General features: G+C 43.0%; 5 protein-coding genes across 10 annotated transcripts in view; 1 reads left to right on the forward strand and 4 right to left on the reverse strand.

Annotated features, from left to right (window-relative positions):
- LOC110163820 (cholesterol side-chain cleavage enzyme, mitochondrial) overlaps positions 1-2,360 on the reverse strand; it is a 14,865-nt gene extending 12,505 nt beyond the window's left edge. The window contains exons 1-2 of the mRNA XM_020928831.2: positions 2,083-2,360; positions 1,224-1,379 (exon numbers count right to left, since the gene is read on the reverse strand). Of these exons, the coding sequence (XP_020784490.2) occupies positions 1,224-1,379; positions 2,083-2,360 (434 nt within the window). The remainder of the gene's footprint in view (positions 1-1,223; positions 1,380-2,082) is intronic.
- A 9,502-nt stretch (positions 2,361-11,862) lies between these two features.
- Positions 11,863-16,543, reverse strand: stoml1 (stomatin (EPB72)-like 1). Its single transcript, XM_020928821.2, has 7 exons — positions 16,431-16,543; positions 14,964-15,070; positions 14,746-14,895; positions 13,804-14,007; positions 12,481-12,688; positions 12,201-12,392; positions 11,863-12,128 (listed from the first exon to the last, which is right to left on the reverse strand). The coding sequence occupies exons 3-7, from the start codon at positions 14,872-14,874 to the stop codon at positions 11,935-11,937; spliced, it is 927 nt and encodes a 308-aa protein (XP_020784480.1). The 5' UTR covers positions 14,875-14,895; positions 14,964-15,070; positions 16,431-16,543; the 3' UTR covers positions 11,863-11,934.
- A 3,575-nt stretch (positions 16,544-20,118) lies between these two features.
- On the reverse strand, positions 20,119-36,663 carry hexa (hexosaminidase A (alpha polypeptide)). 6 transcript variants are annotated; one of them, XM_055155227.1, is made up of 14 exons: positions 35,959-36,663; positions 34,261-34,365; positions 32,895-33,007; positions 30,734-30,844; positions 30,555-30,656; positions 30,355-30,487; positions 27,345-27,525; positions 26,129-26,215; positions 25,973-26,045; positions 24,638-24,818; positions 22,969-23,059; positions 21,160-21,267; positions 20,995-21,091; positions 20,119-20,930 (listed from the first exon to the last, which is right to left on the reverse strand). In XM_055155227.1, exons 1-13 carry the CDS (start codon positions 36,230-36,232, stop codon positions 21,028-21,030), a joined length of 1,623 nt encoding a protein of 540 aa, XP_055011202.1. In that variant the 5' UTR covers positions 36,233-36,663; the 3' UTR covers positions 20,119-20,930; positions 20,995-21,027. The 6 variants fall into 6 exon arrangements, 3 of the variants coding, with proteins under 3 accessions (XP_055011202.1, XP_020784475.1, XP_055011203.1); XR_008632382.1 differs by having other exon boundaries at positions 20,120-20,930; positions 20,963-21,091; XR_008632383.1 differs by having other exon boundaries at positions 20,120-20,860; positions 20,931-21,091.
- Positions 36,664-36,895: 232 nt separating this feature from the next.
- On the forward strand, positions 36,896-53,736 carry arih1 (ariadne ubiquitin-conjugating enzyme E2 binding protein homolog 1 (Drosophila)). The gene is made up of 13 exons (XM_020928819.2): positions 36,896-37,331; positions 43,591-43,658; positions 43,770-43,917; positions 44,000-44,092; positions 44,561-44,616; positions 46,605-46,671; positions 47,137-47,243; positions 47,320-47,362; positions 47,483-47,554; positions 47,644-47,832; positions 48,930-49,190; positions 49,719-49,831; positions 52,261-53,736. Exons 1-13 carry the CDS (start codon positions 37,044-37,046, stop codon positions 52,343-52,345), a joined length of 1,590 nt encoding a protein of 529 aa, XP_020784478.1. The 5' UTR covers positions 36,896-37,043; the 3' UTR covers positions 52,346-53,736.
- Positions 53,737-57,217: 3,481 nt separating this feature from the next.
- Positions 57,218-60,000, reverse strand: part of cunh15orf39 (chromosome unknown C15orf39 homolog) — a 20,638-nt gene continuing 17,855 nt past the window's right edge. The window contains exon 3 of the mRNA XM_055155224.1: positions 57,218-57,670. Within this exon, the coding sequence (XP_055011199.1) occupies positions 57,483-57,670 (188 nt within the window). The 3' untranslated portion in view covers positions 57,218-57,482. The remainder of the gene's footprint in view (positions 57,671-60,000) is intronic.

The following is a 60,000-nucleotide window of genomic DNA, read 5'->3' on the forward strand; positions in this document are numbered from 1 at the left end:
CTGGTTTAGACCTGGTTTTTAGTCCTGGTTTAGTCCTGGTTTAGACCTGGTTTAGACCTGGTTTTAGTCCTGGTTTAGACCTGGTTTTAGACCTGGTTTAGTCCTGGTTTTAGTCCTGGTTTAGACCTGGTTTAGTCCTGTTTTTGGTTTAGTCCTGGTTTAGTCCTGGTTTAGTCCTGGTTTTCCTGGTTTAGTCCTGGTTTAGCCTGGTTTTAGACCTGGTTTAGACCTGGTTTAGACCTGGTTTAGTTTAGTCCTGGTTTTAGTCCTGGTTTAGACCTGGTTTAGTCCTGGTTTAGTCCTGGTTTAGTCCTGGTTTAGTCCTGGTTTAGTCCTGGTTTAGTCCTGGTTTAGTCCTGGTTTTACTGGTTTAGTCCTGGTTTAGTCCTGGTTTAGTCCTGGTTTAGTTTACCTGGTTTTAGTCCTGGTTTAGACCTGGTTTTAGTCCTGGTTTAGACCTGGTTTAGACCTGGTTTAGACCTGGTTTAGTCCTGGTTTAGTCCTGGTTTAGTCCTGGTTTAGTCCTGGTTTAGACCTGGTTTAGACCTGGTTTTAGTCCTGGTTTAGACCTGGTTTTAGTCCTGGTTTAGACCTGGTTTAGTCCTGGTTTAGACCTGGTTTTAGTCCTGGTTTAGACCTGGTTTAGACCTGGTTTAGACCTGGTTTAGACCTGGTTTAGTCCTGGTTTAGTCCTGGTTTAGACCTGGTTTAGTCCTGGTTTTAGTCCTGGTTTTAGACCTGGTTTAGTCCTGGTTTAGACCTGGTTTAGTCCTGGTTTAGACCTGGTTTAGTCCTGGTTTAGACCTGGTTTAGTCCTGGTTTAGACCTGGTTTTAGTCCTGGTTTAGACCTGGTTTAGTGTCCCACAATGAGTGGAATTACTGGAAAAAAAAGGGGGGATTTAGCCCGAAATGTGAAAACAGGAAAATCCCTCTGTGTAATCCATTTATTTCAACAAAGTAACTGTAATCCAATTACCACTCATTAAAACAGTAACTGTAACTGAATACAGTTACTCATCATTTGTACTCTGATTACTTAACTTCAGTAAATGTAATCTAATCTGTTACTCCCCAACACTGCGTATCAGCAACTTCTTAATGACATCAGCCCTAGAGGAGAGTGAATCAAACATGGACGACACTCAGACTGAACCCAGAAGTCGGACTAAGAGAAAAACCGGACAGCAGCTGCGTGTGAAGAGGACGTGACTGTACCACACACTTGAGCAGAACTCCGTATTTGCGGTTCCGGAAGTCTCTGTACGCCGTCCACGGCTCCACCTGCAGCCTCCTGGGGAAGTGTCCCTCGGCTTTGAACAGGACGGCGGCGTCTTCGGGGCTGATGATGTTCACGCTCTCGTAGTAACCGATCTTTTCTCTGACACATCAGAACAAAGGTTACCCCACGAACTGCACCACTCATTCACACACGACTCATTCACACACGACTCATTCACACACGACTCATTCACACACGACTAGAGATGTAACAATATCCAAATCTCAGGGTACGATATTTATTGCGATATTTTGAGGTTGATATAATTGTAGATGAGACACTTAAACAGCCTGACAAGATTTTGGTGTGAATTATTTCCGTCATAATCCCAAGAATTCAAGTCAAAAACATATTTCTTCATGTTGTCAGCGCTGAAATGAATCATGGGAAATGTAGTTCCCCATGTTTATTAGCTGTTGTTACTGTAAAACCTGCATTTAAGCAAAGAAACTTGTGATTAAATATATTGTGACAGCCCACAATATTACTGAGACTTTTGACGATGCGATATCACGATATTTCGGTTATTGTTACATCCCTGCACACGTCTCATTCACACACGGTTCATTCACACGCATCTCATTCACACTGTCCACTGTACGTCTCATTCACACTGTGGCCTTGGCACAGAAAGCCTGTAGTTTATAAAATAAACTGTAAATAGACAAAACAGAGCGTCAGCAGTTACACAAAGTCTGAGATAAACTGTGGATCCTCGTGTCTGTGAAGCACATCTACCTGTGGATCCTCGTACCTGTGGATCCTCGTACCTGTGGAGCTTCGTACCTGTGGAGCTTCGTACCTGTAAATGGGTCCAAACGTGTTGAAGTTTTGCACCATGATGCGATGGAGATTTCTGAATCCGTCTTGTTTCCAGAAGTTGTAGAGATTGGCGAGTCCGTTCTTCCAGTGCCCGGGGATCTCAGAGAAGGGCCTGACGATGCTGCCGCTCTCCGTGTACGGCTGTCGGACGGCGGGGACGCTGCTGCTGCTGCTGCGCCGGACGCCCGCGGGTGCCCCCTCCTCCGCCCGGGACGGACGCCTGGGCAGCGGGCAGCGGCAGACTCTCCAGCGGGACATGGTGATCTGACAATGAGCTGAACCGTTCTGAGTCAGGGACACGTGGAGAGGCTCAAGGCGACTCCCCCTGCACCAGACTCAAGGCAAAGACACTGAACGCACTAAAGTTACACAACACACAGACACATGACGCACAAAACCACATGGAACAGAAGACAAGTGTGATAAATGTAACCCAGGTATTTTCTCTGTCCCTCTCTACCTAATAATTTGGCCGCTGTCGTTCGCAACTAACGCGAGACTAATTGCGCCAAGATCTTTAAATATGGTGTTGCGCACGCGCGCGCACGCTCCCGTTCATTCGTGTGTTGTGTCGGTCCCGGGTGTGACTGAGCGGCTGCAGGTAGGAGATTATTGCTTTTAAAAACTCACTGTTTCGCTCAAAGTTTATTAAAGTAACTTATATGCCATCAACTTCTCCAGCTAATGCTAATGCTGCTAATGCTAGCGCTCTGATTCAATACGGACCTGAGCTGGTGCCGGCGCTAGTCTCACTTGTTCGCATCCATTTATATGACTACTTTTCAATGAAATTTATTGACTGACTACAGATATTGACAACAAATAATGATTGATATATGACAAGTTAAATTATTAATTTAAATAATTTAAAGTGACATATTACTTATTATTAATGGGAAATATTTTACAATGGAGTCCTCTAGATATTGATTTATACTGATACATGTACATGGATGGAATACTTATTCAGATTTATCATGACAAATTGTTATAATGTTGAAAAATGATTTAGTGTCTTAGTTGTACTAAAAAAAATTGTATTACTCACTGCTGGTCCTGTTTTACACAGGCCAGGTTCCGAACCTGAACTCTCCAGAACGGAACTCTCCGCAATTGGATTTTCAGACACTGGATGTCGAGCTAAGGCCTAGAGCCCGAATCAAACTAAGTGCAAGTATCTGCCTGTGCGGTAGGAGGCGTAGCAGCCGCTCAACCCACACACACTCACACACCCACTGCCCCCTGCTGTGGGCATTGGGCTCCTCATAAACTTTGCTGGAAATCACCCATTCACCATAACCATCTCCGGAACTATTTTTTTCCTTTCACATGATCTCCGTGTGGAATACATAACATTTTGCTGCTGCTTATTATCAATCGGACTATGGACTATAACTCATTGAAGTCTCCATAGGCTCTGAACTGAATCACATAACTGTGCACTCCTGTAAATATTGTATATATTGTCTGTTATACACTGTAAATAATAATATCACAGATAAGCACTACAACCTTGTGTACGTGTCTTATTAAACACCTCACTTCCCTCCGAGCCGAACCCAATCTTCTGATGTAGCCAGTTACCATTACTACTATTACTGTACCTCCTCCTGTGGCATCGTATAAGTGTGTAGGATGAAAAATGCGATTTAACGTGTTGGTAAGATGTGCGTGTTTGAGCATGTGGTTTACTTTTGACGAATTATTGAAATTATACATTTGCGGGGCACCAGATTCTGACCGAATCAAACTTAACCATATGCGACAACAACAACTTATCAATTTAATCAATCTGAAGGGAACGTACCCGAAAAAGTGACCTGATGATAACTTTAAGAAAAATCACTGAAACCAGCAAATTCCTTTGTGTGGTTTATTAACAAACAATAACTAGACACCAGCTTCCAAGTTCTGGTTACGTAACATTAAAGCACCGATTTTAACAACCTGAGGTAGTTATAAAACGGGGTTCAGTTTAGCTCAGTTATGGCGTTTCGCTAAGTCGCTACGGCGCTTGCCTTGGGAATAATTGGACGCAATCGTAAGAGGGATGCCAACCCTTATTCATTCACTGTCTGAACCAGCCTTACTTGGCGATGCTGTTCTCGGTCCGTGTGGAATGCGGCGATGGCGGGGTTCGGCGGTGGTCGTGCGCACGGGCAGGCAGCGGCGTGATGACGGTACTCGGGCAGGGCGGTCCACGCCTCCTTCACCGGCTCTGGTCCTCAGCCCTCGGCAGGTGCGACTCCAGGTCTGTTACAGCTCCCCCTGGGTCTCTCCGACCGGCCGTCTTCCCTGGTCCTCTTCGGCGGGTCCTCGCGGCGGCGAGGCAAGGCGAACGAGCGAAGAAAGGCGAAGCGCGAAGCGAAAGCAAAGTTTTCGCGCGTGAGGCTTCGTTTTGGTCCGTGCGCTTGGTGGGCGTTGTTATATGCAAATTTAAGGCACGCCCGCGTCTGAGCTGAACTGGTCCCCGTACAAATATCATTTGCAAATATTAAATTGATAACTTCCCACATTCAGGTACTAACTGTTTACGATAACATTAGCCGACGATTCATACAAAGAAATCAAAGGTATATCTGTCTGAAAACACGCCGTGAAGTTACCGTAAATACTTCCGCGGGAACATGACATGAAATACACACCCGAGACTATGAACACATGAATTAAGCAATGTGGCATATTTGTCTTGTATCAACATGAGCCTTATATAGAACACAGTTAAAAACATTTTTAACTAGTTATTGAGATGCGTTTAATCCAGTCCTTCTCTAGTGTCCAAAAGTGGCAACCACAGTCCATGGCGGTTTTAACCGGTCCAAACCTTGGCGCCTGATGGTCTGGTATGTAGATGATGTGGGTCTGTTTCTTCAAAGCACAATGAAGAAAGTCATTATTTAACAGTCCTTATCACTTTAGCAGAGCCATGTTAATTTCCCATTCTGATTCATGTCCCACCTGGCGTGGGGGAAGGGAGGTGTGGAAGCACCGAAGATCGGTTCTCTTGGGGTTGTAAATACCAAGAGGCAGTCAGGCGGAACCAACTTCTTTAGGTTCCTGGTTTGTGGATTCTGTCAGAATGGGGGAAGCAGGCCCTGAACAGGCATCTTTCCCTACAAGTGCTACATGAGATGTGGCGAGCTACTAGCCAGGAGGGATTTGGAAGTGTTTAATTTACATTGTACTTTACAGTGTTCATTTTGTTTATAATATTACAATATAGAAATGGATGTGTTTCAGAATTTGGGGATTAAAATACCAAACTGTGTTATAGTTGAAGGCATATCAGATACTGAAACAGTAGGCGTTGAAGAAGTCGCTGATTTTTTTAAACGTTACGGAAAAATAGACCGAATTGAAATAATATCTGATCCTGATACGGAGTTTGATGGGTCACTTATTATTGAATTTTCTAGTGGTGCGCCTATTGCCGAATTGCGTCCTATCCTTCCGTATACAATGAACTCTACCGATAAAAAAGAAACCTACTTTATATCTGAACTGTCTACTGTTTATGCAGAACATAAAGCAAAGAATAAAACCATAACCTATTTAGCAGAACTACAAAATGTTGCTAAACTATCTGGTCTGGACTTCACAGAAGTATTGAAGTCCACGATGGCTCAGATTGGACGGTCCGTCGCCAAGCTCCACCCTGCTGCTCCACCTGCAGAAGCTGAGGCCACAGCACCGCCCCCAGAGCCACTGGTGAGACCACAGACCATACCACCATCAAGTGCCTTCAGCTCAACACCAGACCCTGCAGTTCCCGGAGCAGAATGTAAGCCACGCACCACACCACCACAGCATAAAGGGGGAGAGCACATCACCAACCTAGATGTTAACCCCACTGGAATTCAGCGCTATGTGGTGGAGCACATAGTGAAGAGCGAGGAGAGCGCTTCCCATCGACGGCTCAGAGTGTTTTCGGGCGCCTGCCTAGACCTGCACAGGAGGCAGATTATGAGACCTGGCGATCAGGAGTGGATCTACTACTGAGGGACCCGTCAGTCTCTGACCTCCAACGTTCCCGGAGGATTGTGGACAGCCTCCTGCCACCAGCAGCAGACGTGGTAAAACACCTGAGCGCAGACACGTTGCCAACTGTATATATGGACATTTTACACTCAGCATATGGCACTGTCCAAGATGGAGATGAACTTTTTGCCAAATTCATGGACACTTTTCAGAACAGTGGGGAAAAACCATCATCCTACCTTCAGCGACTCCAAGTGGCACTGACTGCAGCTGTGAAGAGGGGTGGAGTTTTGAGCACTGACGCCAACAGGCATCTCATTAATCAGTTCTGCCGTGGGTGCTGGGACAATTCCCTCATTGCTGAACTACAACTAAAGCAGAGGAAGATAAAACCACCAACCTTTCCTGAGCTACTGCTGCTTCTGCGGACTGAGGAGGACCGGGAGGCAGCCAAGACAGCTAGGATGAAGCAACATCTTGGGTCCAAGCAGAAAGCCACCACCTACGTGCAGTTTGCCCAAGCTGACAACAATGATGGAGAGGGAGGAGCAGTCGCAGCCTTAACTAGCATCACCCAGCAGCTAGCAGAGCAACTGGCAGACGTGCAGCGACAACTAGCCATGCTAACGGCTAACAACAACCAGCCTCCAACCACCTCTCGCCCCAAGACCCACTACAGCAAGCAGCCAGCACCCAGATCAACCACAGCCAAGTCGCCACAACAGTCCACACCTACCCTACGCAAACCTGGGTACTGCTTCATGTGTGGTGAAGACGGTCACATCCGCCCACAGTGCCAAAATGAACCCAACTCTGCTCTTGTTGCCCGCAAAAAGAGACTGTATACACAAAGACAACAAGCCACATCAAGTCAAAATCAGTTAAACTAGACGAGGTTCCTGTTACGGGACGAACAGGAACCGGGCTGGGCCAAAAATGTCCCAAGACCAAAGACAAGAAGACTGTAAGGTGTGCAGAAGTGACGCTAATTGAAACAAAGGCCACAACATCCACAAGATTACCAAAGGGACTCATTGGATCCAAGTGTGCTGCTGTGGTTGAGATCGCGGGACACCTCTGCAATTGCCTCCTCGACACTGGTTCACAGGTGACAACTCTCCCAGTGTCCTTCTACAATAAAAACTTGAGTGACCAGCCTGTGAAGCCACTGCATGACTTACTCCAAATAGAGGGTGCAGCTGGCCAGAGCGTACCATATCTTGGCTATGTGGAACTGACCATCACTTTCCCCGAGGACTTCCTGGGAGCAGAGTTCGAGGTGTCAACGCTCGCCCTGGTTGTCCCGGATGCCCATCCTGAGTGCCCATCTCCAGTGCTCATTGGAATGAACACCCTCGAGCCCCTGTATGACCAATACCACTGCAGTGACTATTCCAACTTTCATCCCAGTGCCCAGGGGTATCGAGCAGTCCTTAAGCTCCTACAGCTAAGGCACCAGCAGAGCCAAGTGGGCAGTGCAGGATCAGTGCACCTCATAGGCCAAACTCCAGTCCTCATTCCAGCTGGCCGGACCATTGTTCTTGAAGGTTCTGCCAGACTCAATGCCCCTCCTGCGGACCAGTGGGCCATCATTGAGCACCCAGCCTCAACGCTACCTGGAGGCCTTTGTGTCCAAAGCTGTCTGATCACTCTACCGAAACACTCACCGCATAAAGTCCCTGTCATCATGAAAAACGAGTCAGAGCAAGATGTGTTCATTCCACCATTAACCATCATTGCAGACATCGGAACATCGCCCATCATTCTGTCCCAACAAGTCTCCATCCCAGATCCAAACAAGACCGCACTCCAGTTTAACTTTGAAAACTCACCCATTCCACCTGAGTGGAAAGAGCGCATAACGGCCAAACTGAACACCATGCCGGAAGTCTTTTCCCACCATGAGCTGGATTTCGGTTGCACGAACAGAGTCAAACACACCATCAAGCTCCATGACCAAACTCCTTTCAAACACCGAGCCAGACCAATCCATCCCCGAGATCTGGAGGCCGTCCGGAAACACCTGCGGGATCTGTTTGAGGCCGGAGTAATAAGGGAGTCAGAGTCACCATTTTCCTCCCCAATAGTGGTGGTGAGAAAGCGGAATGGCGAAGTGAGGCTATGCATCGACTACCGGAAATTAAATCTACAGACTGTTAAAGATGCATATGCTCTTCCAAACCTCGAAGAGTCCTTCTCTGCGCTCACAGGTTCAAAGTGGTTCTCTGTTCTAGACCTAAAATCAGGTTATTACCAGATTGAAATGGCTGAAGAGGACAAAGCTAAAACCGCTAAAACCTATTCCACTCCCAGAATCCAAGAGGCGTGACGCCTCTTGGATTCTGGGAGTGGAATAGGATGCCGCAGGGAGTCACGAATGCCCCAAGCACATTTCAGCGGTTGATGGAGCGATGCATGGCAGATCTAAACCTTAAAGAAGTGCTCGTTTTCCTGGATGACATCATTGTCTTTTCTCCTAGTCTGGAAGAACATGAGACCCGGTTGCTGCGTGTACTGACCCGCCTAAAAGAATATGGACTAAAGCTTTCACCAGACAAATGCAAGTTCTTCCAGTCCTCTGTCCGTTATCTGGGACATGTAGTGTCCGAAGAAGGAGTTGCCACCGACCCAGAAAAGACAGAAGCTCTCAAATCCTGGCCAGTCCCCCGCAACTTGAAGGAGTTGCGATCTTTTCTCGGTTTCGCCAGATACTACAGGAGGTTTATTAAGAACTATGCCACAATTGTCAAACCATTGAATGAGCTGACCCGTGGGTACGCACCCGTTCGCTGCTCCACCAAGGTGAAGAACCCTGGAGGGAAGTATTTGGACCCCAAACAGTCCTTTGGAGAAAAATGGACCAGTCAGCAGCAGACCGCATTTGAATCCATAATTTCAAAACTGACATCCGCCCCTGTTCTTGGTTTTGCTGACCCAAAACTCCCATATATTCTGCACACCGATGCAAGCACCACCGGATTGGGCGCCGTCCTATACCAGGAACAAGAGGGCAAGCTGCGTGTCATCGCCTATGCCAGTCGAGGCTTGTCGCTGAGTGAGACTAGGTACCCGGCTCATAAACTTGAGTTTTTAGCCCTGAAGTGGAGCGTTGTCGAAAAATTCCATGACTACCTGTATGGATCCACTTTCACAGTCATCACTGACAATAACCCTCTCACCTATGTACTCACCTCAGCAAAACTGGACGCCACAAGTCATCGCTGGTTGGCAGCACTCTCTACATACTCATTCAAACTGCAATACCGGGCTGGGAAAGAAAATCAAGACGCCGATGCTCTGTCAAGACGCTCTCAAGTAGATTCTTCTGATGACCACTCCTGCGAGGAGTGGGACCTTGTGCATCGCCTGACCCAGCCGTTGTGTGAATCGAGAGAGGTAGAGGAGATCTCGCCGGAAATTGTGGACGCTATCTGCCAGAGCTGTCTAGTGAGAACACTCCAAGCTGATCCTAGTCAGGCTACTGTGACCCTGATCGAGTCTTTGTCTGCTACTGTCAATACCATTCCAGACACTTTCACTAAAGAAGAGTTCCACGGCCTGCCAGTTATTCCATCTCTGTCTCACACTGATCTCAAGGAATATCAGAGAGCCGACCCGGCCATCCGTGAGGTCATCCACCAAATTGAGACCGGTGAGAAGGTTCCTTCCACAGCCCGAGATGAATTGCCAGAACTTCCCCTGCTGCTACGACAATGGGATAAGCTGGAGCTGGAGGATGGAATCCTTTACCGAAGGAGACAGGAGGAGGACAAGCTTGTTCTGCAGCTGGTCCTGCCGCCAGACCTGCGTCCCACTGTATTAAAGAGCCTGCACCACGACATGGGGCACATGGGCATTGAAAGGACGCTTGATCTGGTCCGCCAACGCTTCTTTTGGCCCAAAATGGCAGCAGATGTGGAGCAGACTATCAAAACTTGTGACAGATGTGTGAGGCGCAAGACACAAGTGGAGAAGGCCGCTCCACTAGTAAACATCAGAACCAGTCACCCGCTAGAGCTCATATGCATGGACTTTCTAACACTCGAACCAGACAATAGAAACACCAAAGACATTTTAGTTCTCACAGATCACTTCACAAAATTTGCAGTTGCCATTCCCACCGCCAACCAGAAGGCCCAAACGGTAGCTAAATGCCTCTGGAACGACTTCATGGTGCACTACGGAATTCCAGAGCGCATTCACTCAGACCAAGGCCCAGATTTTGAGTCAAAGCTAATTAAAGAGCTGTGCGAGGTCACTGGCATCAGGAAGAGCAGAACTACTCCCTATCATCCACGGGGAAATCCAGTTGAGACCTTGCTCAGTTATGCTTGGGACTCTGGAAATGAAGCAGAAGTCGGAGTGGCGACAACATGTCAAGCCCTTGGTCCATGCATACAACTGCACCAAGAACGAGGTCACAGGGTTCACACCATATGAACTTTTATTCGGCCGCTGTCCACGTCTCCCTGTTGACCTTGCTTTTGGTTTACCAGTCCGAGAAACACCATTCATTCGTGTGTTGTGTCGGTCCCGGGTGTGACTGAGCGGCTGCAGGTAGGAGATTATTGCTTTTAAAAACTCACTGTTTCGCTCAAAGTATATTAAAGTAACTTATATGCCATCAACTTCCCCAGATGCCTCTTACCTTCTCGACGAAGTGCTGTCGTGATCGTTTGAGCGTAAACTAAGTGGAACTGGTGAGTTGCGTTGTTTGTTGCCGTGCGGAGCTAATGCTAAGCTAATGCTAATGCTAGCGCTCTGATTCAGTACGGACCTGAGCTGGAGCCGGCGCTAGTCTCACTTGTTCGCATCCATTTATATGACTACTTTTCAATGAAATTTATTGACTGACGGTACTGATATTGACAACAAATAATGATTGATATATGACCCTGTTAAATTATTAATTTAAATAATTTAAAGTGACATATTACTTATTATTAATGGGAAATATTTTACAATGGAGTCCTCTAGATATTGATTTATACTGATACATGTACATGGATGGAATACTTATTCAGATTTATCATGACAAATTGTTATAATGTTGAAAAATGATTTAGTGTCTTAGTTGTACTAAAAAAAATTGTATTACTCACTGCTGGTCCTGTTTTACACAGGCCAGGTTCCGAACCTGAACTCTCTGAAACTGAACTCTCTGAAAACTGAACAGAACTCTCCAGAACGGAACTCTCCGCAATTGGATTTTCAGACACTGGATGGCGAGCTAAGGCCTAGAGCCCGAATCAAACTAAGTGCAAGCATCTGCCTGTGCGGTAGGAGGCGTAGCAGCCGCTCAACCCACACACACTCACACACCCACTGCCCCCTGCTGTGGGCATTGGGCTCCTCATAAACTTTGCTGGAAATCACCCATTCACCATAACCATCTCCGGAACTATTTTTTTCCTTTCACATGATCTCCGTGTGGAATACATAACATTTTGCTGCTGCTTATTATCAATCGGACTATGGACTATAACTCATTGAACTCTCCATAGCCTCTGAACTGAATCACATAACTGTGCACTCCTGTAAATATTGTATATATTGTCTGTTATACACTGTAAATAATAATATCACAGATAAGCACTACAACCTTGTGTACGTGTCTTATTAAACACCTCACTTCCCTCCGAGCCGAACCCAATCTTCTGATCTAGCCAGTTACCATTACTACTATTACTGTACCTCCTCCTGTGGCATCGTATAAGTGCTACATAAAGATTTATTGACATATAAATAAATATTCAGTCTTTTCAAAACATAATCTGCAAAATCACATTACAAGTCTTTAATAAAAATCACACATTCACAAATCAAAAACAGAATAAATACATTATTATATGAATTATTTCCTAAGCAGCTGAATGACTTCCTCTAATTTCATGGCAGTTCTGAGGTCTCCCTGTATCTGTAGTCTGCCGCTGCTGTAGGCGGCGTACGGACGGAGAGATCCTTCAAACAGAGAGAGAAGGTCAGACTCGGTGAGGCTCAGAGTGACGTCAGGGTCTGGACACGACCCTGCGCCCACAGTGCCGCAGCCTGGAACACAAACACAACTCCACAGTGACAAATGCTTTTATCTAATGCAAAACACTGAGGCACAGATCTGACCTTGTCTTAAATCCACATAGTAACAGTTCTGACGCTGGTCTGAGGAGCTGATGTAAAACTGGAAACACGCCTGAACCCGGTTCACCAGGTTCTCCGAGAGCAGCAGCCGGACGGCACTGAGCAGCTCGTCCACACGGGGACCGGAGAGGTCAGGGGTCAACTCATCAGGCACTGTCACTGCCACAGAGTCCTCTGAAAAACAAAGACCCGGGTTTAACTCACACAGGAGCTCGTCTTCATAAAGACATGAACGTGAATGTGATCGTGAACGTGTTCGTACGTGTTTTTGGCTGAGAAACACTCTGACTGAAAAAGTGCATGGCCAGCTGCTGGATGGGGACGGGGAGACCTTCCATTCCGGGGACGGACGGAGGGACGACGAGGGGCCCCTGCGGAGCCTCGTCTGAAGACTGGACCGGAGAACCGATCACCAGCTCCACCCGGTCCACCTCCAGCCCCCACGGCCTCGTCATCTCGTTAATGTCCATCTGAACACGGTTAAAAGAACGAGTTTAATTTAAAAGCCCGATTATAGAACCCTGTGAGCTTCAACACATGTTCTGATGTTCTAATGTTCTCATGTTCTCATGTTCCTCGTCAAAAACAGAGCTGGAGTCGTGTTTGTTTCATTCACATGTTTGTGTAACTCTGCATTCTGAGTCTGTTTCATCTCCAAACCTCCAAACACTCTGCTCCACCTTGTGATGTCATGAAGTGGTAGTTTCCAAGTTCTCGGCTCCTTTTCCCTTCAGTTCAGTCGAGATCAGCAACTCTAGAACTGAAATGATCCAGGTGATTCTAGTGAAGGTGTGTGGAGTTTAAAAACATAGTGGAGCACTTCCTGTATCACCACATGATGACATCACAAGGTGGAACAGAGTGTTTTCAGTTTGAGAGAAGAACTCGTGTTAAATGTGCAGGTTTGTGTGTTAAACATGTGAATGAAACAAAACACAACTCCACATGAGATTCTGAAGAAACAATAATGCAGTGTGTATCGTGTAATAGTGTAATAGTGTAATAGTGTAATAGTGTAATATGACCCCAGTGAAATAATCTTATATGGTTCTAATGTATCAAGTAATAGTGTAATAATGTATAGTGAAATTGTGTAATTATGGTTCTAGTGTAATAGTGTAAAAGTGTGTAATAGTGTAAAAGTGTGTAATAGTGTAATAGTGTGTAGTGTAATATACTCATAGTGTAATAAGGTACAAATGTGTAATAGTGTAATAAAAGTGTAATATGCCCCTGGTGTAATAGTGTAATAATAGTGTAATAGTGTAATAATGTAGTAGTAGTAGTAGTACAGTAGCAGTAGTAGCTAGTAGTAGTAATAGTAGGAGTACAGTAGTAGTAGCAGTAGTACAACAGTAGAAGTAGTAGTAGTAGTAGTAGCAGTAGTAGCAGTAGTAGTATAGTAGTAGTACAGTAGTAGTAGTACATAGTGTAATAGTGTAATGATAGTGTAATAGTGTAATAATAATGTGATAGTGTAATAATAATGTAATAGTGTAATGATAGTGTAATAGTGTAATCTGGCCCATTGAAGGTGGACACACACACACACACACACACACACACACAGACTCTTTGCGCTCACCCCCAGATACTCCCCGAGCTTGAGCCGTTCACTCTGGATTTCTCGGAGCGTTTTCTTGGACAGACTGTGGGTCAGAGCTTTATGGGCCGTCATCCGGGTCGACGCGTTCAGATCCTGAACCGACACCACGGACAGAACCGGGTTCCAGATCCGGAACTGAATATCTGCTCCCACCAGCAGCATGCCGCCGTCCAGTGTCCTCACCTGGAATCACACACCAGCGTCAACATTGGACTTTGAGCCTCAACACGACGCTAACTGTAGGCACTGCTCTGTCTGAAGCTCCGTTACACTTTAATCTGAGCTTTATTTCCTACGACCTCTTGTATAAAGCTTAGATTTTATGTTATTACTTATTTTTCTATTAATATTTTGACTTGTACATTTACATTTACATAATTATGTTTTCTTTGACTCCTGTTTCTTGCTCTTTTTTGCTACTTATTTTTAGAATGTATTATTACCATTTACATTTTTTACACTTTATTATTATATTATATTGTAATGTGTGACTCCTGTGTCCAAATTATTTCCCTGTGGATCAATAAAATTTGTCTAAGGCTAAATCTGAATCTGTTTTAACTGACTATCTATTTCATCTCTGACTCTGACTCTATTTTAATTAAACTGACTCAGCTGAACTGAAACAGGTGAACAGTTTTTCAGTTTCTTTGAGTCACTTTCACCTTTTAATGTAAAACCAAACTCCTAAACGGGACCATGAACGCACTGACCACAGGAAAATCAAAACGTGCTCTTTAAATCACTTTTGTATTTTTCTTTGAGTTTTCAGATGGTCTTAAAAGCTTCTCGGCTGTGTTCGCTGATGTGTATCTTATGGAAACTTTCTGGACATTCAGCAGAGCCGAGCATTTCAGAACGACACAAACGGAACCAACACAAACAGATTCAAACTGGCGGCAGAGCGAAGGCAGGTGGCACCTGACAGGGAGGGGTGTTGAAGGCTCTGGTGCGGAGGTCGACTCGCTGCCACTGGTCGATCAGAGGAAGAACGAGGATGACGCCGGGTCCTTTGGGACGACAAATACGACCCAGACGAAAAACCACCATCTTTTCATAGTTGGGCACAGTCTGGGACAAAAACACTTTTTATTTCACATTTATTCACATTTAACAAACTGATACGTGTCAGATTTTACCTTCAGGACAAACCACCCGGATATCGGAAAAGTTATAAAGGTGACGACGTAAACCAAGAATATGACGACGAGGTGACAGAGCCACGAGAGGCAGCCCTGAGACGCATCTGCCCCGGGGGAAAAGACATCACAAAAAGAAGAAGAAAATTACACCATTAAAGGAACTTCTCTGGTAAAGGATTGAGATGCTCCTGATTTACCTGGAATGTTCCACAGTTTGACATTAAACAGATTTATCTCCATAGAGAGAAGAAAGTGACACAAGGTCAGATCTGCTCACTGTATGAACACGTTTTTATGTTTTTAATGTTTTTCTTTAGTGATTCAAACTCCCGTAATGATGCAAGTTTAATGCCACAGTGGAACATTTCAGGTAAAGCACATGAACCTTCACTGCAAATGTTTCACAGTGCAGCTTTAAATGTTGAATCTACTGTAATAAAACTGTAGCTGTGACTGTACAGTGTTGTATCAGATGCCCTTCCGTCACATTTAACACAGACAGAGGAAAATTAACACTGTTAAAATCAACTGTTTGTTGTTCAGTTGTGAGTTCTTGGCTCTGGTCACTCACAAAAATAATCAGGTTCAACATGTGAATTTACATAATGGAGATTTGATGGTAAAGAACAAAATGTGATCAGTAAAAGTGTCTCTGTGCCACCTGAGAGTTTGACATCACCACAGTCTAGAACCTGGGGGGGAATTAATTTTTCCCTGGGGCCACATGAGAAACAGAAAATATTGTGGAGGCCAAAATACTGAACTCAATTCTGCAGAATATGAATTGTATTTCTTTATAAACACTTTATTAAAAATATCTGATTGTTGCGACGAGCTGCTCAGAGTGAAGAGTTTATGTACTGATTAAACAATGAAATATTGAGTCTGTCCAACAAAAAAAGTCATTTAAAAAACACGTCTAAAACAAAAGCAATGCAGATAGAGTCCATGTATGAGGTAAAATTATAAAATATGTTTATTTTGAAATTCCAAATGAGCTTAAACGGGCCGATCAGAGACAAGCAAAGGACTGAATGTGGCTCTGGAGCTGGACAAGGCCCAGGTCTAGAACCAGAAAACCACCATTGACTTCAAACTAAACATAAGAATAAAACTCTACACATAAATAATAAAACACGTCACACAGGGTGACCAGATTTTCAAAATAAAACACTGGTGCGTCCCTGGTTTGTGGAGGTTGGTGATAATAAAATAGAAAAACTGTTGTGCACTCGACTCTAATGTGAGTCACTTTAGTCACATTTTCTTTGTGTTTTGTCGTTTTTAATCAGATTTTCTGTATTTTAACCAGACAAATGTCAGTTTATGTTTCTCTTTACTGTTGCAGGATCAGATTGGTCCAAAATAGAGACACTGGGACATTCCTGTATAAAACTGGGACAAATCAGTGGTTTTGTATAAATCTGTTCATCACGTAATAATAATAATAATAATAATATTTACCGGTGAAATCGTCCTCAGAGACTTTGGGGACGTGGTCTGTGGACAGTCCTCTGTGCGGGTCGGACACGAACAGCCCCGGGGCCCCTCTCTGCTGCAGCGGCTGGTACCCCCGGACCCCCGGACCCCCAGGACCCCCCGGACCCCCCGGGCCCCCAGGAGCCTCCGGACCGGAACATCCCCGTGATTAGCCTGTTAGCCTGGAGCTAAAGTTTCCCAGCTCACTGTTTAGTTTGACCGTTTCCTCTTCCACACATTTATTTTAACATCTTTATTTTTGCGAAATGATGCGGTTAAATAAAGTACAAACTATAAAACGCAGCGAGAACAGAACGAGAAACTTTATTACAGATCCTTTAGCTTTAGCTTTAGCCGAACCATTTCCGACGCTTCCGTGTTTTGGTTCCGCGTCTTCTTCTTCTTCTTCTTCTGGACCTTCCTCTGGGACGTGCTCATCACCCCCTCTGCTGGTGGCTGTAATATTTCCCCCACAAACACCTGGGGTCGTTTTTTATTTATTTATTTATTTATTTATTTTATATTTTTAGACATATTTATATAGTTATTTTTTTAGACAAGACAAAACAACCAATGTATATACAGTATAAGGTGCAGATTGGATTGTTGTTGCATCAATGCAAAGTCCAGTTCACAGTTATGGCAGGAGTGAGATATGGAAAACATACATATACATTCATACACATAAACACACATAAACACACATAAACACACATAAACTCACATAAACACACATAAACACACATAAACTCACATAAACTCACATAAACACACATAAACACACATAAACTCACATAAACACACATAAACACACATAAACACACACATAAACATCACATAAACACATAAACACACATAAACACACATAAACTCACATAAACACACACATAAACACACATAAACACACATAAAACACATAAACACACATAAACTCACATAAACACACATAAACACACATAAACACACATAAACTCACATAAACACACATAAACACACATAAACACACATAAACATACTGCAACATGGGGGTGGTTTGCAAATGAACACACATTGGAGCAGAAGGAATGAAACCAAAACTAAACAACAGAATAACAAAACAAAACAGAATATCATAAATTAAACAAAGCTATACTATATTTTTTTATAGATATTGTAACTTTTAATTGCTTTTTTGTTTTGGACCTGGAGTCGTGCTTTGGAAACGCTCTGTTCCACCTTGTGATGTCATCGTGTGGTGATACAGGAAGTGCTCCACTGTGTTTTTAAACTCCACACACCTTCACTAGAATCATCTGGATCATTTCAGACCTAGAGTTGCCAATTTCTACTGAACTTAAGTGAAAAACAGCTGTTCACCTGGAAACTACCACCTCATGACATCATAAGGTGAAACAGAGTGGTTGGAGTTTTGGGGACAAAGTGAATGAAATTAAAATGAAATTATAACCTCACAAGTCAGGTTAAAACATTAGAACATGGCTTGAAGCTCGTAAGAATCCAGTGTAATGTTAAAAATGCAGCAGGTTTTCAGACCAACAGAAAAGGACAAACATGTTTTCGGTTCTTTTAACAGCTCCGTGGTTCCGTGACGATGCAGCGGTTACACTTTTACAGGAGACGTTATGTTGCTCTGATTTCCTCTTCAGATTAGACTCGGAGCTGAGGTCACGGCCGGCGCAGGTTTGTCCCTGACAAAGGAGGACAAACTCTGACAGGACAGAACTCTGAACCACAAATAAACAAATAAAACCACCTCAAGGAAAATGAGCCAACGTTTAAACTTTGAAAAGCCCCAAAAATACAAAAAGATGACTCCTTTAAGATATGTTCTAATGTTCTAATGTTCTAATGTTCCTCATCACTCAGAGCTGGAGTTGTGTTTGTTTGAGTAAATCTTTATTCTGAGTCTGTTACATCTCCAAACCTCCAAACGCTCTGTTCCAGCTTGTGATGTCATGAAGTGGTAGTTTTCAAGTTCTCAGCTCCTTTTTTTCCCCTTTAGTTCAGTCGAGATCAGCGACTCCAGGACTGAAATGATCTAGATGATTCTAGTGAAGGTGTGTGGAGTTTAAAAACACAGTGGAGCACTTCCTGTATCGCCACATGATGACATCACAAGGTGGAGTCTAAATGTGCAGGTTTTTGTGTTAAACATGTGACTGAAACAAAACAACTCCAGGTCTGGACATTTCAGCAACTGTAATAAATGATCACTGTAGTAAAAGTTTTTTTTTTTTACCATATTGGGTAACACTTTATAAAAACTACACCCTATTTAGCCTTAATAAAGCATGAACAAAGACTTAATTAATAATGATTCACGCTTAGTAACTACTTAATTACTGCCTGAATTAGCACTTAACTTGCACTTAATTCATCTGTGCTGTAAATAGTTACTCATAAGTATTTCTCACTTAATTACTCATGAACTAACCATTTGTGTGTGCATTTGTAAATGTATATTTAAGTACAAATTTGAGCATTTATTAATGATTAGTAAACCATGAGAGAATGATTTACTAATAATGCATTATTGTTTCTCTGGAATTTGACCAACCTTAACAAATAATTAATAAACATAATTAGTCTTCACTTTAGAAAAGCTCTCAGAAAGACTTAACTAACAGATAACAGCTGCCTGAATGATCATTGCATTGCATTATTAGTAAATCATTCTCTCATAGCTTATTAATCATTAATAAATGCTCAAATCTGTACTTAAATATACATTTGTAAACATGCAAATGGTTAGTTAATGAGTAATTAAGAAGTATTGAGTAACTATTTACAGCACAGGCAAATTAAGTGCAAGTTAAGTGCTAATTAAGGCAGTAATTAAGTAGTTACTAAGCGCGAATCATTATTAATTAAGTCTTTGTTCATGCTTTATTAAGGCTAAATAAGGTGTAGTTATTATAAAGTGTTACCAAATATTGTATATTGGAAAAACGTCCTTTGTCTGTCTGTTAATTTAAAATAAAACAATTCATTTAAAAATTATAAACTTTTATTTCAAATGGAACAGAATAGTGCAAATGAACAGCAAGTTTTTAAAAAAATGCACAGCAAACTCAGACGACCAGTGTCCAAAAGCGTTTTGTATTTTTCAGTTACGTTTCAGCAAAAAAGCCTTCATCAGATCATTTTTCTATATTTGGACCTTGCACTGGTGTCTCCATGGCAACAGCTGAACATTCCAGTATCGAGCTTCATTCAGACGGAGCGTTTGTCACACGGGACGTTCCTCTGAAATCAAAGGCTCCAAAACTGTCCAGAAGATCCAGAGCTTCTCCACAAACGTCATGACAGATCAACCACAGACGTCTGAAGAAGACGACCAAAGGAGATCCACAGACGTCTGAAGAAGACGACCAAAGGAGAACCACAGACGTCTGAAGAAGACGACCAAAGGAGATCCACAGACGTCTGAAGAAGACGACCAAAGGAGATCCACAGACGTCTGAAGAAGACGACCAAAGGAGATCCACAGACGTCTGAAGAAGACGACCAAAGGAGAACCACAGACGTCTGAAGAAGAGGACCAAAGGAGAACCACAGACGTCTGAAGAGACGACCAAAGAGACCAAGACGTCTGAAGAGAGGACCAAAGAGAACACAGACGTCTGAAGAAGACGACCAAAGGAGAACCAAGACGTCTGAAGAAGACGACCAAAGGAGATCCACAGACGTCTGAAGAAGAGGACCAAAGGAGATCCACAGACGTCTGAAGAAGACGACCAAAGGAGATCCACAGACGTCTGAAGAAGAGGACCAAAGGAGATCCACAGACGTCTGAAGAAGACGACCAAAGGAGATCCACAGACGTCTGAAGAAGACGACCAAAGGAGATCCACAGACGTCTGAAGAAGACGACCAAAGGAGATCCACAGACGTCTGAAGAAGAGGACCAAAGGAGATCCACAGACGTCTGAAGAAGACGACCAAAGGAGATCCACAGACGTCTGAAGAAGAGGACCAAAGGAGAACCACAGACGTCTGAAGAAGACGACCAAAGGAGAACCACAGACGTCTGAAGAAGACGACCAAAGGAGATCCACAGACGTCTGAAGAAGAGGACCAAAGGAGATCCACAGACGTCTGAAGAAGACGACCAAAGGAGATCCACAGACGTCTGAAGAAGACGACCAAAGGAGATCCACAGACGTCTGAAGAAGACGACCAAAGGAGATCCACAGACGTCTGAAGAACCCTAACCCTAAAAATCCAGGATCACATCTTTAGTTTAGAGTCAGTCACATTGAAGTTCTTGGTGCAAAAAAGATTCTGTAGAAAATGGAAAAGATTCTGATTGAACGAAGTGATGATTCACAGATGGTCCTCAGGTCAGATGATCAGATGGTCAGATGGTCAGATGCTCTTCAAGTCAGATGGTCTTCAGGTCAGATGGTCTTCAGGTCAGATGGTCTTCAGGTCAGAGTCTTCAGGTCAGATGCTCTTCAGGTCAGATGATCAGATGCTCTTCAGGTCAGATGGTCTTCAGGTCAGATGCTCTTCAGGTCAGATGCTCTTCAGGTCAGATGCTCTTCAGGTCAGATGCTCTTCAGGTCAGATGCTCTTCAGGTCAGATGCCCTGGTACTCGTGTTGGCAGTGGCCCACAGACAGAGGTTCTGCCCGGATGCCGCGCCTGCAGCACAAACAGTGGAGATCAGAACAAAGTCTGGACCTTTTAAGCTCTAGATGTGAGACACTGACCTGAGCAACCTGCAGCGGAACTCCTGGAGCCGAGGGAAGGCCTCCTTCACACTGGACGTCTGCTTCTCATCGCTCCACAGCCTCTCTGCAGCAGCACTGGCCCTGGGCCTGAAGAACATCATCTGTTAGCGGACTACAGAGGTCTGAGGAACATCTGTGTGTGTGTGAGGAACATCTGTGTGTGTGAGGAACATCTGTGTGTGTGTGTGTGTGTGGGAGGAACATCTGTGTGTGAGGAACATCTGTGTGTGTGTGTGTGTGTGTGTGGGAGGAACATCTGTGTGTGTGTGAGGAACATCTGTGTGTGTGAGGAACATCTTGTGTGTGTGTGTGTGTGTGTGTGTGTGTGTGTGTGTGTGTGTGTGTGTGTGTGTGAGGAACATCTGTGTGTGAGGAACATCTGTGTGTGTGTGTGTGTGTGAGGAACATCTGTGTGTGTGAGGAAACATCTGTGTGTGTGTGTGTGTGTGTGTGTGTGTGTGTGTGTGTGTGTGAGGAACATCTGTGTGTGAGGAACATCTGTGTGTGTGTGAGGAACATCTGTGTGTGTGTCTGTGTGTGTGTGTGTGTCTGTGTGTGTGTGTCTGTGTGTGTGTGTGTGTGTGTCTGTGTGTGTGTGTGTGTGTGTCTGTGTGTGTGTGTGTGTGTGTGTGTGTCTGTGTGTGTGTGTGTGTGTGTCTGTGTGTGTGTGTGTGTGTGTGTGTGTGTGTGTGTGTGTGTGTGTGTGTGTGTGTCTGTGTGTGTGTGTGTGTGTGTGTGTGTGTCTGTGTGTGTGTGTGTGTGTGTGTGTCTGTGTGTGTGTGTGTGTGTGTCTGTGTGTGTGTGTGTGTGTGTGTGTGTGTGTGTGTGTGTGTGTCTGTGTGTGTGTGTGTGTGTGTGTGTGTGTCTGTGTGTGTGTGTGTCTGTGTGTGTGTGTCTGTGTGTGTGTGTGTGTGTGTGTGTGTGTCTGTGTGTGTGTGTGTGTGTGTCTGTGTGTGTGTGTGTGTGTGTGTGTGTGTGTGTGTCTGTGTGTGTGTGTGTGTGTCTGTGTGTGTGTGTGTGTGTGTGTGTGTGTGTGTCTGTGTGTGTGTGTCTGTGTGTGTGTGTGTGTGTGTGTGTCTGTGTGTGTGTGTGTGTGTGTGTGTCTGTGTGTGTGTGTCTGTGTGTGTGTGTGTGTGTCTGTGTGTGTGTGTGTGTGTGTGTGTGTGTGTGTCTGTGTGTGTGTGTGTCTGTGTGTGTGTGTGTGTGTGTGTGTGTGTGTGTGTGTGTGTGTGTGTCTGTGTGTGTCTGTGTGTGTGTGTCTGTGTGTGTGTGTGTCTGTGTGTGTGTGTGTGTCTGTGTGTGTGTGTGTGTGTGTGTCTGTGTGTGTGTGTGTCTGTGTGTGTGTGTGTGTGTGTGTGTGTGTGTGTGTCTGTCTGTGTGTGTGTGTGTGTCTGTGTGTGTGTGTGTGTCTGTGTGTGTGTGTGTGTCTGTGTCTGTGTGTGTGTGTGTGTGTCTGTCTGTGTGTGTGTGTGTGTGTCTGTGTGTGTGTGTGTGTGTGTCTGTGTGTGTGTGTGTGTGTGTGTGTCTGTGTGTGTGTGTGTGTGTCTGTGTGTGTGTGTGTGTCTGTGTGTGTGTGTGTGTGTGTGTCTGTGTGTGTGTGTGTGTGTCTGTGTGTGTGTGTCTGTGTGTGTGTGTGTGTGTGTCTGTGTGTGTGTGTGTGTGTGTGTGTGTGTGTGTGTGTGTGTGTGTGTGTGTGTGTGTGTGTGTGTGTGTGTGTGTGTGTGTGTGAGGAACATCTGTGGTTCTGGGTTTGAGGTTTGAGGAGGTTTGTGTTTGTTTCGTTCTCACCACATTCGAGGACACAGGTTGGTGGCGTCCACATACTCTCCCCACATACACACTTCTCCACCGATCACCAGCTTCTTCTGCTCCTCTGAACCTGCCCGAGGTCAAAGACAAACACCTTCAAACACTTTCACTTCCAGGTTTAGACAAGTCAGAAGAAACAAAGAAAATATTAGTGGAAGAAAAACATAATTAAAGGTTGTATGGAGGATTTTTTTTGGTTTCAAATTGTCAGTGATAGATTATAGATGCAGTCGCCTTGTAATTATGATGACCAAAAAAAAGAGAATAAAATTCATCAACTCTGGACGTGGTGGGGCTAAACATTTGCCAATAGATAACGACACTGCCTCGTTATCTGTGAGCTGACAGGCTGTCAATCAAACTCCCTACGTTTCTAGTGTAACTGACTTGTCTGCGCCGCCGGTACGTGGTTTACGTACGACACAGACGCTGTTTACTCCACCAACACAACAGTTCTTAGCGGCTTTTTTTGACCTATATCTTCCTCGCAGTTCACACAAAGTTTGTTGTGATGGCGACAAGAATCCAGGAGCAGTTCACCGCAAAAGAAAGTCAGTTTTTGAGGTCGTTGAAAGAAGAAGACAAGGGGAAAAGCAGCGAAGCCAAACTAAGGTGATTCTTGGAGATTCATTCCAGCGATGGCGCGACTGAAGCAGACGAAGGGTCTAAAGACTGAACCACTGGTCCACAAATTACTCCTGGACAGGAAACTTCTGCTTATTATGAAAACCTACTTTATTTCCAAGAGTTAGACAAACGTTTTTCAGGACACGAAAGCGATATCCTATGTCTGAAAACATAATTTTCAAGGCAAAGAAAGAGTCCACCTGCTGCTGCGTGTTGTAGTTAATTCATTCACACTGAATCTCCGCGCAACCTTCTCTACACCCCTTTCCTGCTCCTCTCCCCGCTGCCCGATCCGCTCTTCCCCCTCTTGCCTAATCAACACTGTAGTTAGTTGTTTACAAGTCATGTGCAGTTCACCGGCTGTAAACAAACCTGTTTCTGGCGTAAAGAGGAGGAGGGAGGAGGTGTTTCTACGTAGGAGCTGTAGGGGAGGGGGGTGGTTTCACACATGCGCAACATTTGAAAAAGGACAAACAGTCGCTGGGATTTCTCCTTCCTTGGAAAATCCTCTATACAACCTTCAAGACAAACGGAGGATTAGGGAACCAAAAAAACCCATCATTTTTACTTTAATTATGAATCATTCTCACAATAATCAAACAGTCGATAAAAAATATGAAATAAAAATATGAGAATTCAGTCACTGAAGAATCTGGACTGACCCTCTCATGCAAGAACAAAGTGTGGAATAAAAGCAGCAGCAGAGCAGAGGAGCTTCCAGAGGAGCTTCTAGAGAAGATTTTAGAGGAGTGTTTAGAGAAGCTTCTTGAGGAGCTTCTAGAGGAGCTTTCAGAGGAGCGTTTAAAGGAGCTTTCAGAGGAGCTTCTAGAGGTGATTCTAGAGGAGCATCTAGAGGAGTGTTTAGAGAAGCTTCTAGAGGAGCTTTTAGAGGAGATTTTAGAGGAGCATTTAGAGGAGCTTCTAATAGGAGCTTTTAGAGGAGATTTTTAGAGGAGCTTTTAGAGGAGCTTCTAGAGGAGCATCTTGAGGAGCTTTTAGAGCTGTAGATGTTTGGACACACCGGTGAAGTTGAGAGGCCGGACGCCGTAGTACGTGCGCCAGTCCTGCCCGTAGCTGATGTGGTTGATGTACCAGGGCGCGGCCAGGATCACCCTCATGCCCGCTTTGGTGATGCGCTCCAGCTCGGCCTGGTACGCAGCGGGGACGCCCTTCCAGATGTGAAGCACAGTGTCCTTTGGGATCTGAGCAAAACTCAAAACTGTGAGCGCTCGCATCTCCACACACCTGACTCGTACGCCTCCTGCTTGTTTCCATGGAAATATTAAATGACATGAAATGTGTTTATCTCTGTGGAGAATGTTCTGTAGTATTTAACTTTCCGTTTCCATGGTAACAGGCTGGAAACCTCCAGAAAGTTTCTGAACATTTAAAGAAATTCAAAGGGATGTGTTTGATTGACAGGCTCTTTTACTCCACAGGACGGTTTCATGTGGAAGACGAGAAGACGAGCCATGAGCCTGCAGCGCCATCTACTGGTGAAACGAGTGTGGTGCATCAAGAGGTTCTTTTTTAGATTTTTTATTCTATTATTATTTTTTATTTTATTTTTTTCTCTTTCCTGTGTGCAGTGCTGCTCTGTTCTCTTAATGCTGAACCAGACAGAACGTGTTTAGATCATCCAGAAGACCCTCCAGAGTAAACTGCTCTCTGTCGCCTGTCGCCTGTCGCCTGTCGCCTGTCGCCTGTCGCCTGTCACCTGTCACCTAGGTTCTTTTTACCTGTGAGATTCCTCTGGGAACATCTTGCCCAGTGGTGATTCTGGTTCACACGATGAACAGGTTCAAGAGGCACAAGTACAAACTACATTATTATTATTATTATTATTATGTAATAATATGAGTAATCAAACACGTGTTAGACACTGCACGCCACTCGCTCTGACCCTTGAAGTTGAGGGGCCGGACGTTGTAGAAGGGGGTCCAGTGGTGCGTGGGCCCCGGCAGGTCCAGGTACCAGGGAGCGGCCAGAATCACCCTGAGTCCGGCTCTCGTGGCTCGACGCATTTTACACAAATAACAGGACGATCTCCAGACCTCCACCACCGACAGGAGCCCGCGCTGGAACACAGCAGCTCTTCAGCGCTCGAAACAAGTCTGCAGGACCTCACTGCATTCACCTGCCTGCACCTGCCTGCACCTGCCCCTACACCTGCTCCTGCTCCTACACCTGCTCCTGCTCCTACACTGCTCCTACACCTACATCTGCTGCATCTGCACCTCCTACACTTACACGTGCTCCTGCTCTCGTACACCTGCTCTGTTTGGCACTGAGTGTAACATGAGGAGCCCTAAAGAAACCATTTCAGTCACAGGTCGGTAAAAAGACTTTTTCTTACTTTTTCATGGTAGTCGAACACGTCTTGCCACACGATGGCGGTTCTGTTGAGGGCCGTGGTGATGTTCACGATACTGGAACAGGAGAACAGGACAGAGCAGAGGACGGTCATGAGTTTGGTCTAAAGCTTCACGTTTCCGTTCTCTCTCTTTATTACCTCTCCATGTAAAACGCCTCCAGTTTAGTGAAGTCCGTCCCAAATCCCATTTTCTTCATAAACGCCACAACATCAGGGTTTGACTTCCTGAGAAAATAGAATTATTTTTAACAAATCAATAAACAGTTTGATCTAAGTTTTATAAACCAGTTTCCCAGGTTTAGTTGGGACAATGAAGAATAAAAATGTCCCCTTGACTCTGAAACACTAATGCAACACACTTTTATACTTTTATGCTTTTATGCTTTTATAGATGAATTGTCAACAAAGCTTAGAACAGCTAAAACAGGTTGAGTGGCTGGAAATCTTGTTGTGAATCATTTAATGTTTGCAGATGATTTGGTTATTTTCAGTCCGAGCACCTCTGGTCTCCAGCAGCTACGCAACATGTGTTCAGCTCACGGTGTGGAACATGATCTAAAGTATAAAACAACCAAGAGTCTGGTCAGGATCTGTAGAGAAGATCAGCACATGAGATTTCCTGACTTTTGCCTGTCAAATATCGTGTTGTCTGTTACTACTAAAATTAAATATCTGGGGCAGATCATCACCGCGGACATGACAGATGACGATGATGATGATGATGATGATGTTGATGATGATGTTATGTACAGATGGTGTCGGACGCTCTGTGCTCAGGCAAATCCTCTTATGTGTAAGTTTGGTTCTTGTACAAATGATGTAAAGTTGTTATTGTTTAAATCTTATTGTTCACCGTTGTACAGTTCACCTCTGGACTAAATATAAAAATCCAGTTTGTAAAGTCTGCAGGTGTTTACGGTGACGCTTTACGGAGCTTTTGAGGAGGCCATGACTGACGAGTGCGACGGAAATGTTTGTTACTGCTCGAGTGAAAACTCTGCAAGCTGCACTAAGAATTTTAATGAAGAGTTTTATCTGCAGACTGAACAAATCAGACAATGAAATAATAATGTCACTCACATATTTGAGATTCAGTGCAATAAGATCAAAGTCCAACATGAGGAGACTCTGGTGCCTTTTAAAAACATAAATGTTTATTGTTTTGTTTTGTCACTGTCCTTGTCTGTTTTTTAAATGGATCATAAGTCCAGAATAAAGATGATGATGATTCTACTTTTATACCTTTATACTTTTATACTGTGTTTTGGATTGCGCTGCTGTTATTTAGTTCCATAAAACTTGTTCAAAATGATGCGTTTGCAGAGGTTTATAGTTTGGTTTTAGTTTGACCCACCAGCAGGTGAAGTCCACCTCGTCTCCTCCCAGGTGGATGAAGGAGTCTGGAAACACCAGAGACACTTCCTTAAATAAAGTGGACATGAACTGGAAGGTGGAGGACAAGGACGGATTGACTGGACCAAACCTCCCGTTAGGAGAAGATCCGCTGTAGCACGGAGTCAGCAGATCCGGCTGCCCTGAACATGGACACAGAGAACAGACGTGAACATTAAAGTCAACATTAAAGTGAACATGAAGTGAACATGAAGTGAACATAAAGTGAACATGAAGTGAACATTAAAGTGAACATGAAGTGAACATGAAGTGAAGTTAACATGAAGTGAACTTTAAAGTGAACATGAAGTGAACATTAAAGTGAACATGAAGTGAACATTAAAGTGAACATGAAGTGAACTTTAAAGTGAACATGAAGTGAACTTTAAAGTGAACATGAAGTGAACATGAAGTGAACAGTGAACATGAAGTGAACATGAAGTGAACATTAAAGTGAACATGAAGTGAACATTAAAGTGAACATGAAGTGAACATGAAGTGAACATGAAGTGAACATGAAGTGAACTTTAAAGTGAACATTAAAGTCAACATGAAGTGAACATTAAAGTGAACATGAAGTGAACTTTAAAGTGAACATGAAGTGAACATTGAAGTGAACATAAAGTGAACATTGAAGTGAACATGAAGTGAACATTAAAGTGAACATTGAAAGTGAACATGAAGTGAACATGAAGTGAACATTAAAGTGTAAAGTGAACAAAGTGAACATGAAGTGAACATTAAAGTGAACATGAAGTGAACATGAAGTGAACATGAAGTGAACATTAAAGTGAACATGAAGTGAACATTAAAGTGAACATGAAGTGAACATGAAGTGAACTTTAAAGTGAACTTTAAAGTGAACATTAAAGTCAACATGAAGTGAACATTAAAGTGAACATGAAGTGAACTTTAAAGTGAACATGAAGTGAACATTAAAGTCAACATTAAAGTGAACATGAAGTGAACATGAAGTGAACATTAAAGTGAACATTAGGTGAGTGTAACAGTGGTTTCATGGTATTTGATTCCACTTGTCATTACTTTTATTGGACTAATGCATTTTGGTTGAGTAGCGCCCTCTTGTGATGACCGGTAGTGATAAATTCCCCTGACGCCGAGAGCCTGGTGCCAGTTTACGAGAGATGGACACGAGGTGGGTTACTGATTTTAGCTCTGTTGGTATAAATTGTGTATTTCTGTTTAATTATTGATTATTATATGATCAGAACCGAGTTGTACCGTATTTTCTGGGCGATAGGGCGCGCTCTTAAGCCTCCAACCCCATCAAAAAACGACCGCGCCCCACAATCCAGACGCCCCATACACAAATCCACTCGGGTGTCCCAGCACGACTTCAGTAAACTACAAACACACACCACCCACAGAACACACACACACATGGAGCAGACAGTGACCGCACAGCGAAACACACCCACAGACACACTCAGCACTCCACGCCGACGAGGAACGAAACCGAGGAACGAACCGAAAAAGCGACGAGTGCGACGAGCCGCTTCTAGACACGACTGAACAACTGAGTCACTGTGAACACACCGACAATCCGTTGGTCCCAGACACACCCTCCCTACACGCCACAACTGAACAAAGCCCAGAGTCACCGTGAACGAACAAACAAACAAAACCACTCACACATCACACTGTTGGGTTTCATTTAAAGTCCCACACGGTTTATTTGTGAAAAAAGTTTGAAAATAGACCATTTAATGACAGTGCGACTTATAATCCAGAGCGACGTATAGTGCGGAAAATACGGTACGTCTTATTTATGAAACATTTATGAGCTCATATTTTGTACAGTGTTTGAGTTCTTACAGTAATTGACTGTTGCACATGTCGTGACAGTAGAGAACTTTTAGATGCTCATGTGACTTGTTCTCCTTGTCGAGCTGCTCGCCGGGTTGAGCCGACGTTTCCAGACCAGTACAGATTTTGTTTGATGCGGATTAAAACCACAAAAGACAGAATCGTGTCCTGGCCATTTGTTCACAACACAACGCAGATAAACTATACGACGAATGAAACACGAACACAGACGGGTCACTCCTGCAGCCAGACTGGAGATTTACACGGCCAAAGGAAAGCGGATACATGAACATACAGTGAACATGAAGTAAACATGAAGTAAACATGAAGTAAACATGAAGTAAACATGAAGTAAACATGAAGTGAACATGAAGTAAACATGAAAACATGAAGAACATGAAGTAAACATGAAGTAAACATGAAGTAAACATGAAGTGAACATGAAGTGAACATGAAGTGAACATGAAGTAAACATGAAGTGAACATGAAGTGAACATGAAGTGAACATGAAGTAAACATGAAGTAAACATGAAGTAAACATGAAGTAAACATGAAGTGAAACATGAAGTGAACATGAAGTGAACATGAAGTAAACATGAAGTGAACATGAAGTGAACATGAAGTAAACATGAAGTAAACATGAATGAATGAACATGAAGTAAACATGAAGTAAACATGAACATGAAGTAAACATGAAGTAAACATGAAGTGAACATGAAGTGAACATGAAGTGAACATGAAGTGAACATGAAGTAAACATGAAGTAAACATGAAGAACAAGTGAACAGTGAAAGTGAACATGAAGAACATGAAGTGAACATGAAGTAAACATGAAGAACATGAAAAACATGAAGTAAACATGAAGTGAACATGAAAAACAGTGAACATGAAGTGTGAACATGAAGTAAACATGAAGTAAATGGGGGGGCTTTTTTTTTGTTTTTTGTGGTGTTGTCTTTGTTTTATGCTGAATATTGTAATTGTTAAATGTTGATTGTTGTTTTATTTTCTAAATGTTATATTCTGTTGTCCTTAATAAAAAATAAAATAAAATAAACAAAACATTAAGTGAACATGAAGTAAACATAAAGTGAATGTTAAGTAAAGATTGGAGCTTCTGCAGAGCTGTGTTCACCTGGACTCACCTTTGCCCCAGGAGCTGGTGTGCCCAGGAGAATCAAACTCCGGCAGAACTCTGATGCCACGCAGACGGGCATGAGCGATGACCTTCCTCACATCTGTCTGCGTGTAGATGTGGGTGAAGGGATGGTACGCCCCCTGCAGGACAAACACCACACTGCAGCACACGCTCAGAGCATCATGAACACGCAGCACGGGTCAGTACCTTACTGGACAGGTCCGGAAACGTTCTACTTTGGTACGGAAAAGACGGATCGTCCACGATGTGCCAGTGAAACACGTTGAACTTACTGTAGGCCATTCCATCCTGACAGAGAAGAGCCAGACTTTAGTAACACGAAAACCTCAAAGAAGAAAATAATGCAAAGAATAAACGGAGCGTACCAGAGTTTGTAATATGGCATGTAAAGGCAAATAGTGACGTGAGGTGTCCAACAAAATCCCACGGAATGGAAATCGAGGGAAGTCCTCAATGACCGTTTTGTTGATGTAATACTGTCGACGAAAGGAGAGAGCGTCTGTTAAAGCATCATACTCACTACAGCACAAGTCTCCAACCTTTTTAATCCAGTGAGCTACTTTTACAAAACAAAAATGCCACAGAGCTTCTAGTTTTAGCGGTGACGAGAAACTGAGTAAATATAAGAGCCACAACGAGCTTTAGATGAGGTACAGTTCAAAGTCTATAAAACATGAACCATAATTGATTTATTAGTGCACAAAGTTAAGCATCAAAATGATACATGTACAATAGTAATAGGTATTTAATCAGTCACATTGTTCTTATTCAGCTGAAGACGTATACTGTATTTTCTACACTATAGGGCTCACTTAAAAGCTTTTAATTTTATCCAAAAACGAGTGTGCGCCTTATAATCCAGAGCGTCTTATATATGAATTTCTTGGGGTGTCTTAGTACGACTTTAGTAAAGTACAAAGCCGCTCCACTTGCAGCGTTCTGGCTCCCGTCGTCAGGAGCATCAGGAGTAAAACAGACTGTGATTCATTTTAATATCAAAATGCACCTGTCAAGAGACTCGCTCACAACGCCCACTTTAAACTCAAGACTGTTGTAAAGTGAAAGTGCGTTTAGCTGCGTGGGAGCAGTGGATGAGAGAAGAACAACACACATTCACCGAGACAGAGAGACAGCGCCGAGAGCGACATACGCCACGATCTGCCGACGGATCGTGGACGCCCGGGCTAAGGATCAGTATCAACTGTGGTCCGAGCTTTCACCAAGACCAGAATCATCACTGAACTGAACTCCAGGGAACAGTAACCACACTGACTCGGATCATCACCAGAGAAAAGTGGACGTGTGGACGACAGAATCAACCAACTGTTTGACTCGGACACTGAAGATGAAGAATTTCAGGGATTTGTGGACGAGGAATAAACTGAAAAAGTGAGTGTAATGTGTTATTTTTAGTTATAACTGAACAATTATGAGTTATTGTGAATATTCTAACAATTTAGCATCTCAGACAGATTTTTTTTTTTTTACATGTTACAATTGAACAAAGTTGAGAGTTATTGTGAACGTGTTAAATAAAGTTTGACTGACTTATCGAACTGTTGTGTTTCGTTTAATGCGCGTTATAGTCCGGTGTGGTTTATTTGTGAAAAAAGTTTGAAAATAGACCATTCAGTGACAGAGCGTCTTATAATCCAGAGCCTTATAGTGTGGGAAATACGGTAATTGAGAAATCTTTTGGCGAGCTGCAGGTCGGAGACGTCTGCACTACAGAGATATGCAGCGATTATAGGTGTAACGATATTCAAGTCTCACGATACGATATCGTCACGGTCTGAACTTCACGGGACGATATTTATTGCGATATTGTGGGAAAGTTCACGATACGGCTCATGATTAGGGATGTAACAATATCCAAATCTCTTATGGTATTTTCACAATATACATCTCATGGTAACGATATTTATTGTGATTTTTCCTCTTGACAAGACTTAATCCAAAGAACTAAGACTTTAAAGTGTTAGAAATGTTATTTCTTCTTGTCGTCTGCACTGAAATGGAGCAAAGGATCATGGTCTATGTAGTTCTGCGTCATAACTCTTCATTTAAACAAAGAGACTTGTGATTCGATTTATTGTGATGGTCCAAGATATTATTGTGAGAACTTTGACGATACGATATCACCATTTATATCGTAAATATAAATGGATAACTGAAATATTTATTATTTCAGTAATTGTTACATCCTTAGTGGCATAAAAGAGTTTCAGTCTTATTTTTTATCACCACTGACACACAGCAGGAGAATCCCAGGAAACACATTTGTAAATACAGGATCCTTAAAAAGACCTGAGCTGCAGCAAATAAACATAAATAAATATTAGTCCTGAAGTGACTTTTATCGTTCCAAACTGGTCTGAGCTCGTGTTTGTGTGTTAGTACAGTTTAGGAAAAGAGTCTAAACTTTTACATACACATGTTTTTGTCAGTACATGTGTGATCTGAGTTTGTGTGGTGTGACGTGTGACGTGTGACGTGTGACACAATAACGAGTGAATCGATCCTCACGGTGCCAGAGTGATCCTGATAGACGAGCTGACTGAAGGATTCCAGACCTCTTAAAGCTCCCCACACTGACTCTGCATTCAGAGCTCCGCCTCCCACCGTCACACTCAGATTATCTGAAACATCCAAATATAAAACTGTTTGGTTACATCTGTGTTAGAGGCACTAGGTCTTGTTTAAAAGCACTAGATCTGTTTAAAGGTACTCTATCTGTGTTTATATCTGTGTTTAAAGGCACAATATCCATGTTTAAAACACTCGATCTGTGTTTAAAGGCACTATATCCATGTTTAACGGCAATAGATCTGTGTTTAAAGACACTATATCCATGTTTAAAGACACTATATCCATGTTTAAAGGCACTAGATCTGTGTTTAAAGACACTATATCCATGTTTAAAGACACTATATCCATGTTTAAAGGCACTAGATCTGTGTTTAAAGACACTATATCCATGTTTAAAGACACTATATCCATGTTTAAAGGCACTAGATCTGTGTTTAAAGACACTATATCCATGTTTAAAGACACTATATCCATGTTTAAAGACACTATATCCATGTTTAAAGGCAATAGATCTGTGTTTAAAGGCACTATAATTGTGTTTAAAGGCACGACATATGTGTTTAAAGACACTATATCTGTGTTTATATCTGTGTTTAAATGCACTAGATCATTGTTTAAAGGCACGATATATGTGTTTAAAGACAGTACATCTGTGTTTAAAGCACTATATCCATGTTTAAAGACACTATATCTGTGTTTAAAGGCACTATATCATGTTTAAAGGCATTATATCCATGTTTAAAGGCATTATATGTGTGTTTAAAGACACTTTATCTGTTTAAAGGCATTATATTTGGCAAAACTGACTCTTGTGAGCTTTAATCCATGTTCTAATGTTGTTCCCTGGTCACACACAGAGCTGGAGTTGTGTTTGTTTCATTCACATGTTTGAGTAAATCTTTATTATTCATCTGTCTACATCTCTAAAGCTCCAAACGCTCTGTTCCACCTCGTGATGTCATGAAGTGGTAGTTTGCAAGTTCTCAGCTCCTTTTCCCTTTAGTTCTGTCGAGATCGGCGACTCCAGGACTGAAATGATCCAGATGATTCTAGTGAAGGTGTGTGGGGTTTAAAAACAGAGTGGAGCTCTCACTGTATCGCCACATGATGACATCACAAGGTGGAACAGAGTGTTTTCAGTTTGAGAGAAGAACTTGTGTTAAATGTGCAGGTTTGTGTGTTAAACAAAACAAAACACAAACAAAACACAACTCCAGCTCTGTGTGCGATGAAGAAACATGATGACGGTGTAATAATATTTTCTTTAAGATCTGTTTCGTGAACGATTAAATCTGAACCTCACAGCGTTCTGAAGAGTCTTGAGTGGGGTAACCGTCGCACTCGTCCTGATCCACGCTGACCACCAACGTGAAGGACGAGTCTGGGGCCGGACGCAGAGACGGACGTTCTGTGGGAGGAATCAGAACTCAATATTTTATCAAAGTAAAAATATCTTTGCATTGTGTTTGTGCTTTTGTCTCAGAGTTTCACCGATCCTCAGGGAAAAGACGTGGACGCAGCAGCTCACACATCACAAAAACAAAGACAAAACAAATAAACGGTGATAATAAATTCAAACTAAGAAGCAACAACAAACTTTATTCACGTCACAAACCAGAAAGACGGTTGGAAAAACGTGATGACACCTCCTCTGTTTGCGGTAGAAACTGACAATTTTTCCTCTTCCTTACGTCATTGTATTCTTTCTTTTTTCCTTTTATAAATTGCCTCTTCATTTGTGTTTTATCATTTGTCCAATATAAACAAAGATGTGTTCCAGGTCGACTACAAGAATCCCACTGAGCATTCACACCAAAACGCAAAAGTAAAAGAGTACATGTAGTAAAGTTCTGTACTTATGTGATATTTTATGTATCTGTACTTTTCTTTTACTTCAGTACATTTAAGAGCAGGTGTGTGTACTTTCTACTGCATGTGTGTACTTTCTACTGCGTGTGTGTGTACTTTCTACTGCGTGTGTGTGTACTTTCTACTGCGTGTGTGTGTACTTTCTACTGCGTGTGTGTGTACTTTCTACTGCGTGTGTGTGTACTTTCTACTGCGTGTGTGTGTACTTTCTACTGCGTGTGTGTACTTTCTACTGCACTACATTTTTGAACTGGACTGAAAAGTAAAAGTATTTTTCATCCGATTTCAGAGGTTATTTTTGACCGTGTTTGTGAGAACATTCTGACTAAAGATTTTGAGCGAATAAATGAAACACAAATAAATGCACAAAATTCATGAGAAAATTAAGAAAACGATTTGTACCGACACTAAAATCTGCATTATTTTAAATCAACATCGCTGCATTTAACACATAAATTAACAATAAAATCTGTGTGAAATATTTGTACTTTTTATTCTTTAAGTACATTTTAAATGATACTTTAAAACCCTCTTTGTCTCTGTATCTGTACTTTTACTACAGTAACAAAACTGAGTACTTCATCCACTGCTGTGTACAGTAAATACTCTGAAATAGATTTACTTACTTTTCCAATAAAGATACAGATTATATTTATATATAAAATGTACAGAGCTGTAGAACTGGGCTCATACAAACATCGTGTCATTTCTGTGATTTTGTTCTTGTCTTTTTTAACTCCAAACACTGAGATCTTTATTAAAACTCTTTTTACATTAAACTGACTCTTGTGAGTGTTAAACCTCACAAACACACAGAGTTGTGTTTTGTTTCTTTCCCTTTTATTATTTGTCTGAACAGATTGTTCCACATTCTTCTCCTGAACGGACACTGAGCGTTTTCAGGATGAGACAAGAATGTGGAAGAACTCGTCCTAAACGTGCAGGTTTGTGTCTGAAACATGTGAATGAAACAACACGTATAAACTGAAAAATAGAAAATATAAATGTTGTATTTATATTTTAAATATAAAGGCCTGATACTTTTAGCCTATAACTGGACGCCAGACCTGTTTTAAAGTGAATAATCATATATGTTTAATTATATATTGTGAATTGTTGTTGAGTTTCTTACGTTTGTGGAAATAATCCGGAAAGATGAGGCGGAAGTATCTGACGAACGCCTCGTCCAGCACCGAGCAGCCCGCTCCGGTACCGGTACCGGCCGCAGACTCAGGTCCGTACGTGAAGGAGAAAGCGTCGGGCTGAAGAGAGAAACGCTCCGGGGAAGAAGAGAAACTCTGAGGAAACGGCCAAACTCCGGACACACTTCTGAGGCTCAGGCTGAAGAGACACAAGAGCGGACCGAACCGGTACCGCCGCCCCCGCCGCCGCATCTGGACTTCCATAGCACCGACCAAACGAACCAGACTGTTCTGTGAACAGCTCCAACTGCACCGCGAGCCCCAAACACCTGACGCTGCGAGTGAATCACCTGACGCTGCGAGTGAACGAGTGAATCACGTGCACCACAGTCACGTGACTCGACAGGCGGAAGTACAGACACATGTATTAGATTCGTTATAGATCCATGATTAGACCTGCGCAGGTTTTATGTTCAGATTTAACAGAAACCTGAGGCTCAGGGTCAGGGTCACGTGTAGGACACAGTGACATGAAGTACAGAACATGACCTGACTTATATTTTACTGGACATGTGTTTGTCACTGGTAGAAAACTGTGACTTCACATTATCTGCTAAAACTACTATTTATTTTCAAAATAAGACAGTTAATAGATGCTCCATAATCACGTTCTCTTGAGTTTGTTGTGTATTTCTTTAGATGATGAATGTTGTGGATGTGTTGGACATGATTCTGCCGCTGACAGTTGAGTTCTTCATTGAGCCGATACTTGTTTAATATGAGTCTTTAAAAACAAGTTTCAGCGCCACAGAAAGATTAATGAGCTGAAAATAAAGAGTTTAAAGTGATAATTCTTGTGTAGATGTAGTAGTTTTGTGGCTGTGACGTGGGCCGCGTCAGGACGTGACGCTGCGTCTCTTTGTTGGCTCCGCTCGGAGACGTTTTGTTTTGTTATTTTCGCCGCAGCTGAAAAACTCTTCGCTCTCGGATCGTTCGGATCTTTTCTGTTCCGCTGGTTCCGTTTGTCCCGTTTAAGGCTTTAGTGCTTTCGGACCGGGTCAGAACCTCCCTCGGAATGGACTCAGACGAGGGTTATAACTATGAGTACGACGACGAAGAGGAGGAATGCAGCGAGGACAGCGGCGAAGAGGAGCCCGAAGACGACACCCTGGATCTCGGGGAGGTGGAGCTGGTGGAGCCCGTGGTGGCCGGAGGAGAGCGGGACGAGTGCAGCGAGACCGGCGGCGGAGGACACGGCCCCGGGGACGAGGAGGAGGAGGACTACCGCTTCGAGGTCCTGACAGCCGAGCAGATCCTCCAGCATATGGTGGAGTGTATCCGGGAGGTCAACGAGGTCATCCAGGTACGAGCGGTGGCGTGTCACGGTCAGGAAACACCGCGGTCCGGCCCCGGGAACCCAGCAGGCCTTAGCATTAGCATTAGCCTTAGCATTAGCCTAGCATTAGCCTTAGCCTTAGCATTAGCCTTAGCATTAGCCTCGCTTCAACTCTTCATTTGCTGGAACTTAACACCGACATCAGCCGCGCTCTGAACTGAAATCTGGACTTGTGTAAGCGTCGTGTTAAACTGTGGTGCAGATCTGTCCCACGATCCTCCCGGGAAATGTATTTTTTTCCTCCCGGTCCATCCCGGAAGTGTCCTAATCCTCTGGAAAGTTGGAGCGGCTCCGGCTAACGCGCTAACGCTAACGTGCAGCTAGCGTTAGCCCGGTTGGACCGTTATGCTGCAGAATGAGCCGATTCTAAAAACTCGGGTGAATAAAAACGTGCGTGTTGTCATCCCCGTGGATCTGTGGCCCTGTCAGGAGGAGGAGGAGGGTTCGGGGGGTTCGGGTGGTTCGGGTTCGGCTGCGTGTGGACTCAGTCTGCGGGGTGGACTTTATCTGGATCAGGTCGAGCCTATATTTGGTCACCGAGGCTCGGTCCCGGAGGTTTACACAGAGAAAACACCGAGATTTACTATTACATTTACACTTAGATTTACACTTAGAATTACAGTTATATTTACAGTTACATTTACACTTAGAATACACTTAGATTTACAGTTAGATTACAGTTACATTACACTTAGATTTACAGTTAGAATTACAGCTCGATTTATAGTTATATTTACAGTTAGAATACATTTAGATTTACAGTTAGATTACAGTTACATTTACAGTTATATTACTCTTAGATTACAGCTAGATTTACAGTTAAAATACACTTAGATTTACAATTACATTTACAGTTGGATTACAGTTACATTTACAGTTAGATTAGTTATATTTACAGTTAAATTTACAGTGAGATTGGTTACATTTACAGTTAGATTTACAGTTACATTTACAGTTAGAATACAGTTAGATTTACAGTTAGATTACAGTTGCATTTACAGTTATATTAGATTTACAGTTAGATTAGAATTACAATTACAGTTATATTACTCTTAGATTACAGCTAGATTTACAGTTAAAATACACTTAGATTTACAATTACATTTACAGTTAGAATACAGTTATATTTATAGTTACATTTACAGTTCGAATACACTTAGATTTACAGTTAGATTACAGTTACATTTACAGTTATATTACACTTAGATTTACAGTTAGATTACAGTTATATTTACAGTTATATTACTATTAGATTACAGCTAGATTTACAGTTAAAGTACACTTAGATTTACAGTTACATTTACAGTTAGAATACTGTTATATTTATAGTTACATTTACAGTTAGAATACACTTAGATTTACAGTTAGATTACAGTTACATTTACAGTTAGAGTTACATTTACAGTTATATTACTCTTAGATTACAGCTAGATTTACAGTTAAAATACACTTAGATTCACAGTTACATTTACAGTTAGATTTACAGATAGATTAAAAGTTAGATTAGTTAGATTTAAAGTGAGATTACAGTTACATTTACAGTTAGATTACAGCTAGATTTAAATTAGAATACAGTTACATTACAGCTAGAATCACAGTTAGATTAGTTAGATTTAAAATTAGATTACAGCTAGATTTACAGTTACATTTACAGTTAGATTATCATTACATTTACAGTTAGATTTAAAGTTAAAATACAGTTAGATTACAGTTACATTTACAGTTCGATAACACTCACAGGTTCTGAACTGAACATTGTTAATATGAGTTTTATATTTGGATGCAGTTGCAGCTTCTGCCTCTGAGCTCCTGCGGGCCTGACGTGGAGAGAGTAGAGAGTATATATGTATGAGAGTATAGGATGTACATGAGAGTATAGAGTAGAGTATGTATGAGAAAGTATATGTGATGTGTAAGAGATGTGAGAGTATAGATCAGGGGTCTCCAACCTCTTTTTTCCAGTGAGCTCCTTTACAAAACCAAAATGCCAGAGAGCTTCCAACTTCAGCAGCCACAAAGAACTTGAGTAAATACAAGAGCCACGGCCTTAGACGGGCAAACAGCTCATAAAACATAAACCATTATCCATTTACCAGTGCACAAACTTGGGCATTGAAATTAATAAATACACTTTTACTCATTATCCACAATACACAGAATTCAGAAATGCCCTGGAGAGCTGTTTGGACGAGGGTGGAGCGCTCCTGACGGCACCGAGCTACAGGCTGGACACCCCTGATGTAGAGCGTATATGAGTGTATAGAATGTATATGAGAGTGTATAGAGCGTATATAAGAGAGTATAGAGTGCATATAAGAGTAAAGAGTATATAAGGAAGTATAGAGCATATATGAGAGAGCTTAGAGTGTATATAAGAGAGTATAGAGTTTAAATTGAGCGTGTAGACTATAGAGCGTATAGTGTATAGAGCGTATAAGAGAGTATAGAGTGTATATGAGAGAGTCTAGAGCGTAAATGAGAGCGTATAGAGTGTATATAAGGGAGTATAGTGTGTATATTGGAGAGTATAGATTAGATCTATATATCTGAAGGCTCTGACGTCTTCTTTAAGATATTCAGTGTTGTTTACGTATCGTCTACATTGATACGTGACATATATACATTTGTTCCTGTTGTACACGTGTATTTTGTACTTTACTGAAGTACTGTGGTAGTTCCTGAAGTGACACACCTTCAGATAACGCAACAGTACTTTTAGTTGTACAAATGCTGCAGTCTTTTCTTTCCTCACTGACGATTATGACTGTTGCGTGGAGCGTTTTCATAAACATGTGACCCAGTGACCCAGCTGCAGAACGCTCCCCGACAGGATCCACCGGGTTAGAGTTCACACACACAACAGTCTTGGTAGAGTAAATGATTATACCATAACTCAGCGCATGTGAGTCGACAATGAGAAAGATCTATCGAAAAAAAACAAAACACACAAAACCCAGTACTTCATCCTCAGACCTCATGAAAATCTGATCTTTACGTTTGAGTTTAACAGTTGGGGTCAGGAGTCGGTCAGTCGTGTCATTTGCTCTTTTATGAGTTTGTTTTTATTTCAAAGTCTGTCAAATATCCCAAAGACGGTAGAGCAGCCGATGCAAATGAACATGCAAAAGCTCCTGCGGGTGTTTCCAGGGTTGGACCGGGACAGAACCACAGACAGAACCCTAAACCTAACCCTAACCTTTACGATGAAGAGGCTTTGTTCTGTTTGTACTGTTTGGTCAAACGAAGAGATTCTGTTCTCATGGGAACATTTTAGACCCGTTTGTATAAGTCAAGGTGGTTTCAGGCTGGTCTCCGGTTTCCCTCACCATCCTGAAAGAACGTCACGATAATAAACGCTGAAGTCCGATATATCGCTGAAGTAAATACAGACGATAAACAAGGATATTGAAACTACCTCAAGAGCAGATTTAAACCACTAAAACTGTTCTAAATCTACAATATTTAAAAAAAAAAAAAAACACAAGCTGCACTAAATAAACACTTTGGCACTGAGTTTGTGTCTGTAATGAGTCAGAGAAGTGATTAATTCAACCTTTTACATCCTAAATCTGATCATAAAGACAAAAAATAACCAGACATTTCTCAATACTGCAAAGAAAAAAAGTACACACGTTAAATACTGACGAGGGGTGTATCGATATCCAAGTCTCACGATACGATATCGTCACGGTCTGAACCTCACAGCGATATCGTAGGAAAGCTCACGATTAGGAATGTAACAATATCCAAATCTCTTACAATATTTATGCAATATTTTCACGATATACATCTCATGGTACGATATTTATTGCGATATTTTGTGGAGGTGAAAAAAACTGTTAATATGTGAATTTTTCTTAAAATGCCTTGACAAGACTTAATCTCAAAGAACTAAGATTTAAAAGTGTTAGAACTGTTATTTCTTCTTGTAGTCTGCGCTGAAATGGAGCAAAGGATCATGGTCTATGTAGTTCTGTCTTTTTTTTTTTTTTAGCTGTTGCTGCACTAGAACTTTTAATTTAAGCAAAGCGACTTGTAACTTCGATATATTGTGATGGCCTTGTGATATCACCATATTTCTTGTTACATCCCTAATCGTGTCCCTATGTGTGTGACGTGTCCAGATATTGTCCCCTGTGGATCAATAAAGTTTGTCTCTTAGTCCAACGAAGATTTCACCGTTGTCTTGAAAATGTACTGTCCTGAATCCAATCCTGGTCCTCATGACTTGGACCTGAAGCTCTAGACCCTGGAGGAGCCCGGTCGTCCCTGCCGTGTTGAAGGACGGGTCAAATGCTCCTGTGTGATAGAGGTGAGATCGGGCCTAAAAAATCCGGCCCGCGGGTATTAAAACCCGGCCCGAGCCCGACCAATTAACTTGATTTGCAGGCCCGAGCCCGAAGCAAACCCGAAAGTAATGATTGACATTTTTGGGCTCGGTCTTAAGATCTTACCTCTACTGTGTGACTGACAGATCTCACATTTACAACGACAGTAAAGCTTTTCCCAAACGGACAACACATTTACCTCAGAACAGAACTTATGTACATTTGTGTATTTATTCCTTTACTCATTTGGCACTGATGTGACATGTAAATATAAAAAAGGACACAGTAAATAAAAGCAGGTGCAGGCGGAGACAAAAAACTCAACAGGCTCAGATTAAAGCGTCCACCTTATGAACACGAAGTTAAAGGGACCATATCACACTTTTATATGATCTGTGTTCTAATGTCGTTTCCCGTCACACACAGACCTGGAGACCTGGAACACTTGTTTAAAACGCTCTGTTCCACCTCGTGATGTCATCTTGGGGTGATACAGGAAGTGCTCCGCTGTGTTTTTAAACTCCACACACCTTCACTAGAATCATTTAAATAATTTCCTGGAATCTCACCTCCAGATGAAAGGAGCTTCACTTGAAAACTACCACTTCATGACATCACAAGGTGGAACAGCGCGTTTGGAGCTTTGCAGATGTAGAGAGACTCAGAATAAAGATTTACTCAAACATGTGAATGAAACAAACACAACTCCAGCTCTGTGTGTGACCCGGAACATTAGAACATTAGAACGTGACTTAAAGAGTCACAGGAGTCAGTTCTGTCACATTTAAACCTTTTATAAGCGCACAGACAGATAGAGTGTTTGAGTCACAGCCGTTTGTTTAAATAATTGGAGGTATTTGGAGGTTTTTCCGATACTTTATTCCACTTTTATTTGCTCAGCTCAATAACACAACAGTCGTCCTTTCTGAGCGTTTTATATGACGAATAAATCCAGATGAAATCATGACAAACAAATGAATCGTCCTCAGACCCTCCTCCTCAGGTCTCAGCAAAACCCTGATGCCCGCACGAAGGACACACTCGTCAGACGGATCCTGAGGGAGAGTGACGTCACCCACACAGTTCAGCTCCAGTCAAACGAAGCTCACTGACGCTGGCAGCTGTAGGACGCAATTTAAAGAGGGATTGTTTTAAGGACAGAATGTTGAAATAAAAACCCCAGGATCATGTAGAGCGGGTTTATACGAACATTTTCAGCTATGTCCGTTTATAAAAGCTGTGGATGAATAAACGCTGCTCATGAACACTCTGCTCCACTAACACAGTTTAGTGTTTAATCAAAGGTAAAAAACACAGTGACTGCAGTGATGAGATAATTCTAATGTTTTTCTCTGCTCAGAGTTTGTGTAAAGGTGCAAATATGAATAAAAGGGTGATTTAAGCGGCATATTTTATACTCATATCTGACTTTCTTCCCCATCACTGCCCCCACCCTCTGAACTCTCCCCCTCCACATCAGAAACTCAAAACTCGGCTTGTTACGATAATTACTACATCCACGTACGGCTCAATACAGAAGAATAATCTTTCTACCGTGTGGTTTAAGATGTACAAGGTTGAATTATGAACTTTTATGACTCATTATAAACACAAACTAAGCACTGAAGTGTCGAGTTCTGTTATTTATTTATTGCAGCTCATGATTTTAAAAATATTGTATCACATTTTAAAATTTCATGACAGGCCTATTCAAAAACCCTTTTCTTCTCAGCCCTGAGCCCCACACATGATGGTTCCTCACTACTTCTCCTTGTTTTATATTAAACTATTATATAAAGATCTTAAGATAAAACCAGTGTATTTTTATCATTATTATAAAATAACCCCTTAACCGTCTGATGAATCATTAGTTTTGTTTTGTTTTTCCTCTTCTTCAGAATCCAGCAACAATAACGAGAATCCTGCTCAGTCACTTTAATTGGGACAAAGAAAAACTCATGGAAAGGTCAGTTTATTACTTTTGTTGTTATGATTATTATTAGTATTATTATATTCTCGACAGTGGGTTATCTTAATTTACATCTAACTGTTCCGCTGTGGCGTACGTTCTTTACAGGTATTTCGATGGAAACCTGGACAAACTTTTCTCAGAGTGTCACGTCATAAACCCGAGTAAAAAGCCCCGGATTCGTCCTCCAATCAACACCAGGTCCTCTGCCCAGGACATGCCCTGTCAGATCTGTTATCTCAACTTCCCAAACTCTGTAGGTTTGGACCATTCAAGAAAACGCCTCAGATACCGACAAACCTGTGATGATACTAAAGCTGTGTACTTTTGTGCTCCAGTATTTCACAGGCCTGGAGTGTGGACATAAGTTCTGTATGCAGTGTTGGGAAGATTACCTGACAACCAAAATTATGGAAGAAGGAATGGGGCAGGTGAGACTCGAAGCCTCAAACAACTTGTCATTATTGGTTTTGTTTTTGTTTACTTTGGACTCCAGTGATTCAGCTGAATAATTGCGACTTTTTAAAATATCAGCCATGGAAAAACCCCATAAAATGTTCCATATTTCATCTGTTCAAGGAAAGTTCGGCTTCGTCTGAGCTAAAAACAAACACAAAAATACAGAGTTTAACGTCTGTGCGCTGGGACCCGACCCACAGTTTGAGAACCACCGTTGTAAACTTACTTTAACTTTCCCTTAACACATGTTTGTTCGTTTATAGTGTGAATTACACTAACGCACAACACACAACAATTCTGTATTATATACGTATTCTATACAGAAGCCAGTTACGACTAAGTGAAAAACAAAGTTTATTCAAATCACTGTTAGTCGCAGCCCTGCTTTTAATGTTTTTTGTATTTAATGTTTTTAATGATCATTGTCTCTTGTGTTTCAGACCATTTCATGCCCTGCTCATAGTTGTGATATACTGGTGGACGACAACACAGTAATGTAAGTCCAACTGTACAGTGTAATAATATAATAATAATGATTGTTATTATTAATTATTATTATTATAATTATAATTGTATATACACACACATATAGATGTGGGCTGTAGCTGTTTTTAGAGATGGCTCCATGTGTTGTGGCTGAACTACTACTACTACTTTGACTTTAGTTTGACTTGACTTTAGTCTGTGGGACTGTGACTCTGCTCATGTTTTCAGTGAGAGACTGTGGTGTTTACAAATTACTATGGAAGTAATTTTTTATATATAGTACATATTTTTGTCTTAAATGTGTGTTATGTGGAGCCGTGCTCTTTGGTAACTGAACTGAGTTTATTTTTATTACATAATTTGAATTTGAAATCTGCTTCAGAATATTGTCTATTTATCGCCCATCGGCTGCTCTAGATTCTAAAACATTTCTATCTGCTTCAGCCACAAAAGGTCCAGATTTGTTGAACTTTAGTTTTTTTCCCAGAAAAGAAATATTTGTGTCTTTATATGGCAATCACCTGATGTTTGGACAAAATGAAACTTCTTCCATTTGCACAAAGTAATTTTAAATGATCCCTAAACTGTTTCCCACTGATGCACTGTTTGTGTCTTTGAGTTTATCTGTAATGTGTCCCAGTGAAACAGCTAATCTCAGACTCTAAAGCTGCTGCTAATGGTCTTAGCCCACATAAGGACCCTCTGCCCTGACCTTCAGCATCTGAACACACCTGCGTTTTTTGTTTACATACGCCTCATTACAGTGTTTTTATGTTTACACACGTTTCATAACAGTGTTTTTATGTTTACATACGCCTCATTACAGTGTTTTTATGTTTACACACGTTTCATAAGTGTTTTTATGTTTACACACGTTTCATAACAGTGTTTTTATGTTTACACACGTTTCATAACAGTGTTTTTATGTTTACACACGTTTCATAAGTGTTTTTATGTTTACACACGTTTCATAAGTGTTTTTATGTTTACACACGTTTCATAAGTGTTTTTATGTTTACACACGTTTCATAAGTGTTTTTATGTTTACACACGTTTCATAACAGTGTTTTTATGTTTACACACGTTTCATAACAGTGTTTTTATGTTTACACACGTTTCATAAGTGTTTTTATGTTTACACACGTTTCATAACAGTGTTTTTATGTTTACATGCGTTTCATAAGTGTTTTTATGTTTACATGCGTTTCATAACAGTGTTTTTATGTATACATACGCCTCATAAGTGTTTTTATGTTTACATACGCCTCATAACAATGTTTTTATGTTTACATGCGTTTCATAACAGTGTTTTTATGTTTACATGCGTTTCATAACAGTGTTTTTATGTTTACATACGCCTCATAACAGTGTTTTTATGTTTACATGCGTTTCATAACAGTGTTTTTATGTTTACATGCACCTCATAACAGTGTTTTTATGTTTACATGCACCTCATAACAGTGTTTTTATGTTTACATGCGTTTCATAACAGTGTTTTTATGTTTACATGCGTTTCATAACAGTGTTTTTATGTTTACATGCGTTTCATAACAGTGTTTTTATGTTTACATGCGTTTCATAACAGTGTTTTTATGTTTACATGCGCCTCATAACAGTGTTTTTATGTTTACATGTTTACGTTTTTATGTTTACATGTTTCATAACAGTGTTTTATGTTTACATGCGTTTCATAACAGTGTTTTTATGTTTACATGCGCCTCATAACAGTGTTTTTATGTTTACATGCGCCTCATAACAGTGTTTTTATGTTTACATGCGTTTCATAACAGTGTTTTTATGTTTACATGCGTTTCATAACAGTGTTTTTATGTTTACATGCGTTTCATAACAGTGTTTTTATGTTTACATGCGCCTCATAACAGTGTTTTTATGTTTACATACGCCTCATAACAGTGTTTTTATGTTTACATGCGTTTCATAACAGTGTTTTTATGTTTACATGCGCCTCATAACTGACCTGTATTTTTCTGTTTTCAGGCGCCTCATACCAGATTCTAAAGTGAAGTTGAAATACCAGCATTTAATCACTAATAGTTTTGTAGAGGTAAGTTTTGCGTCTGTCTTCATGTGTTCAGGAGTAGTAGGGGATATAAAGGATTCTTATGATCTTAATGAGGGCGGCACCATTTTGAAGAAAAGATCTCACTGTAAAATTACAGTTAAATTACAGTTTGTATTTAAAATTTGCAGTGAATTATTCCTGAATTGAAAAAATCCCAGAACAATAAATGCAAAATAAATACAACTTTGCATTTCAGAGCAGGTTTTGACTGTTTACCTTTCCCCCTTTATGAGAGATATTACTTCATATTATATGTTGTAATGTTTGAAAAAGACATTCAACAGTCTGTTGTAACAGGACATTCTCTTAACTCAATAATCGCATAATTATAATTATGATGATTTTCATCCATTAAAATGTTGATTTTGAAATATTCTGGAGCTTTACTCTTCTCAGTGTTGGTGTAGCTCCAGAATAAATGAAGACAAAGCCTTTTGTTTGTTTCAGTGCAATCGACTTTTGAAGTGGTGCCCTGCTCCAGACTGTCACCATGTGGTCAAAGTCCAGTACCCCGATGCCAAGCCCGTCCGCTGCAAGTGCGGCCGGCAGTTCTGGTGAGTCCACAGACTTTTACAGGGCTTTTTAATAAATACATCTCAAAATTAAAATGTACAATTTATACTTTTACAGTTTCAATTGTGTAGAGAACTGGCACGATCCTGTTAAGTGTAAGGTAAGAACACGTCTGCTTACTATATATGGTATATATACATACATATGTACATGTTATTTATGTCAATATATGTGACTTTAAATGTTACTATTGGCAATAATTTAAACAAACATCTTTTAGTGGCTGAGAAAATGGATCAAGAAATGTGATGATGACAGTGAAACGTCCAATTGGATCGCTGCAAATACTAAGGTACAAATCTCTCACATTTATATAAATATATGTGTAAATATATATAAATATATGTGTAAGTATATCTAATAATTCTGAACCGTTTTCAGGAGTGTCCAAAATGCCACGTTACCATCGAGAAGGACGGCGGGTGTAATCACATGGTGTGTCGGAACCAGAACTGTAAGGCTGAGTTCTGCTGGGTGTGTCTGGGCCCCTGGGAGCCCCACGGATCCGCCTGGTACAACTGCAACAGATACAACGAAGACGATGCCAAGGCTGCCAGAGACGCTCAGGAGGTACCCGCTTTACCCTTTAGAAAAACACAGACACTCAGGAGGTACCCACTTTACCCTTTAGTTAGAGTTGCTGGTCATTACAGATGGATCAGGCGCCTTTATGGGGCTTTTAACAGAGGAATTTGTGTGTCAGTGTAGTGAGGTGAGGTGTGTATATATGTATATGTATATGTGCGTACGTATGTATGTGTGCGTGAAACAAACAAAAAAAAAGTGCACTGACGAGTCGGGTTTGTTGAGCCTGTCAGGAGCGATGGAGACAGGGCAGGGGAAGAGAAGCAAGGCAGGGTGAGTGGAAAGAGAGGGCGGCAGGGCGGGCATCAGGGCGGGCATCGGGGCACCCCTCTAACAGCCTGTACTGCACATAACACGACATGTACTGCACTAATATGACATGACTTAAACACAGGGCCGTTATCTACAGTGTGATTATTTACATGAGTGTAACTCCAGTTTGTTTGTCCAGTAAACTTTGCAGTAATTTGCAGTAAAGAGCTGCAAATGGATCAAATCTGGACTAAAAGGACCAAAAAAGGACCAGGAACCAGATGGGACTTTAAAAACATGTTATAAACATTGACTGCATATATAAATGGCTAAAGAACTTCCAAATAGGAAGTTCACATGTGGCTCCTTCTGACTCTGGCTCCATTCACTTCCATTTTAATATTGTGGCTCCTCTCTCTGTTCCTGCTGCTGTGGCCTCGTCATTTTGGTCTTAAAATGTTCAGATGAACCTGCGACACGTGATCCTTTTTTTTTTTTTTTTTTTTTTTTTTAATCTCACTATTTTGTCTGTCAAAAAAAAAATCATTCAGAGCCGGGCTGCAGATTTGCTCCTGTAAGTCACATCACGAGCTTCATTTGAGTGGAGCTGAACACTGTGGTGACGTCACACTCACTTAGCCCACTTTTTATACAGTCTATGGACATAAACTGGAGTTTAAAACAAAAACAGGCAGAGTCAGTGTTCAGCTCCACTTCAGAAACTCCCTAAACACTCACACACTCAGCATCAGAGTCACACACTGGATTTAAAATAAACACCACTTTTCTGACGCTCTGACTCTGACGGTCTGTCGCTTGTGTGTTTGCAGCGCTCTCGGGCGGCTCTGCAGAGGTACCTCTTCTACTGTAATCGCTACATGAACCACATGCAGAGCCTTCGCTTCGAGCACAAACTCTACGCTCAGGTGAAGCAGAAGATGGAGGAGATGCAGCAGCACAACATGTCGTGGATCGAGGTGCAGTTCCTGAAGAAGGCCGTGGACGTTCTGTGCCAGTGCCGCTCCACCCTCATGTTCACCTACGTCTTTGCCTTCTACCTCAAGAAGAACAACCAGTCCATCATCTTTGAGGTGACGCTCTGAGCGCTGCTGCGGCTGCTCTTTTAACATTTCTCATTTATTCATCTGTTTATTTCACTTTTATTCACTCTATTTCACTCTCTGTAACTGCTGCTGTCAAGCTCCTCAGTTTAACATGTTTGGATGAAACCGCTTTGCATGATCCTGGGGTTTTATTTCACTATTCAAATGAAATCACATCCTTTGCCTCATATGGATTCGCTCTTATAGCTGCCGGCCTCATGAGCGTCATTTGACTGGACTTTATACAGTTTGTAGTTTTACTGAAGCTCTGTTTGACCACAGGAGCTGTTCGTACGTAAGTCTGATAGTTAATAAACACTTGGAATGAATTAAATAATGATTTAATTCCTCCATTCATCTCGATCAGATGGATCCACATGCAGCTCCAGACTCTGTAATCTGAGATGTTCCCTCACCCTGATCTGAGATGTTCCCTCACCCTGATCTGAGATGTTCCCTCACCCTGATCTGAGATGTTCCCTCACCCTGATCTGAGATGTTCCTTCTGTTCCTCAGAATAACCAGGCCGACCTGGAGAACGCCACTGAGGTTCTGTCCGGGTATTTAGAGCGAGACATCTCCCAGGACTCTCTGCAGGACATCAAGCAGAAGGTGCAGGATAAGTACAGGTGAGTGTGGACAGGTGTGGACCTGTCACTGTGTAAGGACAGGTGAGTGTGGACAGGTGTGGACCCGACGTCTCACGAAAGTAAAAACAGACGATACACGATAAATCTGACACAAAACCCAGAGCAGATTTAAACCTCTAAACTGTTCAAAATCTATAGGCGAGTTTCATTGTTGACAAAAGCGCGCGTTGCTGCTGGGAATTATTTTGGTCGGCAGCAAGAAACACTAATTGAACATGACGGACGGCGCGAGAAAGCACGTAAAGGGTATTGATCCCGGTTATTTATCCACTCTAACGGCAGAGGACCCAAGACCATTTGACCAGAAATTGGTCATAAGCATCGACGGACGACAAATCACCCTTTTCAACCCCGACAGAGTCTGGACCAAACCAAACTTCTGGTCAGAATCACCAACTCCCTGGACAAATATTCACTTGGGCGACATCCACAATGACTTGGTGGAAACTCCTGGGCCATTCACAGCAGAAAAGATGAAAACCTCCAAGAGTCTGGATGTGTTGTTGAACTTGTTGAGTCCACGGTTTGTTAGGATCTTCTACGTTTGCTCTGCGGATGTTTGAAAGTCGTTTAATTCACCGTTAGTGGTTCTTTTCACTCAGAATACGAAAAAGACATTGAAATTTACCATTATCGGGGAGAAATACACGAGGTTACGCACTGTGTTTCATATTTCCCAGCATGCAACGTGGGTTTTTAATAACGTGACGTCAGCTGAAACTCGCCTATAATATTGTTAAAAGTTTCAGTAAATAAATCTGAGGAGGATGAGGCTGTTCAGAGCTGAGTTTGTGTCTGTGACGAGTCGGACGTGATTAAACTTCTACTGTTTAAATCTGATCTTAAAGACAGAAAATAATCACACATTTCTCAGTAGAGCAAAGTAAAATTACATGATAAATACTGACCCCAAAAAATACTTCATATACTGAAGGACAAGTTCATGTAGTAACGAGACGACTCAGAACACAAAGTAAACGAGTCGTATGTTGGCGTGTACATGCACTGTACATTTGTCTTTTACACACAGACTGTTTATATTTTATACACACTGTATTTTCCAAACTGTAAGACTCCGTTCAGTCTGCAGCCTGAAGTGACCCATGGCTGATTTTTTGGCCCCTTTGCTCCTGTGTCTGATCTTTTAATGACTGAACCACACAGATCTGATTTTTTCAAATGTGACCCGTATATATCTGATCTTTAACATGTGACTTCAGTCTGAACGTCCAGGTCACATTCATCCACCTACACGTCGGAGTCTCTGTGGAGGGAAAGTGAGTTTAGCGAGTTCGTTCATATTTGGGGGGATCGCTGCGTTCAGGCCAAATTGGAGGCGTCTTATCAGAACCGGGCGGTTTTTGAAATGATTGACAAACAAATGTGCGAGCGCAGCTACAGGCGTCCTGGCTCCAATGTCAACGAAAAGTAAAGATCCAGAGTCAAATATTAGAAGGACAAAGACTCAAACAAACAAAGTGGCTGTGGACGTGTGACCTGAACATTTTACCAACAACTGGACCAGATTTTGGGAAACAAGCCCAGAGTTTGGGCGACTTTCGTAAACACTGAACGCGCTCACTGCTTTTAGTCTGTGATGAGCTTTTTTTGTTTTCTTCGTTGCGGTTCAAGTCTCCTCCACTTTTCTCCAGTCAAACACAAGTTTCTCACTCGTTCCAAACTTTCTTTCTGCTGCTCGATTAGTTTTCAACTGAATATTTCACGACTTCGCATCAGGACAGAGGCTCTTTGTGCAGGAGACATGCACAGTAGAGCCGAGTGACAGTGGAACAGGAGGAAGAGCAAATACTCACACACAAGACTAGAGCGCCCCCTCGAGGCTGTCAGGGTGAAAATAACAAACATGTGAAATGATAGATTTTAATATAAGTCGCACTGGAGTGTTAAGTCACAGGAAACTCACAAACCATGAAAACAAAAGTGCCACTTATTATAATCCGAAAAATACAACACACTGGACATTAGACTGATACATATAGAATGTGTGTGTATAATATTAAATTATATTATATTATTGTTATTATATTATAATATAATATTCTACATCGATTATAATAGACACTTTTATACAGTGTGTGGTCTGTTGTGCAGACAGTGTAATGTTGTGTGTTGTGTGTAGATATATTGTGTGTTTGTTGTTGTATCAGTGTGTAGACTCAGTCTGACGGAGCGTTGTGTGTACATGTTGTGTATTGTGTGTACACGTTGTGTATTGTGTGTACACGTTGTGTATTGTGTGTACACGTTGTGTATTGTGTGTACACGTTGTGTATTGTGTGTACACGTTGTGTATTGTGTGTACACGTTGTGTATTGTGTGTATATATATATATATATATATAGTGTGTGTGTGGTGTTGTACGGTCCTGACTGCGCGTTGTGTTGCAGATACTGTGAGAGCAGACGGCGAGTGCTGCTCCAGCACGTTCATGAAGGTTATGAGAAGGACCTGTGGGAGTACATCGAGGATTGAGGACACGTCTCTGTGCAACGGACTCTTGAGTATCTGACAAACTAGAGCGCTGACGCAAAGATCCAGGCAGCACAGGCCCTCTCCTCTGACAAAACAACCACTTTTGCATTGTTTTCCTGGATTTGTTTAACAAAATCTTCAAAGTAAATTCTATTTAAATAAAAAGGTAGAATAATAAAAGAAGGTGTACTACAGTATTGTTAGCTGCAGAGTGGGTCATGAGAACCAGGGTCACACCTTCAGTTTGGCTTGTATCGTAACACCCCCTGATCTTTTGTTTTGCTTGTGGATCTTTTTTCTGTTTTTGATTTTGACTTAGTTTTCCCGTTAGTGTGACATGTTTTCAACAGCTTTAATGTCCTGGAAGTGTCTGCAGTGTGTGTGGGGCCTGACGGGTGAGGGGCCTGACAGGGCCTGACAGGTGAGGGGGAGGAAGGGGCAAAGGCATTTCAGGGTGACAAGAAACAACAAAAGAACAAAATAGTGTATTTTTCAATTTGTAAATAGTCCTTGTGCATGGAGTCAAGAGAAAGGACGGCACGCGTCTGCATCATTTAAAATATTTATTGAATCAGATGAACTTGTCCATCTCGGTTTGAGGGCTCCTCGGGGAAAAGTGGAGCTAGTGTGTAACTCGATTCTAACCCTATTCTGACCCAGATACGTGTTCGGAGAACTTTCCCTTTTGCCAAATCTTCAGGAAGTGCTCCGTTGAGTTGGGTCGAAGTTATGAAAATGCATTGTACGATTGGAGAAAAGGACTCCTGCTAACGCTATTCTAATCCTGTGTTTCCCTCTTAGTTGTTTTTAAAGGTGTTTAACATTAAGAGATAAATAACTATTATTTGCAAGAGCCAAACTGAGTGACATTCACTCCTTTTTTATCTTTTTCCCCCATGAGGCTTGAGAATGCCGTCTGAAGCCCAGCTTGCACCTTGAGGTGGTGAATGTAGGAGCGGCGTGTTGTTGTAGAGAGCTCTGTCAGACAGGTCTGCAGTGACATGTGCTTTATGGAGCTACACTAAGGACCGGCCAGGTCCTTCACAAAAGGAAATGGGGCAAACTTCTAAAGGTTCTAGGACTGTTTTATAACGCTGTTATGCTTTTGCATTAAACCTGTATTTTTCAGTAGTGAGGACACTGACATGTCGGTGCCCCTCTGGTTCTTCTCGGTGGTTCCGTTATCGGCGCCGGGCTGTGATTGGCTGAACGGCCTCGGACGCGGGTCCCTCCTGGCGGCGCCGAACGTCCACCATCTTTACCACGTTCTCCCACTTCACTTCTGTGGGGACTTCTCTCCCAAATGCTTCTCATGTGTTCAAACGTATTATTTTATCCTAGCAAATTATAACTGTATTGTTTATTTGAATAAATGTTATAAGAAATATCAACGTGTGTCTTATTCCATTTGTGTTCGCCTTGATTTAAAAAGTTCACTTTGCTCCACTTGTCTAATTATTACACTGATTTTGTGCAAAATCTGAAGAAAAGTCAGTGTTAGGTCAGGATCAGGGTCATAGGGTCAGAGTCGGGGTCATGGGGTCAGGATCAGGGTCATAGGGTCAGAGTCGGGGTCATGGGGTCAGGATCAGGGTCATGGGGTCGGGTTTATCAGGGGTCAGCTGCTCGTTCTGGTCTGGACGCTGCTGAAGTGTCGGTGCTTCTTTTGGACACTAGAGGGCGTGAGAGGATTCAGAACAGGAGGAAGTGTTTGTGAAAAACATTTATTCAAAGTCTCATCGGGTCTGCACAGGTTTATAAAACAGTATAAAATCTTAAATAGCCTTTTTCAGCTGAGGCTGTACAAGTTCACAGTCAAATCCTGAGGCTCCCTTCAGCAGCGTTAGACAAGGACATAAAAACCACCTTCAGTACAACAAGTCACACTTTGAAAAACACACGAAAAAGGACAAAAACAGACAAAAATGAAATGTGTGCAACAATAATTAAACAGTCCACAGGCGCAGTGTGATGGGCGGTGTTTAAGAGTCTTTTTTTTTTGAGTAAATATTAAAACATTAAGTCGAGCTGTTGGCGTTTGTCTTTAAAAAAAACAGACTTGGTTTTCTATAAATAACAGGAATCTGATGTAATTCCCCTTTATTTGGCATCATCAGTTCTTCATAAATGGAGCGGTCAAGTTCAGAAACTCTCCAAGCCCAGAATGAAAGAGTCTTCAAACTAAAACACAAACGCACAACTCCATTTTTTTTTAACGTCTTTGAAATTCAGTATTTTATGTTTTTGGTTTAAGATCGGGACGAGAGCTCGACACGACGCTCAGCTCAACTATTGACACTCTGCAGAGACGTCGCGCTGGGGGTGTTCTACGTGTAAATCTGTTGGTGGAATGTTCAGCCGTTGCCATGGTGATACAACGCTCACATTATTATGAAACGTTTTTAGATTTTTTTGAGTGACTAATGTGAGCTGGACTTGTTTAACAGCTCAGATTGTGTTAAAATAAAACTGATTATTTCTAGTGCTTACAGTTAGCGTCTCACCTCAGGGAATGTGCAGAACATCAGCTGCAAAGTCTCAATAATTTACCATTTAGTAAACGTGATGGTCAGTCTGTAAAATCCCTGCTGGGTGTAAGACTTTTTTTTTAAATTGACAAGTGTAAAAAAAAAAAAAAAAAAAAACGTGATCCACTTGATCAAAACGTTAAACTTTGAATGTTCCACAGTGTGGCATTAAACTGATCTATCTCCACGGAAACCAGAGCCGAGCAGATCTACGGAGAGGCGACGAGTCATGTTTTCAAGGTATTTTTGAAGAAAAGAATTAAGAACCTGAGTCTGAGCTTTAAACCAAGTTCTAATGTTCTAAAGTTCTAAAGTTCCTGGTCACACACAGAGCTTGACTCGTGTTTATTTCATTCACACGTTTGAGTAAATCTTTATTATTAATCTGTTTCTAAAGCTCCAAACGCTCTGTTCCACCTTGTGATGTCATGACAGCTCCTTTTCCCTTCAGTTCAGACGATGCGAAAAAGATTTATTGCCGATCTTTACTCAAAATGTCCCGCTGTAGGTTTGAGAAACTTCTGGTTCATGTTTTTCTGTGTAAATTTGTAAGTGTGTGTGTAAATGTGTGTAAGTGTGTGTCATTTTCTCCAGCAGTTTCATAAATCTGCTCCATCACCAAATCTTCAACCAACAAACTCCACAAAGGACAAACATTCTTCCATCACTGCAAACTTCTTTTTCTTTAAACCAACGTCAGGTTTTTCATCTCGTCTAGAGTCGTTTATCTGAAGAGAACTTGTCCAGGAAAATGATCTCGCTGCATGAACACGACTTTAAACTCATTTTCTGATAGATTTAAGTGTTTAGATTTTACATTTTGGCCAATTTTATTTATCCACAACTATCAAGAGAAGAAAGACGAAAACTTAAAGGAAACGACGAGTCACATTAGTCACGCAACAAACTCAACTTATGAAGAAAACAGAAGGAACTTGTTCTACGATTACAACTAAAAACAGATTTAATGATGTGGAGATTTGCACGGACACAGAGATTTATGACGTTTGTTCACAGATCACACGTCTAACATTTAAACTGCACAAATCTCTTTAATTTGAAATGTAGAACGAGTCTGAGTGAACAAGTTCCTTCTGTTTTCTTCATGAGTTGAGTTTGTTGTGTGACTAATGTGACTCGTTGTTTCTTTTAACTTTTTCTTCTCTTGATAGTTGTGGATAAATAAAATTGGCCAAAATGTAAAATCTAAACACTTAAATCTATCAGAAAATGAGTTTAAATGAGTTTAAAGTGTCGAAATGACGTGTCCAAGCAGCGAGATCATTTTCCTGGACAAGTTCTCTTCAAATAAACGACCTGTAGACGAGAATGAACGAGAAAAACCTGATGCGAGGTTTAAAATCTTGGCCAGATCAGAGAAATGTTCAGTAATGGAAGAATGTTTGTCCTTTGTGGAGTTTGTTGGTTGAAGATTTGGTGATGGAGCAGATTTATGAAGCTGCTGGAGAAACGACACACATTTACACACATTTACACACACATTTACACAGAAAAACATTAACCTGAAGTTCCACAAACCCACATCAGGACACTTCAGACAAGGTTTATTCCAGGACTGAAATTATCCAAGTGATTCTAGTGTTTAGGAGTTTTAAAAACATAGTGGAGCACTTTGAGGTTTACCAAATGACGTCACAAGGTGGAGCAGGTGGAGTATTTTCAGTGTGAGAGGAAAAACTCGTGCTAAACGTGCAGGTTTTGTGTGTCAAACGTGCGAATGAAACGACATCAGAACAGAGCAGAACCATGAACCTTCACGTTTCGGCTCCTGAAGATCCGTCGACGCTTCACGACTCAATCTTCTATTTTGAGCCAACCCTTTTTGTAGTCGATGAGCAGCTCCAGGTAGTACTTCCACTCGGGCTCGCTGTCGTATCTCACCTCGAACACCGTCTTCAGAGGGTTGGCGTGGGCTTTGTGGACTTGGAGCACCTCCCCTCGGTACCACACTTCTGATTTGTCGTCTTCTTCGTACAAATGCTGAATCCTCTTCCCCACCAGTTCGGGGTAGTACATCTTCATCGCCCTCCTGGCCCTCTGAACCGCCGAGCGCAACACCCAGCGTCTCCTGTAGTCGGCGCTGTGGCAGGCCGACAAGTACGGGCAGTATTTGATTGTCAATAAAGAGCGAACTTTCCTCTTGGAGTAGACGTTCAGGGGGCGTAAAGAGTTCGAGAACGTCGTCCGCTTCCACCGGGCGACCTCCGGCACAATCCGCCCCGGGTCACCTCTCTCCTCCTGCGTCGAATCCGTTTCTAAGTGCGACTTCTCCGATTCTAAAACCGGACGGTAGCTCATTCGTTTTCGGTCGGAGGTTCTTCTTAATTTGAGGACGACGCCCAAGTGCTTTTTGGGGTTTTCTTGGAATTGTCTCACCGAAGAACTCTCAAATTCGTGCTGCGGGTTTGGGTTTTCTGCCGTTAAATCCGCTGACAGCTCCTCTGAAGTTAAAGGACACATCCAAGAATCGTCGGCGTCATCGGATCCTTCAGGATTCGGGTCCGGGTCCAGGGCCGGATCTGATTTAGACTCGTTCTGATCTTCTTCATCCGAGGAACAATCGAGAAACAAGCGGCGAGATCTTCTTTTTACACGACTCCTCCTCTTGAACGGAGACTGGGTTTGTAGTTCTTCTGAATCATCGTGAGGTGGCGACAGGGCGACAGGTGACGACAGGCGACAGGTGACGACAGGGGGACAGGTGAACCCAGGCTGCTGCTCGGACCTGCACAAGAATCGTCAGGCTCGACATCGACGGAATCCTCCATTTCTAATCCTGAAACACAGAAACACAAATGAGCGGTGCGTTTCGATTAAACCGCGGCGTTTTTTAGTTGCGCGTTAATTCGAGCAGAAGTCTGAAGCTGGTGGAAAGTTCTGGAAATCCTGAAGCCAAAGAGACAAAGATCAGGGCCAGCGGTGATGAAAGTGGAACAAGTTCGTGTAAAGACGACAGAATCACAAAGGTGCTGAGGGAGAAAGACTGAAAATGTCTCAGTCCTCCTCCACGTCTGTTTAAAAGATGCACTACGTCATTTTCCTTGAGGAGGTTGCGCCCCCTGCTGGTCTCCTTGGAGATGTTGTAGAATTAAACTGATCCATCTCATGTTCATTTAACTACAGGTGCTCACAGACGCCACAGATCTAACCCGACATTTAAGGCCAAATTGTGGGACATTTCTGACAAAGCAATAATATCTCCATGGAGACGACCCTCCGCCAGGAAAGTGACACAGTGCAGCTTTAAACTTCAGTCTAATTCAACTTTTACCCAGAGTTTTCTTAAACGACACAGACACTTTATGTGCCGAGGATTTAAATGATCAGAAGGAAAGACAGAAAAAGAAAAAGAAAAACGGCTGAGATGTTGAAATCGTGTCCGGAGCAGCGCCCCCTGCTGGTCACATGACCCCGGGTCAAACCTTTTCCTTTAATGGGTCCAGTTCAGGAGGAAGCGCCACAATCAACAAGAAAAAGAGCCCAGACACGGCCCACAGTCCCCACAGTCCCCACAGTCCCCACAGTCCCCACAGTCCCCACAGTCCCCAGCCCACGACCCAGACCAGAGCCCAGAGTCCAGAGTCCAGAGTCCAGAGCCAGAGTCCAGAGCCCAGAGTCCAGAGTCCATGATCCAGAGCCCAGAGCCCAGAGGCTCGCTGTCCGTCTGTCACACGAGACACACGAGTCCAACAGAACGTGGAAATGAGGAATTCAGGGTTTGAGTAGCAGCAGATCAGGCTCCATGAGCTCAAAGAATCAGAGACTTTTGTGGAGAGGACAGAAGATGGAGGACAGAGGACAGAGAGGACGGGGGGACAGGGGGGACAGGGGGGACGGGGGGGACGGGGGGACGGAAGGGACAGGGGGAACAGAGGGGACGGGGGGACAGAGGGGACAGGGGGGACGAGGGGACGGGGGGGACAGAGGGGACGGAGGGGACGGGGGGACGGAGGGGACGAGGGGACGGGGGGACGGAGGGGACGAGGGGACGGGGGGGACGGGGACGGGGGGGACAGAGGGGACGGGGGGACGAGGGGACGGAGGGGACAGGGGGGACGGAGGGGACGGGGGGACAGAGGGGACGGGGGACGGGGGGACGGAGGGGACGGGGGGACAGAGGGGACGGAGGGGACAGAGGGGACGGAGGGGACAGAGGGGACGGAGGGGACAGGGGGGACAGGGGGGACGGAGGGGACGAGGGGACGGGGGGACGGGGGGGACAGAGGGGGACGGGGGGACGGGGGACGGAGGGACGGGGGGGACGGAGGGGACGGAGGGGACAGGGGGACAGGGGGGACGGAGGGGACGAGGGGACGGAGGGGACGGGGGGACGGAGGGGACAGGGGGGACGGGGGGGACGGGGGGGACGGAAGGGACAGGGGGACAGAGGGACGGGGGACAGGGGGGACAGGGGGGACGGGGGACGGGGGGGACAGACGGGGACGGGGGGACGGAGGGACGGGGGACGGGGGAGGGACGGGGACGGAGGGGACGGAGGGGGGGGACGGGGACAGGGGACAGGGGACAGGGGGGACAGAGGGGACGGAGGGGACAGGAGGGGACGGAGGGGACGGGGGACGGAGGGGACGGGGGGGACGGAGGGGACGGGGGGGGACGGAGGGGACGGGGGGACAGAGGGACGGAGGGGACAGGGGGGACAGGGGGACGGAGGGGGACGAGGGGACGGGGGACGGAGGGGACGGGGGGACAGAGGGGACGGGGGGGACGGGGGGACGGAGGGGACGGAGGGGACGGGGGGACAGGGGGACGGAGGGGACAGGGGGGACGGGGACAGAGGGGACGAGGGGACGGGGGACGGGGGGACAGGAGGGACGGGGGGGACAGGGGGGGACAGGGGGGACAGGGGACGGGGGACGGGGGGACGGGGGGGACAGGGGGGGACAGGGGGACAGGGGGGACAGGGGGACGGGGGACGGGGGACGGGGACAGGGGGACAGAGGGGACAGGGGACGGGGGACAGGGGGGGGGACAGGACGGGGGACGGAGGGGACAGGGGACGGGGGGACGGGGGGGACAGGGGGACAGAGGGGACGGGGGGGACAGGGGGGACAGGGGGGACGGGGGGGACGGAGGGGACGGGGGACG

The sequence above is a fragment of the Boleophthalmus pectinirostris genome, unplaced genomic scaffold (assembly GCF_026225935.1).
Source record: "Boleophthalmus pectinirostris isolate CB_2022bp ecotype Guang Dong unplaced genomic scaffold, ASM2622593v1 HiC_scaffold_2, whole genome shotgun sequence".
Lineage (NCBI taxonomy): Eukaryota > Metazoa > Chordata > Actinopteri > Gobiiformes > Gobiidae > Boleophthalmus > Boleophthalmus pectinirostris.

Coding starts and splice junctions, on each gene's coding strand:
- stoml1 (XM_020928821.2), bottom strand. CDS start 14,874: ATGGTGGTTTTTCGTCTGGGTCGTATTTGTCGTCCCAAAGGACCCGGC. Junction 14,008..14,745: donor TCAACACCCCTCCCTGTCAG/GTGCCACCTGCC, acceptor GTGTGATTCCAG/GTGAGGACACTGGACGGCGG. Junction 12,393..12,480: donor TGTTTCTCAGCCAAAAACAC/GTACGAACACGT, acceptor TTTGTTTTTCAG/AGGACTCTGTGGCAGTGACA.
- hexa (XM_055155227.1), bottom strand. CDS start 36,232: ATGGAAGTCCAGATGCGGCGGCGGGGGCGGCGGTACCGGTTCGGTCCG. Junction 33,008..34,260: donor TCAAGACTCTTCAGAACGCT/GTGAGGTTCAGA, acceptor TGGATGTTTCAG/ATAATCTGAGTGTGACGGTG. Junction 27,526..30,354: donor CACCAGCTCCTGGGGCAAAG/GTGAGTCCAGGT, acceptor GTCCATGTTCAG/GGCAGCCGGATCTGCTGACT.
- arih1 (XM_020928819.2), top strand. CDS start 37,044: ATGGACTCAGACGAGGGTTATAACTATGAGTACGACGACGAAGAGGAG. Junction 43,918..43,999: donor ATCTCAACTTCCCAAACTCT/GTAGGTTTGGAC, acceptor TTTGTGCTCCAG/TATTTCACAGGCCTGGAGTG. Junction 44,617..46,604: donor GTGGACGACAACACAGTAAT/GTAAGTCCAACT, acceptor TTCTGTTTTCAG/GCGCCTCATACCAGATTCTA.